Source organism: Mytilus edulis, chromosome 3 (assembly GCF_963676685.1).
Source record: "Mytilus edulis chromosome 3, xbMytEdul2.2, whole genome shotgun sequence".
NCBI classification, from domain to species: Eukaryota; Metazoa; Mollusca; class Bivalvia; order Mytilida; family Mytilidae; genus Mytilus; species Mytilus edulis.
The window spans coordinates 70,958,050-71,030,138 of NC_092346.1; the positions used below are offsets into that span (position 1 = coordinate 70,958,050).

A 72,089-nucleotide genomic window follows, 5' to 3' on the forward strand; every position below is an offset into this window, starting at 1 on the left:
TTTGGCAAAAAAATTTGGAATTTTGGTATGCAATGCTCTTCAACTTCGTACTTGTTTGACTTTTAAACTTTTTTGGATTTGAGCATCACTGAAGAGTCTTTTGTAGACGAAACACGCGTCTGGTGTAAATACAAAATTTAATCCTGGTATCTATGATGAGTTTATTCAGTAAGAACAAAAAAGGTCCCTTTTTTTGTTGAAGGCGTAAATACACACTAGTTGTTCCCTTACAAATTTCCCTTCTATAACATTTTGAAAATATGTCATGACTTATTGACAAATTTTAGCAATGAGTATAATTCTGAATAACAGAATAACTGGTGGTCTTGGGTGTCATTTGAAAAAATGACCCTGATTACTGATCGACTTCGGATGACTTTCTCAAGTAAAATAAAAAGAGGATTAATTGTGATACTGTCCTGTCCTTGAAGCATATACATCTTAAAGATGCATGTATTTCCCTCTTTATATTCAGTCAATATTAAGAGGGGAATGTGTTCAAACAAATGTATATTCATAGTTTAGTTGAATCGACAGTACAATGACAAAAAAAACCAACATTTTAATGCTTTAATTCATATCTTTATATACATACTAGTATCATGAAGTTGCATGATACTTAGTATCTTTATATCATTTTTATATTTTTAGATAACCCTCTTGCTGTGGGTTATTTTGTCCTGAAATACAGTAGCTGAACGTCTGTTAAGTCACACTTCCTGATAATGACGGCCTGTCATATAACGCAACGCCCTGAGGGCATAAAATCAAAGACCAAATGAAGAAAAAACAACATTGTATAAACTTCGGTACACAGTAATGCACAGGAACTCGCATCATTCAAACATATAGGCGTATATATGTGTCTCTCTGGCAGCAAGATGATTCAAAATAGCCTAGTTGCACTAACAGTTGGTTACACTATTTATATTTATAAATATGTATACGATGTAGATCACAATCAATGTAACAAATACGGGTAAATGTTGCTCATTTGATATTATCGTAATTTAAGTGAACACAGACAAATAAAATATTACATTGGATAATAAAAGATTAATATTTAGTAAGATTAACACTTTCTATCGTATAACGCCTCGTTTATGACGTTGATGATAGAATGAAATTCAAAACAGTGTGGCTGTGGCCATTGATTGACACATTAAATTCATCCATTGACTGGGACAATTTAGGTGAACGTTTGTATGTAACGACCACTGCTCACTATGTACTTTTTACAGACACTTAAACTATGGGGTCACCAAAGGTTCTCAACACCTTAATAAAGTTATTCGAAAAATTAATCAGAAATAACACGATGTTTTGATTATATCAATTATATAAATCAAAACATAAAGGTTATTCCTGATTATTTTTTCGAATTATTTTATTATTAAAGAGGGACGAAAGATACCAAAGGGACAGTCAAACTCATAAATCTAAAACTAACTGACAACACCATGGCAAAAAATGAAAAAGAAAAACAGAAAAACAATAGTACACATGACACAACATAGAAAACTAAAGAATAAACAACACGAACCCCACCAAAAACTAGGGGTGATCTCAGGTGCTCCGGAAGGGTAAGCAGATCCTGCTCCACATGTGGCACCCGTCGTGTTGCTTATGTGATTACAAATCCGGTAAATAGTCTAATTCGGTAGGTCACATTTATGAAAGGGAAGGGGATTGTAGTTACGACGTAAGGAACATATCCGATATCATTTGTGATACGGTTATTCCATAACGGTCAACCAACTCGTGATGGCGTCCGTAAAATTTACGAAGGGATGATTTCAACTTCACCATTTGGAACTCTTGGTTTAAGAGCTTCCTTGTGAGCAGTAACCCTCTATCAAGAAAATCATGATAGGAAATGCAAGCACGGGAATATCGTATCAATTGGGAGATATATACCCCGTATGCAGGTGCTGCTGGAATGTTGCTACTTAGAAATGGAAAGTTCACAATTGGAAAGCTGAAATCATCTCTTTTGTCGTAAAGTTTTGTTTTCAACCGACCCTCATTGTCAATTTTTAGATGTAAGTCAAGATATGAAGCCGACTTAACTGTATCTGTAGTATCCTTTATCTCCAATTCGATGGGATAGATGCGTTCCACATAGTCACCAAATTATGAATTGTTTAGTGAAAGAACGTCATCTATATAGCGGAAAGTACAGTTAAAGGATATTGATAACTTCTTATCTTTCTTCCTAAGAAGTTCCTGCATGAAGTCAGCCTCATAATAATAAAGAAACAAGTCGGCAAGTAGAGGGGCACAGTTTGTTCCCATTGGGATGCCGACAGTCTGTTGAAAAACACGTCCTCCGAACGTTACAAATATGTTGTCAATCAAGAAATCAAGCATCTTGATAATATCGGTTTCAGAGAATTTTTTGTTTAAATCAGAGTGATTCTTTACAAAGTATGATTTATCCCTCCCTAAGACATTCTTTTTTATGAAGCAAAGTAATACCAACTCTTTCAATTTGTCTTTTAGATTGGAATGTGGAATACTTGTGTAAAGAGTAGAAAAGTCAAATGTTTTAATAATGTTACAAGATGAAAGAGAGTTAGATTGTATGTACTCTAAAAGATCTTTGGAATTTTTAAGTATCCACATCTGATTCACGCCACCTCTAGAATAGGCAGTTTCACAATAACTTTGAAGCCCGTCTTTGATTGCTGATAAAATAGATGTTAATAATTTAGAAAGAGGTTTCGTGGAGCACTTGGAAGACCCAGCAATATACCGTTGTTTGTAAGGACACTTATGTAGTTTAGGTATCCAGTACAGTGATGGAAGATCCAGTTCTTCGTCTTTGGTTGAAATTCCAAAGGAACATAGAACAGACCTATGATTATCCAGGATTTCCTCTTTGGTAAGTGTCGTGAGGGTATATGTTGAGTTTCCAAGTGAATTGTCTATACCTAATTTGTTTATCAATCAATTAATGTAGTGACTTTTACAGACAAAAACGATGTTATTTGGGGCTTTGTCTGCGGGGACAACATCATATTTATCCTATAAATGTCCTATAGGATAAAATACATGTATGTCCTGTAGGAAATGTTTTTATTTTTTCCTAAGGGATTTTTTTAGTCCTAAGGGAGAAAATAAACATCCTATAGGATATTTTTTTATTCTCCTAAGGGTTTATAAATCCCTTAGATTTAAATATCCTGTAGGATATAAAAAAATAACCTATGGGATTATGACTTTATCCTTTAGGATTGCTCAAAATATCCCAAGGGAGAAAAACATTTCCTACAGGATTTTGTCACTGTTTTCACTCCAGTTGCCGAACTAGGCGAGCCACACCAAAAACATAATGTATTGTGTTACCTATCCCCAGAGGTACATTACTGCCAAATTTGATGATTCTATGATTAAAAGAAGTGTGGTTCCAATTTGCACATATGAGAAGTGCAAATTAATCCAAGAACATGTTAAACGATTATGGTCATCCTCTGCTTTAGCAATACTTTTGATAGCTTCTCACATTAACGAATACTACAAAAGCTGCAAAGTAGTGGAATTACAGAACAAATATACACTAGAATACTAAATCATTTTTATTTTATCGTACCTAAAAGGTCTTCGTTGAAGGGAAACATCTGAGAAGGGAATCATCAGAGAAAACTCATGTATTCATTTGAGTTGCACAGCATATAGGATTTTAAAGAAGAAACCTCAGAACAACAAATACTCATTCAAAGAAAAATGGATATGTCAGAAAGGTTAGAATTTACTTAGGTTAATATAAAACAGTATTGAGTCCATGTTTTAGATATTATATAAGCAGTGCGAACCACAGCTAGTTTTGTTAGTTTTATGTGGGATACATAATTACGCAGTTTCTGCTGTGCACCTTTAATTTTGGTGAAAGTTGAAATTTTAGAATTATACAAGCTAGATTCGGTTTTAAATTGTATTGAATTCATTCAAGATTGCTCTGGTATATCAGAATGGAGTGGCGAATCATTTCACATCATACTGATTATGATACTTTTACTTAGTACGTGTCCTTTTCTAAATTTGATATTGTTTTTTCTTCACTTTTTATGCGTAAATATTAATCCTCTTAATCAGGCTTTTTGTCAGCGGGCTCTTTCAAGGGTTGACTGACTTAATTGTAAGCAAATGCTGAATTCCTACATGTTTAACAGTCTGCTGGTGCAAAATTCACCATGCAAGTATTTTGCAATGTTACTTGCAAAACTACAAAGACCGTGTATCTCCATCTATAGTGTAAATGTTTTATACTTCAGGTTGATGAGTCAGAACAGCCAATTCACCAAATGTATAAACTGCCATCGTAGTGACTATGAATGTCAGCCACCTCTCAATCGACATTTGAGGTCCCTTTGCCCACAGTAAGGCTGATATCAATTTGACTGACTATTACAATCGTCGACCACATTACCGTGTGGGTTAGGGAGTAGAATACTCACTCGGGAAATATTTTCGACGAGAACATCAAAAACGTTGACACCAGCTGAAACTAATGAAAAGGTGTCAATCAAATCACTCAGTGCGTACTACCGCAGCTAGATTTGCTAATTTCATTTGGGTAACATAATTTCGCAGTTTCTTTTGTAAATATTAAATTTGCGTGTACGTCGAAATTTTAGAATATTTGTACTTCGTACAAGAATGTTTAAGAAATATCACAAAAATGATAAGATTTATTTAAAATCATACCGATGAAGAATATCTAAAGTTTTTATTGATATGATTTGCTGTTCCATTTTAATATTGGTGTTGATTTGTCTCCACTTTTTAGGCATACATATTTATCATTTTAACCGGGCTCTTGTAAGTGTCGTGAGAACAAACGTTGTCAGTTGTCAAATGTTTATTGTAAGAGTATCTTCTTCAGTGTAAATATAGCCAACAGTATACTGGCTATTTCACAAACATATGGATGGTCACGGAGTCGTATTTCCAAGGAATAAAAAGCCAGACCTTCACTTTTGTTGACATATTGTCACCTAAAGCAGATCTGAACCGACTGGACATCCCTATCATTGACCACAGCATGTTATGGTCCAGAAAGAAGTGAGTCACTCTGTAAAGATTTTGGATACGAAAGTTTAAAACGTTTGCATCAAATGAGATCAACGAAAAGAGGTATTTAAAATTAAGCAGTACTATATGTGTTGATTCATTTTGTATATGCATACTACGCACTCCAGTTGTAAATACTTAATGTGTATCTAGTTTAAAAGATTATAGAATACTTAATCTCTTAACTTTCCATCTTTCGTTTTATTTAATTACTTCTTAACAAACGATGTTCGGTGTTTAATTTGTAAAATTTCAGGATTTTTTTTTATAAAGCATAGCAAGTGACGCCATGTTTAGCCATGCTGTTAATAGTGATGAAGGATATCTGTTTTCCGAGGTGATTATATTGATTTGTTGTTGTTTGTTTGTTTCATATTGTTTGTTTGTTTCATATTGTTTAATTTGTTAACTGTGAAAATCGTTCTCCTTGACGGACCTTTTTTTCTCACTTGGGTTTACTTTTATATACACGTTGAAATAATGTCGTGTGTTTCTCTGACTGTCAATGACGTCTTTACACTAAATCCAACCATTGGATGTTGAATGTGTATTGATTGATATGTTAGTCTTATATGATTTTTTGTTTTTATTATTTGTTATTGGTTTTGAACTGTCTGTCAGTAACTGCGAGTACTCACAGATTTGTACTTCGTATATTTTTGTTGTGGGGATGTATAAGTACCCTGCCACGTTGAGCTTTTTTCGTCAAATTTTGATAGCTTGTTCTCATGCTGTACTGTTTTACACCTCTGTCTCAGGTTAGGGATGGGTTGACATGTCTTCAAACAAGTTGAACCTATCCACAATCTATATTTGTCTGTTACAAGTCAGAGTCCGAAGACTAATTCAGTTGTTGTCGTTTATTTCTGATATTTGTTTTTGTTCATTATTGTGTACTTAAATCGGGTCGTGATTTTTTTTTTTTTTCGTTTGAATTGTTTTACATTATTCATTTCGGGGTCTTTTGTAGCTTACTCTGCTGTATTGGTTTTACTCGTTAGTCACCTATATTTGTTAATTTCTGTGTCATTTGGTCTCTTGTGGATCTCCTTACTTTTCTGTTTGTACATATTTGCTTGTCAATAGATGGTTAAAACAATAATTTCACTTAAATATTATGCATTTATGTTTTGGCATTGCACATGTAAATGATTATCCCACGATTTTTTTATGACGTCTTTACACTAAATCCGTTTACTGTGTTTTGATTGTTACTTTTGTCTGGGAAAATAAGATTTTTTAGTAGTTTGCTAGTGGCTTTGGACAAGCTTTAAGTAACTGTGGGGACTCTTTTTCGAAGATTGTATCGTTAATCTTCTTGCTAATTTTTTGTATGGTTCGATTTTTATGAGTAGCAATTTACAACTGATTTTTACAGTTTGTTCTTATGTTGTGCAGTTACACCATTTTCCAAGGTTAGTGTAGTGTTGAGCGCTCACAAACAGTTTAACCCGTTCACATTCTAAATGTACCTGTCATAAGTCAGTACCCTGTAATTCAGTGGTTGTCGTTTGCCATTTTTGTTTTTCTATTTCTGTCTTCAGACTTATGGTTTTTCATTTTGAACTGTTTCATATTTGTCATTCCGGGGCCTTTTAAGGGTGACTATACGGTATTTGTTTTGCTCATAGTTGAAAGCCGTACGGTAACCTACAGTTGATTTATATTCGGTACCTTTCCTGCCTTAGTTTTTCTTAAATTTGTTATGCACGTATTGTTCGTCCATATGAAATTGAAAAAAACCACCCAGGAAATGTTTTAAGATCTTCTCTCAAACTGATTAAATTCTTCGGTAATTTGTGTCGTTGGGTTGCAGCTATCTCATTGGTTTATACCAAATATTTTTTTTCTATTCGTATGCATTAGTACTAAATCCTCCATGTATCTGGACCAGTTAAAGAAACACATGTTTTTGTTTGTTTTGATTTTTTTTCAGATGGGAAATGTATAAGCAATTACTGAACATATTGGACATGACCAAAGATTATAAAGAAAGTCAGACGCATACACTTCAAAAGACAACCAACAATTATGAACAACACTTGATCTAGAAAGCCTGTCTTGGTACAAATATTTCCTTTTAAGGACATTTATTGCATTTAACACCTTTTTTTTATTTTTAAAACGTAATACTTATATTGGTTTCATTTGTCAGTCACAACAACATTGTCTATACAAGTTTCTGAATATAAAATAACAGTGTGGAATATTTTGTCTTGAAACTGTTTTATTTTCCTTGTTATTTCATATTTAATAAACAAATACATTTACAATATGCATGACTTTGTGTGAATGCAGATTTAAGAACATTTCTGACAATGACGAGTTCAAAAATACAAATTATAGTTGACAGAAGATGATAGATTTTACAAAACACACAATAGAACTTAAACGTGTTCTAAGAATTCACAGAATTCGAAGTGTCTAAACTGATGCTTTCAGTTTCATTGTCGTATTGTTAATAAATCTTATCTTTCCGGTATTTCTATTTGTTGCTCCAGTACTTTTATATTTTTTGTTAAAAAAAAAAACACTATGAAAGTTGCAAAATAAAAAAAAATTGACGTCTCTATAAACTTTACTTACATGAACGCAACATATTTCAGGCATTTCAATATAGCTATTTGAGTTGGTCGTCTTATTTATCTTCTAAAGATGCAATGTAAAATGCAACTATATTTTGTCAATCTTTTTCTTTAGGACAGATACAGAAGAGAAAAGAAAACTGCTGTTTAGGTGGTCTTTGCTTAATTATACTTGAGTATGCTAGTTAATAAGTGGGCTGTATTTGTATGACATCCAAAGCATTAAATTGAGAAAATGCAAAGTTTATCATGAGTAAATTTTAAAAGAAACATAAATGAAACGGATAAAAGCTCGATATCTTTTAATATTCGTATCGATAATGAAAGAACGTATGCAAAGTATAATAAAATATGAACAGAACGAAACAAAAGTATAAATCAAAAGCCTCACATAGCTGCTTAATATTTCAGGCACATACAGCATTGACAATAGTGTCCGGTCATATGCTACTCAAATATATTTTACACAAAATACATCCAGGTACTTTATTGTTACTTTGATTATTATCATAATTATTTCATTTTTAGCATATTTTGTCAAACTCAAAACTTGTTTTAAAATCATTATTCAATGTTTAAACGATTTCACTTGCATATTCCGATTAAATTTATCTTGGCCAATATTTGTCTCATTTTTTTTTTAACATTTTTTATTGTTTTGAGATGATCCTTCATATGTTTCATATTTGTAGTTTTGCTTTTCTCTTTTTTACTGAAATTCGAAGTATACAACAGAAAATAAATACTGATAGTCGACGACTATAATGATAACACAAAAGCAGAAATTGGTCAACACCACAGCAATCATACGTATGGAGAAGACGGAACTAAGTTGAAAAAACTTGTGTCTAAGCCATTTGTTTTGAACAATAAAATATGTTTAAACTAATTGACGTCTTGTTTGAATTTTTTTTTTTTTTTTTTTTCTTATTTAGTTCGCCGAATCCAAAATATGAAGGCTATAATTTTGGATAGTTTATCCTAAAACTGTTTTATTTGCTTTGATACTCCATATTCAATAAACAATCCAAAATGAGTAACTGTCACATCAATAAAGGTAAAACATAAACAGCATAAAAAAAACTATTTTAACCATTCTTAAAAAGCTTACGAGTGCGATGAATTTGAATTGTAAAATTAAGGACAAACTTAAGAGTACTTTTAGTACAAATCACTTTATACTTTAGATGTAATCTAAGCAGTGCTTCTTTTAGATTAAGGTTTGTAAATAATAGATTGATCAAGCGTAATCTACTTATGTCTCCAAAATTAAAGCAATAATAACAATACTAGTAATAATTAGTTACTTTAACACAAGATTAATACTTGCACCTTATTGTATATCATACACGTCAGAATAGCAAAATTACAACACCAATGTGTTTTGGTCTTAGTTATTGTTTTTCGCAGTTTTTAACTCACTGACGTTTAATCTAAAATTCATATAAACTTAAATTTGGCTGTGAATTTTAAATTTGCGTAACATCCATCTTTTTTATACTTATAATTTGACATACATTTTATACTTATAATTTAACATACATATAGCCGCTTACTATCTTCTTGTTAATTTCATTTAATATTGTTTGTGGGTGGTTTGGGTGTTTCGTTTCGTAAATCATTAAAAAGATTAATTTTGACAATAATGATAGAACAATCTAGTATCCGTTGTATTAGTCTCCTTTTAGTAAAACAAATTGAAAATAAAACAGTCTCCATCTATTAGTTTTGACTGTTTAACATATCTTATAAAACTTCTGAAATACAATACTTAACATAACAAAGGACACAGAATTAAATACACAAAAAAATAGAACACATTTTTCAATTTTGATTAGTTATCACACCGATGAAATTGGATGATGCAGTCTATGCGGATGATCTAGAGGTGGTCCGCACAGAAAATGAGGCGGTACCATTGGTTCATTTTTTACTGGCGCCAATGACATGTTGTGTCGGAAGTCATCTAGCATTTTCATTTCCATATTATGGTCATTTCTGTAATCGTTCATCATAATGTCCTGATGGTTGGTCCACATTGGTTGAGGGAGATGCTGATGGGGGTTAAAGTTCATTGGAATTTTGTGTGCCCTGCAGTCCTCTAATCCATCACTGCTGAAAGAAAACGAAAAGTGATTAAACAAAAACACTACCACAAACAGATATATCAACTAAAAATTTAAATTATGACAGACGACTTGTCAAAATTCAATAAAAGTAATTAGTAGTGTATATGGTACCCGAAAGATTATCTTTCTAATTGTAGTAGTGTATATGGTACCCGAAAGATTATCTTTCTAATTATGTAATTTTATAACAGATTTAAAATGTACCTTCTCACTTGAATGAACGCATTGAATACTTTCAAAATATCAAATATACTGCAGACCGAAGGTCAACAAAAAATGCCTTAAGAGTTTCTTAAGCAATGTACTACGATTTACTATTTCTGTATGCTACTTATGTCATTTACAATGGAAATACAAAGGTCGAGTATTGAATAATTTCCCTCTCGGAGTCTGTAATTGCAAAATATTTATCTTCTACGTCTAGTTGGGTTAAACTATATAACTATTTTTGCCACATACCTTTTTTTTATTATTTGGAATAATAAAAGGTACAATTACAACAAATTTACAGTACATTGTAAAAATAATTTTATATGAAGTCAGGACTGGATAATATTGGTGTTACACCAACGTCATAAATTACAAGAATGCAGAACATTACTGGTTTGTGCAACACTCAGGTGCATCTATCAACAGAGAGAGAGACAGAGAAAAGGAAAAACTGCATTACTCATTTTTATAACTATAAATAAGGGAGTCAATATTCGTCCAAAATTGCTACTCGCAAAATAAATAATATATTATATATGATATATATAACTGTTATCAGTTTATATGGAAGACTATATACATGTGTAGAAAGATGTCCAGGGGGATATTAAAATTGCTTGCTTTTGAATGACATTACGATTAGAATGAAATTCAAGAAGTAAAATAATATTTCAAAATGTATTCGGCCTTAATTTGGTACTAGATCTTAGAGGAAGTTTTAACCAATTTATGATATCTCATATAACCTTCTTCAAACTTTTTTGGTAATTGAATACGTGTATTCCGTTCATTGAAATTAGAGACATCACTGCACATACACTTACATTGAACCAACTAATAAATATAGACTCATGAGGAGCCAACTGGTTTACAAAAAAAATTACATGTTGAAGTTTCGCATTAAAGAGTACATAAATTATAACTGTCCACATATATTACTGAAAATATCGCACCATGTGTCAGACTTCGAAAAATCTTAACACAATAGTCCAGAACTTTACAAATATTTGAAATGAGTTCCTTAACACGTACAAGATCACCATCATAACAGTTTCATCTCTATATGAATATTAATTGCACGAAGCTATCAAATCAAACCAACGTAAAGCATCCAACACATTGTTTGAGTTGCAGTGTTAGCTTCAGTCTTTAATCAGAGGTTCTCTTTCCCTTATTGTTTTGTAGATAATATAAATGTACTACAATCTCAGGTTTCCTTGAAACGGCAACTGTTTTGTTCGCTGCTTTGTCAATCGATTCGGCACCAACATGAAACTAGCTTGCTTAGAATATAATTCGTCTTACATCCTGTTTGTCGTGGTTTTTAGAAATTTAGGTATAATTTGTAGATTTCTAAATGTTGGATACTATAATAAACAAGATTCCTTTTCGTAAGGAGGACTCCATTCATAATCAAACCAATCGCAGTCTTGTTTTAGTCGTTAGAAGTTTATACGAATCTAGTTTTGATTTGTGCAAATTTAAATGTTTGATTTGTTATTTAAACATGTACTTTTATTACTCCTCTATTAGTGTTTCTACTCCATAATTGGTGTACATAAATTGATTTGTAGGCGTTGCAGAACACTTGTTGTTTCGAAGCTATTTAGTTTTTGTTGCGTACGAACTAGTGTCGGGAAACGTGCGATGGAAACAGGAAACGCAAAAATTGAAGCAGGTGAACTAGTTTAGACCCATTAATGGCCTTGAATTATGTTCTGCATTTTGGTTGGGTTGTTGCCTCTTTGACAGATCCCCTTTATCAATTGTCTATTCTAGTTTACACATTTATAAATTTAGAAAATTCTATAACTTACTCGTCAAGGACGTGGAAACATTATGTGTTTATCGTGTATCAACAAAGCAAAAGATACTTATTGTGGAACCAAATGTGATAAACAAAATGCGGTTTGGTAAATGTCAATGAGACAGCAACCCATGGTCTATTGTTATTGTTTTATTACAATTTAATATACATTATTTAAAATAAAGACAAAAGAAATCTACTTTGGAAACAATTTATCTTTGTTGTTTTATTTTCAAAGTTTCATGAATTACGGACAATTTGATACACTGATTGTATTTGTCTTTTTTTAAAGAAAGGATGTGAAACATATAGTCTGATATTAAATTGATAAAGTCGGTATCGAACATATCTGATTACATTTAATCATGAACAATTTAGAAACAAGTTTGGATTACCATATGAAATTCACAGTGTAATTTGTTATGCGATCTACTCGACTCGTGTCATCCTTTGCGGCTGTTAATCCTAATGTCCACGGAGAAGACATTTATTGTACATCCAGAATGCAATACATTGTGTTTATTTGCTGACAGATGTTCAACGCCAATACAATATTTGAGAAACGTATAAAATAAATATAGATTAAATCAAAACATATATATAATATTTTACTTATTTTTCACAGTGCAGATGATAACAATTTCAACATATTATATCGTTAAAAAAAAGACATGATAGTAGAATATCGGATACAAACTCAAAAATGAAAAAAATTGTAGAATAGACGAATAATTTGTTTTCTTTCCGAGGTTGCATGTATTTCAAACTTATTTAAATTCAAAAGTAATAAAATCATCATCAAATAACACGAATGATGAGTCTTCCTTCCATAAGCAACTCTTCAAAAAACTTTTTTTTTGTTATATCATCTTTAAAGTGTCTAATTTGAATGTTGTTGATGAACGTTTTGTCCCGTTTGCGTGGTATACTTTATTCCATTCGAAAAAAAAAGCCTTCTTTACGTTAATTGTAATATTAGTAAGGGTAAATTAAGACATTTTTAATACTGAAGAAAATCTACAGAAGGTCAGTGAATAAACTGGGAACTTACATTCATTGTCCCTCTTTTAAGGAGGGCGGTTATTGACCCCTAACACCACAAAATATTCATGGCCGCTACTGTTTGTAAAAGTATTAAATATGTCGAACAAAGTCAAGTTGTTTTATAGTTATGACCTTTATAGAACGTGATTGAACTATGATTGTATTATATAAGTGTTTAGAGATCATAAGTTAATTTAGTACCAGATGATCTACTTGTGACCTTACTGTGGACACAATGTTTAAAAAAATAAAAACATGTTTTCTTCTCAGTATGTCCTTCTTTCATCTGCACACCTTTTCTTTGGTATATAATTGAATAAGAAAGTTACAGGGAATATATGAATCCAGTTGCATTATAAAATAAGACTGGGTACTATTTTGAGTATAGTATTTTAAAGGATTGATTAATTCTATTACAGGAATATTAGGTACAATCAGGGTGGGACAAAATCACTGGTAGTCTATGTTAACAGAACCCAGTTGTCGGCGACTATACAAATTTTCAAAAAAGGTGAACGCATGCCTGCATGGTGGACATACAAATTGGTACATAATTGTTTGATAACACCAGACATTTCAGAATTTCAGAGACCAAATGACACAGAAGTAAGCAACTATGTGTCATCGTTAGGCCTTCTACAATGAGCAAAACCCATACTGGATAGTCAGCTATAAAAGGCCCCGAAAAGACAAATGTAAAATACTAGTACGGCTTATTATATTATTAATTTTAGTATCTACTACCGCAATTGTGACTTAAATAATGTACTTTGTAGTAAACCGGAGATTATACCTTAATTCTACTCAACAATATACTTATATCACGAGAAAATAGTGTTAATGGAATGTATATACTTCTTGTGACTGTTGTGAAAAATTACATAAGTTACAATTATAGAAGTGCAAGGACCATTAGGATAATATTCAAATTGACGTTAGTCAGTAGTTCATATACTTATAGTCTGAAGATGTAAAAATACGGAAGTGCATGTCAGCCAATAGCTGCCGACTTTTTTTGGAAATGTTCCTCGTACACCAATTTTTGCCTCAACCAAAAGAAAAATTAAATTCCCATGTCGAAATGTTTTGGATTCGAATCACAGGATGTTGCGGTCTGTGTCAATTTGTATCGGAAATGGCTTTAAGAGGTTTCACAAGTCAGATCTCGAGACAATTGCTTCTTCCTTCTTCTTAAGACAGCGACTATTACTCGTACTTACATTAATTTGATAATACACGCCTACAATATTGAAAAAGACAAGGAGAAAATTGTACAAAAACAGGAAAACCTTCGCCAGAATTCAGGATGTCTTTTACATTAATTAGCCCTATTATTATAATCAAACGACTAGTACTAAATCATTATACAAATTGACAAAAACTCTTTTAACTTTGTCAAGCTGTCCTTAATGGCTTTAAGATAAAAACAAATTTTGTCTAATTCGAAGTAGCTATACTTGCAGTTATGATCACCATTTAAAATGTCGTAATGATCCATTTATGAGACAATAATTTTATAATGATTACAGAAACAAAACGAATAGCGCAAAATATGGTATCATTTAACTTTCATGTACCTCGCTGTTCAATGTATAATATGCTAAATGATACTCCTCATTTTGTTATTGAAAACTGTCAGTAACGTTCCTTTAGATATTCAGATTATCCTAAAAAAAATTGTCAAAAAGTCAAATCCTGTTTTATTGATTTGAGCTGAATTTCAGAATATATTTTGTCACCAAATCGGGGATCTGAATGTTGTTTTTTTTTTAGGAAAATACCATAACCCTCTTTCCGCTTGAAGTTGAATAGTCGTCCCCTTACCCTTATTAAAGTTTTGTCTAGCGTATTATTTTTCGGTTAATCGCAATGTTATGATATTTTATACTTAGTCTGATTATTTGTATATTTTCGGAAAATAGTTTCTATGTCAGAGGTCGATACACATTTCTTTTGACTCTGCTTTTTAAACTTTTTGATTCGATATGATAATATTATTTAGACTTATGACTTTGAATTTTACGAAATTTATCATAAAGATTGGTTCATATGAACTGCTTTCAGTATACTATGTTTCGTATATTCCGTGATGAAAATATAAGAATTAATCCCCTATCTCCTCTCCCCCACATAACTGTCCAACTGTTTAGTCATACTATTACAGTACACGTTATTACCTCCTTTTAAAGTAAAACGCATAATGAAAGGGTCAGTAAATACGAAATACGTATTGTAGATGGGAGATGATTGTATAAGTATAAACAGAGGCGGATTTAGAAGGGGCAGCCCCCCCCCCCCTCTTTTCTGGGAAAAATTGGTTGATTATATAGGGAATCACTGAAGCATGATCGGAGCGAGCCCACCATGCAGTCAGTCCCCCCCCCCCCCCCCCCGCACTTATTAAAATTTCTGGATCCGCATTTAACTACATAATAACCAAAAAACAAACTTCACGTGTTCTTCTTATTCAATATAGAAAATTTGAAAGAATACTTCCTTTGCAAGTATTCAAATTAATAACACATGCGTTAAGACATTTTCAACGTTAGAAGTCTGTTCGCTCAGAACAGCAAAAACAAACGTGCTGTGTTTGAGCTCAGTCGACATCTGTTGCCATATGCTATTAGAGGTTTTAGAGAAACAAATACGTAACAATACAAATAAAGATGAAAAGCATTTTATCTTGGTCCTAAACCATTGAAAACGATCTTCATTAACGTTTAAGTCCAACTCCGGGAGGAAGTTTATTTACCCGTTTAACAAATATATTTGAAAAAAAAATGTCGATTCCTATTGTCAAAGCATAATTGTATTTTTCTATCTATGATAAATAAAATTGAATAGCAATCTCTACATCTTAATAGATGGAAATTAATAAACGTTAATAGACAGAAATGATTACCATAAACTCATTTTTTCTAACCCACATTCCGTTTTGACATGTATTGTGTACTTTACTCCATTATGACAGCAAACCTGTGTGAGATAGACATTTATCAGCAAAACAATACCGTCTGTCATAACTGATGCATAGATAGCAAAACCTAGAATGGAATCGTGAACATCTGACTTAACCATCACCAATCATAATCCCGGCCAGGACCATTACTGTTTACTTACCACTGTGAACTTATATTCTACCCATTCAAATCTATTATATTCTAATGTGTGGAAGATAAACAAATTATTTTTATGGCGGTTTTCATGACTGCAAGATTGATGAAACCTTTTATCTTATAAAACATCTATTTTATGCTTCCTCTTTAATCGTTAATATATCATGACTCGCTTGGCTAGCTTTAAATGAGGCGAAACATACAAAATTCAACGTGCACAAGTTGGGGTTCGATCCTTCAGTTGTTGGATCGAAGTTACATCACTGCGTTAACGACCAAAGGGAATTCTGTGAATTGATGTTTCTGCTGTTTTTACCTGTACAAGCAGTTAGGTTTTTTTTCTATTTTCGTTTCGTAATTTAGGTAAAAAAAACTTGGACAATGAATATTAATCATTTTTCTAATTGAATAGAAAGTCGGTTTTTGGCATTTGTCAGATTGACTTGATTCCTGATTTTTATCGGATGAAATGTATACCGAGGGTAGATAGAATTTATTGCTAATATCTCTGAAAGAGTAACATCCGACATTTAAAATAATAAATGGCTCGTATCATTTTTCATCGCAATGTCAATAAAATGACTTGCAAATTCACATCCTTTATTCAGATCATGCATATTTTAACTATATATTTAATTTGTGTATGTATCAAATTATTTAATTTCTAAAGAAGAATAAATTGCAATTTCTTAAATCCGCATTCGATTTCTCCCCCCAAAATTCCAACAACAAAAGAATGAATTTTTCGTATAATTTCATGGTTAATGCATTATCAAAAGAATTGAGACTGAATAATTTTTAGAATATATGTAGCATTGAGAAATAATAATAAAATCACACATATATGAAAAATTAATTAGCTTATAGCATATCCTTTTGGAGAAAAAATTGAAATTAATGTGCGGTTTTAAAGCCTGATATAAAACTGCAATATCTATACGAATTGTGAAATAACATTTAAACAGTATTACAAGATAAAGAGTTTTGAAAACATAACATCGAGAGAAAAAAAAGCACGTACTCCAGTGGACCTGTAATGCTGACTCTATGGATGAACAATGTGTACTTAAGGTGGAGGGTGCATTGCCGGAAACAAATTTAAAAATCCTTTGAATTGCTCAACCGTTGATCCGATATTTTGTACTATTCACCGTTAAGAAGTAGGTATAAGGTCCCATTTTGACACCTTGCATTAGAAGTAAAAGCCATTTTGAAACAATCAAATAACTGTTAGTTAGATATTAGTCTGTCTGACATCAATAATTATTTGAATTGTTGTTCTGCATACTACTTAAGACCTCGACCTTCAATATGAGATGGAAGTACAAGAACGACTCCAAATTTTCTGACTGTGATACCCACATGCATGAGGAACAGCTTTGTCCAAAAATAATATATTACACCACAATATGTCTTATAACAATGTATAAAGAGAATGCTTTATTAAAATGTATCATGTAAGCTATATAAAATTAAAAAAATAAGACAATGTCTAAGCACTTCACTAAACGGTACAAATATGTACTTATTTTTCAGTGGTACAAAATATGACAACATCAAAGTGTGATGACTTCGAAGATAAAAACTAATATCACAAATGTGATCTTTTAGTGCTGAAATTATACCGCAAAAAACAACTTTAAATGCATGTCTGCGGTCTAAAGTTTAAGCAACGAGATTGTATTATGACATTTTCCGAATGCACAATCTATACAAATGATCGTGAGGATAAGACATTTATCATTCCATTATTCTTCCTTAAATTGATCCCCGATAATTGGCCGTGTTTTCCAGTATGTGTTGGAGGGAGAAAAAAAGTTTCTTAAACAACTTTTTACCATTACAAGTAGGGCTCTCGTGCAAACATCCGACATTGCATATACGTAGTTATTTTAACTTTGACATTGATTTTTTTTAAATAAATGATAAAAACTACATAAATTTTACATAATCCGGTGTCGATTAATGACGCTTAACAATGAAGCATAAGTTGGACTGTGTTTCGCTTTTTCAAAATCTTCATCAATTTATTTTTCTTGACTTCCGACGATTTGTTGTTAAGTTACACATGACTGAGCTGCAGAGATATCACAAAATACTATGAGTCAGTCACAATCTGTCACATTGCTTTCTTTTTTTTTTAACCAAAACTGTATAGGTTAATAACGGATAATGTTCTTTTTGATGAGAAGGGATGGCTTGGGCTCGTACATAAATTGTTCGCCCTATTTAAGCATAGATGAATCGTTAGAGTAGACAACAATAGCACGAAAGTAAAGTACAGACACTAAAGACTGTCATTCAGTCGTAAAGTACAGACTCTAAAGACTGTCATTCAGTCGCAGGATTACACGCCTGCAGTTTCAAATTCGGTTTGTTTCTTTTCATGGAGGCTGATTTAAAAAGAGCTTCTGACTCCAGAAATTCATGGTGTTATTTGATTTTGTCATTATGTAGCTCCCGTTCTTCAAAATTTAGTGGTACGATGTATTATAGCCTCAAGATTCTGGAAGTCCATTTTTATTGCTGATGAAATAGAGGTTTCGTGAAAAATGTGGCAGAATAAATAAATTCATTGTTACACTAAAATTGCACGCTTTTGTTAATTTTTGTATTCTTCCGTTTATTCTACATTTGATGTTTAAACTATAACTATAAAACTGAATAATAATGCATGTTCACTTAATTTAAAGATGATATACTGATTTAAATCATTTGTAAAAATTATCGGTAAAGGTAATGAAGTCCATTTTTATCATTATATAACCGTTTCACTAGAAGTTTTAAATATTTATAAAATATTTAAAATTTGACGGGTATTTTGGGTCTATGTCCTGTAAAAGTGACAATTGAATCGATATTTTGAATGATCCACTGTGCATTTCATCTTATATCCTATAAGGAAGAAAATTTATATGGGTTTTCTCACTTTCCTAGAGATGACGTCCGTCAAATCCGCCGTTTCCAGAAAATTGATAAGTTTTTCCAAACTTATTGCCCACTTGATAACTTCTTCACATGCATTTAATTTATTATTATAGTCGTTAGCTTAAGTAACTAATACAATCCATTTTAAATACATTCAAGTTTCAATTTGAAAACAAGTCATTACCTTTGTGATATATTTTAGGACAAATAGGTCATGCACAATCAAAAGATTATAATATCATAGACTTAATAGGATTATAACATTGTCATTTCATGAATACATTGTGAATATCAGTGGCGGATCCAGGGTGGGGGAGGGGTTCCGGGGATTGAACTCACACTTTTTTAAAATGGCTGTATCCGATCCTGAATGTAGCGATAATCTATTATAGATTATATGTATATACTAGTACTCTATATATACAGCAGATTATTCATATATCATAGCAAAATTCAAATGAAAGTTTTCAATATGATAGCTTACCATACCTAAAATTTTAGTTATTATCGGAAGTACGAATATACGAATTTGTACATCACTGATTTTTTTTATATTTGGGTTGGAGCCATTCCTAGATTAGTTAGTTCAAAAATTGGCGCTTCGGACGCACGCAATTTATAAAGTGCTTTATTTTTAAACTCAAATCTTTTAAATGATAAAAAATACATCTTAAGTACGTAAAACGTCGATTAAACATGAAACTACAAGCATGCATGAAAAAATCAGTTTTAAGATAATCAGAAAATTGCACAGACAATATAACTTTTCTGATTATTATTTGTGTCAAATTTCATTAGAACTGAATCGTTTTACATTTGTGTTTTATGGTCAAGTTCAAATTTCTGCCACACAAAACCAAACGATAAAATAGTCTAAATCCCAGTTGCTTATAAAAATATTCATTTATTTATTTATTTATTTTTAAAGAGACTTTTAATAAACGACTTTGATTCATTAGCCGTTTTGCTCTCTTTAAGCAGACACGTTATAAAATCCGTTAATTTAAATAAAATCTGACAACATTAGAATCAAATTGAAAATAGATATGTTCTATCCTTCACAAAAACAAGTATCCACTGGCGTAAGAAAATATCTTAGGTCTCTTTGGAGTTACAGAACAATAATGTATCATTACTTATAATGTACAACCTGTAGTTCATCTCACTAAAGAATTATGCAGCGTACATAATTAGAATTTCATATAAAACTTCAGATATATATGAATCGTTATATAATACAAACTTTTTTCTATGCCTTTTTGCAATCTAATATTTATTGACGTGTGTGTTGTATTATAAATACTGATACATAAAATACTGTAGAACAATGAGTATGAAGATAGAGTGTTGACAACATTACTCAGCATCTTTTTGCCTATTTCCAAATGAGAAATGTAAGCTCATTAAATAAATTGAAAAAGAGATATCTTACTGTACATTATTTATATATTACAATAAATTAGATTTCTTTTGACAAAAGGAAAGACAAAAACAACGTGATCTTTTCGTATATACATATGATAAACAAAAGACTGTCAAATAAATAAAATAGGGAATAGAAAAAGGGAATATGTCAAACAGACAACAACCCGAAAAAAGAGCCATACATTCATAAAATTATATATATTTACGTTTTGTCGCATTTTTTTCGTCAATCCGTTTTCATTTTCTCTAAACCGATCAAAATAAAGACACTATAAGTCGGGCAATTATATTATTAAAACTGTTTCATTCATTGTCTATTAATAATCTTGTAAATTTAAATACAGATACAGGGTGGCCTTCCGCATTTCCCCCCAGTATTGTTATGAACAAAAGACACAGAACAGTCGAACTTTAACCTAACGATTACATTCCAAACAAACTTTAAATCGAGTTTTTTCAGTCCAATTGTAGACAATATTTTGACGTGTGATATTAAAAATTCCAAAAGGAGTTGTCATCTTTAATGAGATCCACAAATTTTAATTTTTGTATTCTTTAAATACACCATAAATATTTTCAGAGCAGGACACTTGTAAATCCAAAATTTGTTTATTATAATATTCCGACATTATTTTGTTCGACGGTGAAAGGTACAATAAATTTAGAGGGCGGGAAGCCAAATAGATTAACAATTCCGAATATAAAAGATTTAAAAGGAAAGTAAAATGACAGTATATTATTTTAAATGACTAGTTAAGTGTCAATGCCTTTCTATAAACAGAAATATGAAAGAAATGTATAGGATTGTTCATAATAAAATTAATGTTTTGTGTACAATAATAAAAAAAATTCAACCATTTGACAGAATTATTTAATGCCATTTTTTTTTAAAACTTGTGGTATCCGGGACTTATACATAATTTATTGGTCCGAGGTTGAACGAAAGAACTTTTTTAACTTGATGAAAAAATAAGAAACTATAAAAAAAAGAAGTATTCGAATCAAAAGTATCTACAGTATTGGAAAATCTAGTTTGTCTGTTCGGATTCTATATGTACGTATTACGAAAGATATACGGAAAATCTAATTTGTCAGGGTTTTGTCTGTTCAAATATATGTAGAATTCGGTTTCTATATGTACGTATTACGAGAGATATACGGAAATCTAATTTGTCAGGGTTTTGTCAGTTCAAATATATGAAGAATTCGGCTTCTAGATTTACGTATTACGAGAGATATACGGAAATCTAATTTGTCAGGGTTTTGTCAGTTCAAATATATGAAGAATTCGGCTTCTAGATTTACGTATTACGAGAGATATATACGGAAATCTAATTTGTCAGGGTTTTGTCAGTTCAAATATAATATGAAGAATTCGGCTTCTTGTACACGTATTACGAGAGATATACCGACACCCTTAATTCAAGTGCTTGGGAATCTTGTGTTCAATGCAGATAATAGCAGGGCTATATATATGATAACAGTGCACAAAAAAGTTATCATTGGCCGACCTTGCGAGGGCTTAATAGCCAGTGAAGGTCGTGAAAAACTTCCATAAGAAAGGTGATCATTTGTCTAAATTGTATATTTACAATGAAACACAAAAGTACATTTTTACTGCACATTTTCTACACAGTTTAAAATGTCGTTAAGTTTCCGTAATAAAACCTAAAGTATATGATAGTGGAGATGTGTAAAGTCCAAGGAAAACATAAGTGATAATATATAACAAGGTGAAAAGTTAAGTGAATTTAGACTTATAGAAAGGGTGTCTTTGATTTGTTAGTGTTGGGTTGCTGTCTCAACGACACCCACGTCTTATTTTTATCATTTATCAACAGTAAATGAATCAAAATGAAAAGCAGTTGCTTATCTGGTTATGTTATATGTTATCTTATATCAAAATGTGTCTCATTACGCAATAGGTTTGCCTCTTAGTTGTGATGGCTAGTCTCTTAGTTGTGATGGGTAGTCTCACATTGAAGATCTCAGTATAAACCTCGGACCACACGTTTTCTTATGCATGGTTATAAACGTTTCAAAAATTCATTCAGATAGGAATTAATTCATCCGACAGGTACTAATCACACAAGACAACGACAAAAACAAACAACATGAGATATAAGAAGATGTGATATGAGTGCCAACGAGACAACTCTCCATCCAAGTCAAAATTTGTAAAAAGTTACCAATTATGGGTCAAAGTACGGCCTTTAACATAGAACCTTGGCTCTCACCGAAAAGTAAGCTATAAAGGGCCCAAAAAATTACTAGCGTAAAACCATTCAAACGGGAAAACCAAAGGACTAATCTATATAAAAACGAGAAACAAGAAACACGTATGAACTACATATATAGGACAACTACTGTACATCAGATTTCTGAGTTATGAGTTTGGATGTCCTCTGATATCTTTCGCCTATCTTTTTTCGACATATGAAGTAAAAATGGGGGAAAAAGCTGTAGAGAGCAAGTTCTCAAAATAATTCTTAAAAAAACCACACGATAACATGGAATACTATACAATTACTTTTATGGGCAAATCTCCATTAACGATTATCTGTAGTTCAAACTTTTTAGAGTATTTTGGTCCGTCAATATTTATGGTATCGGCAGAGTAAATAATAAATGGAGAACATATAACCCGCTTTATAACACCGTTATTTGCATATATCCATCCTATTATGTATTGAAATACAATATTTCGTATGACAAAATAATTTGGCTTTGCAGAAAAATGCAAAAATGTGTAGTACTTGAAATGTACGTAACGCCAACAAAGAAAAGTAATGGTAATTCGCATCAGCACATTCTGTACTAATATGTTTAAGTTGTTTTTCTCAACGGTATATTCAAATATTGTTGGAAAGACGATTTGCCTTCACGGAACATTTTATTTCAACTATTTGTTGTAATGAACGAAAAGAAAAGTTTGCGACTGGCATACTATCGCATTTATACAGTATTTATGTTAATATTGCGAGCCACAACAAAAACTGCTCTCGGGGTGGACAGTATCGTTGAAAATTTAGATAAAATTAATCATTTCTGATAATAACCAAGTTATTCGCTTGTTGATGTTAAAACAATGCATAGGATATATTGTCCAGATATAAAAAGTTATCTTAGGTTTCTCGGATTTATCTGGAATGCTATATTGTGAAATTACACCTATGCGGTGATCAAGTTTTGTGGTCTCTTATCTTGGCATGAAGGCGCCACCGTTAAATTTATAGCATCTTTAACTTAAATTATATTTTTATTCATTTGCAGAAAAAATGTAATTCTTTTCAATATTTTATGGTAAATTCCCTTTCCTTCAGGAGTTTTCTCTATAAAGTATTTATTTACTGTCGGATGAAAAATACCATCAAATGTTGAGCACAAATATTGTAAAATACCCAAATTAAGGAAACAAAACGATGAACAATAATAAAAAAATATTTTAATTAAGAATTCGATATGTCTTTTGTAGTTTTAACAAATAAACACGAAATCGATTTAATTCTTCATATACATATTTCGATAATTCATTTCTCTGAGCAGCGATGCTCGAAGCCAACTATTGGAAATGATCAAACAGAGGATACTTGTGTTATAACGTGCGATGACCGTAACACATTTTGTTTTGTGTTTGATATTAAAGTGTGCATCAGTCAATGCGTTAAAACAATACAAAACTGCAAAAAAATGAATGGATGTGAATGGTATATTCTATGCATTATACCTTTTATCAATTGTCATCAATAAATGGTTTTGAGAATATGCATATCGTATATATATATATATATATGCATTGGATGTTTAAACATATCTGGATTCTGTTACAAAATTTCGTTCCTATTGACTGAAGTAATTTTTACCATGATCTTGTTTGCTGTCCCCCTTTTACTGGAGGTAATAGTTCATAATCTTAATTTACTAGTATCTTTGGGTTTTTTTTCGATTTAAATTTCTTTTTTCAGACCCTCGTTGATTCCAGCATGTTTATGTTCTCTCTACACTAAAATACCTGAATACATGCTATTTAGCGATCGAGATGAATAAAAAATAGTTCAAAATGATTTATTGCTGAACACAGAAGCCTAGAAAAAGAGATACTTTAAAACTATATAAAAATGGAAAATTAAAAAAATGCAGAAATTTGTGTAACCAGTTTAATCATTATGATTTTTTGTATAACACAAAATTAAAAAATTAAATATTAATGTAAATTTTCGAAAATATAAAGCAATCGGTCGTCACACAAAGTTTTAAAATTGATTCGACGCGAAATCTGTCCATATTTGATGTCGAGTAAAATTGAATTGAAGTGCACTTTTCATGGAATCATGCAATTAAATGTTGAATGATGTCAATATTTGAAATGTTAAATTTTAACAAGTTTCTTGTCGGTAAATTAAAAAGACATTTCCCGTGGGAGGGAATGTTGTCGAATAAAATGATGATATTTTAAAAACAACGTGTGTCCTTTAGAATTATAAATAAAGAATATCAAGAAAATGTAAATATTGTGTTAATTGTTATAGCTGGTGTAAATGGTTCGGTGCTTTATTACTATTGATAGGAAAACTAAAATGTATTATCTATGTTGCTAATGTTTCATGTTGAGTGTATTTTTTTTTTACAATAATTCCATTTTTTCATTACTGATTCCAAATCTTTTTTAGAACTTAGAAGCGTTCGTTTTATATATTACTCGCTGAGTTGAAACAACGAAACATTATTACAGCACATTTAGTCTCCATAAAATAACAAATTCCAACGATGCGGTCATGTTTATAATGATAATATTGTTAAAAGCCAAACAATTAACATATTACATTGCAATGTCCTATTAAAGATAAACTAATTCGTGTAAGTGTTGGTAAAAATAGATATGTTGTTGATAGCACGATATATATCTTGTATTTGTAACTGTTATGAGTATACTAAAGCTTGAACTAGAAGCGACAAAAATTAATTGATGGAGATATATCTTCAAACAATATAACAAATTCAGTAGTTTTTCGCACCCAGTATGCCTCAACAACCTCTTAGCCAGATGTTTTGTTAGGATAACATGTTAACTGCAATTATTAATTTCTCTGAATCAATTCGAATGTCCAGACTTCTATAGAATCTACCTGATTAAATAAAATGGGCGTGTCCGCACAGGTAACAGGTCTTTATGTTAATTGGTTGTATTGATTTTTGGTATAAAGCAAAAATGTTATATTGTTTGCTTCGAACTACGTAGAGTCAGAAAATGAAGGCATTCTAAAAAAAAATGATAATGATAAAACGCAGTCAATTAGTACTATAAGCCCATAAACGAACTTCAATAATATCAATAATTAATTAGTTACAGATTTTTAATAAAATTTAGCATAATGCCCGAGACAAAAAAAAAAAGAATAGTAAAAGTGATTTTTAAGTTACTTTCTAATATTGATTTCTGAAGTGTACCATTTACATAATAAATTATTGAAAAGTTCTTTTTTTATCATATTTATATCGCTTCAATTTTGTCCTTAAATTCTATGCAAGTCAATCAGATAAAGTGTTCAGTTCTAAACTGAGCAATTAAGAATGGAAAGCTAAAGTGACAATGTACAGCCAAAGACCATTCGGTAATGTAAACATATACATATACCGTACGACCCTTTACAACTGGTCAGTTAGGCCCAGGGTTATCATAATATAAGATATTTACAATAAAACCAACAGACTTAGTTCAGTCAATAACATAAAAAAATAAACGAAACACAAAGACAACAACACACGTTGAACCACAAACACCCAAACTTTTTAGAGGTTTTAGACTGAACACATTCACCATTCACGAATCAGAAATTATCAAAAGTTAGTTTAACAGAAAAAAAATACAAATATTTTTTCTAAAATCATCCGGAAAGCACTTGAGGGTCAACTAATAAAGGAAGATGATAAATCTAAAACACATATAGTGTAGATAAAATTCAAAACAGCTATTTACAAAAGAGCTAAAATGAAAATTTTTAGCATATTTGAATTTTTTTTGATTTTTTTTTAACCACACAAAATTGACCATTTGGTTATTGAAAGAGCTTGAGATTGTAAATAGTGGCGTTCTTGACTAAGCGCTGGAGAAGGTATAATGCTAGTAACAGTCTTATCGTCTATCCCAATAGCTACTGCATCTAAACAAATGTTCTGTTTTTGTTTTTTTGATAGGTGTCAATTGACGTATACATAAGATTTCCTTTTTACATTGAATTACAAGAATTATTCAGATTAAAGCTAATAGAACTTACTCCCATTTTATTTCACAAACCGACACGTAAGAGCTGGGTTATATAAATGTGATTGAGTGAAAATTATGAGTAAGGAATATGATTGAAAAAAAAACGAATATTTAAAAACTCTTGGTGTCTGGTCGTGTTTCTAACATTTGGAGAGAAAAAAATTCGAAAGAATTTCAACAATTAGAATGCGCTGTATTCCTACATGAAATGGAAAAAAAATATTGCTTTAGTCTTCAGAACTTATAAGTTATATATACATATATATGTGTGCCTTAGACTGTCGAGTCTTTTTCCAGAATCAAAAAGAACCATCAAAAATTGGTCTATGGAAATTTGAAGAAAAGAAAAAACGATTACATTAAATATAACGTGAAGCTCTGAAATGGTTTAAGTAAAGTCTCCATTGGGGTATCAATCGTCTTAGGGGTGGCCTCAGATTATTACTAAAAAGTAAAAGAATTAACAGTTACTAGATCAAAAACTACGATTTCAGACCGGCGACGACGACAACGCTAGGACTTACATATTATTATCTTGAATTGTACAACAGAGGGTAAAACATTGCTGTCGCATTAAAAAAGTATTTGTACAGTTATCCAGTTAATACAAATGCAGCTGTTGACCATAAGATATTGTACCATTTTGTGAAAGATCTATAGTCTTTGAATAATTCAGTTTTCGTTCAGATAGCCTTAGACGTTTTCGAACTACAATAACATTGAAAATCTTATATTCCATATTCGCATTCATTTGTCACAGATTAATATATGTCGATAAACAACGTAAAAAGTGTTCTAATTTGGTTTAAGTTTGTGCAAAAACTACTATATCGGACGGATAAAGATTTATATTTGGAAAATGTTTGAAAGATATACAGAATTTCTGTATATGTATCCATAATAAATATATCATATATTGCTCGGTTTGTGGAATAATTGCCAATCGTCGAAATTTTTTTGTAAAAGCAATTGGTTTCAAACAGAACAAAGTTGAATATAACGGCATCCGACTTGAAGGATCTATATAAAAAATAAATACTGCACAACTGGTTTACTGTTAAGTCTTACAAACATATCTTGATTAAATTTTCAATTAATACATTTACGCTCTATATAGCCCTTTTGACATCTCGAGTTTTGACCCTGGTTGCCCTGTACTCCCATGTCCTTCGAGGAGTGCTATTATAACCGTTTTGTACGTTTGATGGTGATCATTTCCTGCATTTGTGAATTACCTCTTATTATTTCTCTCATAATAAACATCGTTACTACCACAGAGCTAATCACATGGTTTGTAGTTTGTGGAAGTATTGTTCCGCTGTATAATTAGGGAAAACTGACAAGTACAATTAAGTTTGTGTCCTCAAATGATCTGAGTGTCATTATCCCCATTTTAAGGTCAAGACACCACAACGAACAGGTTCTGCTTAAGGCATCAACCCTTTCTAAGAAGTTTTGGCATTCTTCTTTTTTTCCATACCTGCATTTATTATTTAGCCCTTTCGGCTTATGGCAGTTCATCGCTAAAGTTTTAATCATTTATACGGGTCAACTGCTCAGAAAAGGCTGAAAACGGGAGGTTTTACAGGTGCACTGGAGCGAATTCAATTATACGCAACAAGTTTGTGAATTAGAATTGATAATTAACTTACTGTGAACAATTTCAGATAAAGTTTGAAAAATCGTTTTTTTGTCGATTAAATGAGAACATTTCTAAGTTATTTTGTCGTCTTTAATATGATGCCTCATTATCATAACACATTCAGATGTGTTCAAACTGCGCACCTTTAATCATAACCTGCGATGAATATGACAGCAAGCAGCTTCTACCTAAACACTGCTTCTAGATTGAATATTTTCACAAGATGGAGACGATAATTTTTATGACAGTTCAAAATTTAACAATAGCTCATTCATATATTTTAGCGTCAAAATTCTGCATATGCATATGATGAACATTGTTTGTTTAACGATGTATAGTAGAAATACTTAAACCATGTACAGATTTTTCTTTTAAATTTGAGAGATGAAACTTTACAAATTAATAAAAAAAAAATAGACCTTGAATATGAACAATTATTAAGTAGCTAAAACTAGTCATTAATTTTGTTCCCTGATGGAAAATTATCTTTTTGCAAGCATTCCTCATCTTAGTTGTTTTTTTACTATACCACGATTCCATCTTTCAATTGTATAATTCCTAAAGAACTAAGAAGGAAGTTTTTGTTTATAGAATATATATATCAAAATAGTTACAGAAAAATAATAAAACTGAAATGTTCCCAAAAATAGTTTTGAATCACATTATGTCATAAACACAATTCAGACACGTAAGATACAACCGTGAAAATATTCCTGTATGGGTTGTTTTTTTGAATAATTTAACTTTTGATATCTTTTATATTATTCATGATAAATGTGTTTTATGACACGAACGCAGAATGGATTTACTATCAGCGTTGATCAGTTTTAATATTAGCTATAAAAATTGCATAACTAATACTTTTCATAATTTTTTCAGATGCGGTTAAAATGACAGAAAATTGACTTACAGTGAAAGTAGTGATACCCGGAACTTGGATAGTAGATGATGTACAATCTCTTTGAAAGTCTGGGAAGCTTTAAATTGGTAAACCCGAAAAAGGAGGATATCTACCACTCTACATCCCCATTATTTTTTGAACATTTGTTTCAGTTATTTACACAGTGTTAATATGGTGAACATTTTATAACCACCGGAATTTAATTTAATTTTAGATATTTTTAAATATAGAATTATTATGCCGATGCAACTCCAAAACAGGACCGCATAATCAAATTAAAAACCAATGGTTGCCGTAGAAGTGCAAAAAAGTGAAAGTCCCAGCCACGACCGGGTCATATCTACGCAAACATTATAAATTTAATCTTTTCGACATACATAAAATTGAGAATGGAAATTGGGAATGTGTCAAAGAGACAACAACCTGACCAAAGAGCAGAAACGACCGAAGGCCACCAATGGGCCTTCAACACAGCAAGAAAATCACGCACACGGATGCGTGCTTCAGTTGAATGGAACTAGTATAGGCTTATACTGAACTTTTCATAATTTATACATAAATATATGTATATATATAATTAAAGCAGTCAAATAAAACTTAATTTGCAAGATGCTTAACATAAGCTGTAGTAATTAATTGTACTGCTTTTGTTTCTTCATTTTTTTCCACATGAAATTTTCAAAACATATTTCAAAATGCATGTAGTTACATCTATATGTATATGCTATGAAAAAAGTAAAATCACAAAAATACTGAACTCAGAGGAAAATCAATTCGGAAAGTCCATAATGAATATTACTTAGTAAGGGACCGATGTGACCGCAATTTGAATTAATTGAAAAATGTAACTAATTATTTTTTTCCAAATAAAAAAACTATTTGTCGATCAAATATTTTTTACGTAACTGTTTTATTCTAAAACATATTCATGATCTTGAACTCAATCTTTTGTTCATTTAGGACAATGCTATTTTTAGTTTAACAAATTGCAACCTCTTTTGACCTGTTCAACGTTTTTATACTGTCTGAATTGAAGTGGTTAAAAGTGGATGTACTTGTTGATTTTCAATTTTGTAGCTTTTCATGAGCAAATATTTCATACAATTTATTTACCCTCTGAGATTGACAATCGTATGTATACAATATCTTTAAAAAATGACACATGAAAACAAGTTATTACCTCCAAATGTGCAGCTAGTAATTTACTCATCAATTTAAATATTTCTTAATTAAGCTAAATGGGTTGAATAGGGGTTTGAAAATTATTCCTAAAGCAAATAGAAATGTGTTTACAAAACTTCTTACATTACGAACATTTTTAAAATATAAACGTTGAAAAGAGGATCTTCGGATTGTATAGAGCAAAACACAAAGAATTATCTGTGAAGAGGAAGCATGTCGTTTACAATATAATGTTGATTTAAGTTAAGCAAATACAAATTTTAAAAAAATCAGAACAATTTCTATGGTTGATATGCTAAATCCGAGGATATTCATTGCAATCGTGTGCATATCTCTTAATTAATCGCTTTTTCTAAATAATATTTCATAAGTTTTCTTTATTTAAAATAAAATTGAATTTGTAAAATGTATTGTTAAAATGCATATCAAATTTCTCAGCAATTTATTTCATTTTTTAAACAAGTATCTTTTTATCATCAGATGTTAAATTGACGCCAGTATTTTAGATTATGAAAATCAGATGTGGGGTGAAATGGAAAACGGGTAACATTAATGTGATTTTTATAGACATTTAAGTTTATCAAGTGATATCTTTTTGTCACATTTAAGATGAGGTATATTGTGTTGCTACATTATTTGAATACTAACCCGTGCATCGTCTGCTGGCTAGGTGTTCTGTCACGCTGCCGTCTGTTCTTGAACCAGTTACTCACTTGTGTTAATGTTAAACCGGTTTTTTTGGCTAAATTTCGTTTTTCGTCTGGTGTTGGGTATCTGTTATTTTTGTAACAATCCTTCAATGCTTGTCTCGATTTTTCCTTGAAACAATACACTGTCTCTTCTCCATCCCAGATAGTTTTCGGTAGAGGATGTTTTCGTCTGAGTCTGTATTTGTCAACGGCACCAAGAGGTCTTCCACGGATTTTCTGTGCCTCCATATAGTGCGATTTGTACCACAAATCTTGCAGAAAACTGTGATTGCTTTCATCAAATTTGTGACTTTCTACAATCACATACAGTTCTCTGTAACTTCCTCTGTGAAATGCAACAAGAGCCCTAGCTTTAAGCACTGCCTCACTACCTCTCAATAACTCACTAGGTGGTAAGGACCACAGAAAACGGGCTAGTCTCTCAACGTCTCCTTTTTGTTGTAAAGCCTCACAAACACATGCCACTTGTTCTGGAGAGAACGTCAGTCTCTTGTCTGTTCCTTGTTCTGGTGATAAAGACAAACGTTTTTCTGGATCAAAATCACTTCCAGGCGTTGAATTTTCTCTGCTATCCTCTGAATCTTTATCCTCTGTTTTGGTGGTGTCTGTTAAAGTTTGTACTGTACCATTCGTAGGCCCTACGGTTACTGGTGTATTAACACAGTCCATAGGATCGGGTTCGTATGTTGGATCTAAGTTTGCTGCAACAGTATCCATCATGCTAGATTTATTAAATTTAAGTGTGTTTTGATATTGAAGTTATATTTACACCATCTATATTTTTTAATTGAGAATAATCGAGAGACGATTGGTCGATTACAATCAAGAGGACGTTCTAATGAATACGCGAGGGGCGTGTCACTTTACTTGATATCAGATGATGGGTTCGCACTATGCACAATAGTCTATTCAACGATTGTGAATTTGTTGACATCTTTTATTCAAATGTAATGAGGTGGGTTTATATGATAACTTTTATGTGAAAATAAAATAGTCTTGACACATTATTTTTCTGGTATATTTAACGCGTCATTTCGCACTCTCGTATTGTATTTCCCAGTAATATTGTTAAAAATTTTGTGGCCACATTCACTGTTGTGTTTCGATTAAATACAAAGATAAAAATACTAAATTATGTCTTATGATTATGTATTAATGCAAATCATGTCAATTGGCGGAAAATAATTATTAAATTCCTTTTCCTAAATTTTAAATATTGAAACATTAAATCGTTAAACTTTAATAAGTGTGACATGAAGTATTTAATAAAACCAGATTTATCAAAGAAAAGAGCCTGAATGTCCATACTAGGAGGTTAATTAAAAAGCCAGAACTTCCGAAAAACCCGAACCAGCCTCAATTGACCAAATACATTTTAAATCCGTAAATATACCGAGGACATGTTATAAGACACAGTAGTTTTATTTCAAATATATACAGTGTTATTTTTGTATTTTTAGAACTAATAACACTTGAATATAGGTGATTGTAAATATTGTCTCGTAACATCTATTGTAATTTGTCAAATAATTCATTTATTTATGTAGTATTATGTTTCAAACTTAAACAATGAAACACAATTTATTCTTCGAAAATATATTAAACCACAAATTGAATAAAAAGATACATTGCCAATAAAAAAAAACATACAATTTTCACCAACATTCACTGTATCGTTACTCTGTATGGGCCATCCAAAAATGTAACTATATTATACCTTTTTTTGAAACATTTGATAAAATAGTACTGTTGCATTGACGTAATATACTCAACATCACCGTTTATTCATGACTATTACCGAATACTCTTAACCTCAGTTTAGATATATATTATTTATATGTATCTTATAAAAAGATGAAGTTTTACCAGGAACAGTTATTCTACTGAGAGTATAAAGCTCGTCTTTTAAAAACACAAAATAATTCATGCCTTTAAAAGTAAATTCCATTTTAATTAATTCCTGTAACTGTAAAATTATTTATATTCCTTATCCGGGATTGGCTATATTTCTCCCCTTTTCGGTTATTTAAACCCAAAGTTCCAACTTTGCATTGGAATTATTTTATGGCAGGGGGGGGGGGGGTCTATACATTGAAACTTCTTCTGCCTGAACTAACAGTGAGGGGGAGGACAGGGATAAGGGAGACAGGGAGAAAGGGGGTAGGAGAAAGGAGAAAGGGGGTGGGAGAAAGGAGAAAGGGGGTAGGAGAAAGGAGAGGAAGGCTGGGAGAAAGGAGAAAAAGTTTGAGAAAGGAGAAAAAATAAAATATTTCTCCTTTTAAAATTATTTCTAATATTTCAAGAAAAAATATCTCAAAAGGAGATTTTTTATTCTAATGGGAGAAAGGAGAACGGGGGTAGGAGAAAGGAGACGAGGGGTGGGAGAAGGGAGAAGGGTACCCCCCCTGTCCTCCCCCTCAACAGTCCGAGGTTAAATGGCAGGTAACTGTTAGAAATCCTGATTGAACGTTTAACGAAAGTCGATCTTCTCCAAAGGCATGTTAATCTAAGCAAATTTAATATGATTTTTTTCTCTTTCGAATTGGATGAGATATTGACTGTAATAAAATACTAATGATATGCATATAGATATTGCTCAAGACGTTAAGCTGAAGTATAGATAACAATTATTCCCGTGCTAAGCAGGTCTGAGTTTACATGGCTTTTTTCAACTGAAATATAGGCAACAGTAGTTAACCGCTGTTCAAATCTCAAAACAAAATAACAAACAAAAATTGATAGAATCGAATGAACTCCAATAGGAGCGATACCGGGTGCATCGACATGCTAAGCGAATCCTGCTTTATATTTTCATACCGTCGTGCGAATACACACGAAGTCTAAATCTCACATTCGGTACACATTCGGTAACAGGACACAATCGGTAAAAATACAGATAAGACGATCATATTAGTAGATTTAGACTTAAAATTTGTTACTGCTGAGTTGAAATCCTCATGTTGTCTTTATTATTGAGAGCCATGCAAATAATGTTGAGTATACTTTATATCTTTCTTGGGAATCTCATATTTTACCATTTACTAGTATAGTGCTAATTGTTCTCTCCACGTATCACCCACAGAGTTGCATCATGTGTCTCTTTCTGTGGGAGAGAATATATATTTTTTTTTATATCAACCCGTTTTGCAATTTTTTTCAAGGCATCAAGATATCAAATAAACTTTACAAGATACATTTATCTTATATAGTTTATAAGATATCTACTATAGTTTATAATATATCTTATATAGTTTATAAGATACCTTATATAGTTTATACGATATCATACATAGTTCTTAAAACAAAAGTATATAAGATATCTTATACAGTGTATGAGATATCTTATATAGTTTATGAGATAGTTATATACATTTTTTTTAAATATCTTATAAATTATATGAGATATCTTATAAGCTATATAAGATAAAATCTTGTTTAATATATAATACGAGATATCTTGAAGTTCGAATAAATAGTAAAACAGCTTGCCATATTTTCACTTTTAACCTATTATTTTGCATTACGTCGAGAAGAAAGCATTTCATGCATATTCAGGACGAGAAAAAAATTAGCAATCTAAAAATTGTGTAGGTCGACCAGGATTACTGCCGTTAGAGCCTTTAGGTAATGATTGAAAATACGATAGTGGTGGATATGGTCAGAAATGTTGCCTTTAAACAGACAAGGCATCGTAATGGGATTTGTTTAGCGTGTAGAAGTCGTGGCGTTATTTAACGTTACCTTTCCTAATATACGTGGCTGTGTATTTGTGTATCCTTCATAGACATAATCGGACATTAGAGATCCATTCAACCCTATATAAAGACTGAGTATTACGAACAATAAGCAGATCCTGATTCATATGTGTGTTTTTTGTTATTTTTTTAGATCCATATTAATTTTAAGGTAACTTTAAAAAGTTGTCCACAAATCTTATAAATCCCTTCAGGATGTTCAAATTTAGATATAAAACAAAAAGGATACACTTTAATCAAATTAACTCATGTTTAAGCATCTATCGTCAGCAAAACAAAACCCACTCAGTTAAGGAAAAAAAAAATTGAGAACGGAAATGGGGAACATGCCAAAGAGACAACAACCCGACCATAGAAAAAAACAACAGCAGAAGGTCACCAATAGGTCTTCAATGAAGCGAGAAATTCCCGCACCCAGAGGGAGCTGGCTTGTCATGTTTTGGAATTTTGGTCAGATTGTCAGAATCCTCTGGTTTTATCCATTGGAATGCATAAACAAATTTTGCCCGGTGACCCCCATTTTTCCTTTTTACAATTCTTTTACATGTATAGTTTTAAGCCGTCTGTTAAAGTCTTTTATAGCTTTAATTACTTTTTAATAGTTTTTGAAGACTTTAACTTGTCAATAATAAAGCTATGAAAAGTCAAGAGAGAATACTTTCCCGCCAAAATTTCAATGGCTTATATATCGAAAACGAGCACGGCGACCTATATATTTTTTTTGCTCTATGGATTCCTTTATTATTCCCCTACCAATATAACCTAATCTTTTGAAAAGTTAATTACTTTGAAACTGAGAAGCGAACTCCCTTAAATTGAAATGTCACCATAAGTGATAGTTACACCAATGTCCCATGTAAAATAACAGAAAGGTTAGGCGCTCGCAAAAATGCCTGCCTTACGAATGTGTTACGATGTTAGTTAATTACTTTGAAACTTTGAAACTGAGAAGCGAACTCTCTTAAATTGAAATGTCACCATAAGTGATAGTTACACCAATGTCCCATGTAAAATAACAGAAAGGTAAGGCGCTCGCAAAAATGCCTGCCTTACGAATGTGTTACGATGTTTCCCAAGTCAGGAGCCTGTACTCTATTTGTTGGTGTCTATTCTGTCTGATATTGTGGTGTTACATTTGTCATAGACATCTATACGGGTTTTGATCACTGTTGAAGGCCGGTCAATGACCTATTATTGCTTACATCTGATGAATATGTCTCATAGAGTCATACCACATTTCCCTATTTATATGTTTCTAGTTTCGATAGTATTGTTAATTCCAAGTTCAGCTGATTGTGTGTAAAATGCCAGCAGTCGCTTGTGGTTTGTTGAGTGACAGGACATAATTAATATATCCGAAGGTGGAATCAAATAACCCGTCAAGATGGTTTTACTAGTATATTAACTCTGATACAATACAGAGACAAGTTCGTCAGTAGAGGAGCACACTAAGTACCTATAAAGCAGACAGCGGCAAAACGTTAAGACAAACAAAGGTCCTGACAACACTACAAAAGAATCCAAGATTAAGCATTGCGGACCCTATAAAAAAACGGGGCGAACTCATGCCCAACTCCGGATGGGAAAGTAAATCCAGTGGAACCCACCATGTTGCTCATTGGAAGAAAAAAGAGAAGTCGCATTCGATCATTGTCAGAATTTGAGATTGTTTGGCATGAATATTATTTTAGCCAAAAAACCCATTTTCTAACATCCTCACAAAAAAAATATTAAAAAAAACCAAACAAAACAAACAAAACGTTAGTCAATAAACCACTGTATCAATATGATTGTTGGATCTTCAAAAACTTTTGAAAAATGTGTGATATCAATTAAGACTACTTTATGTATTGTCGTCGGGTGATGTTTATCGTTCTAGAAATTATTTTTCGTTTATTGTTTCACATTTTGTCATGCTGGGTATTTTTAAAGCATTCTTTTGGGTTAAGATCATCTCATTGACGTATACGGTACATTTTATTTACTTAAGTCTTTGATTGTATAAATGTAAAATAATGTGATATAGTTTCTATAATTACTGATAATTTTGGTTACCTTGTACATTTCTCTGGAATAGATTGCATTTAAAAATATTATTTAATACATCACTGCCATAAAAAATCAACTATTTCATCCTGAATGCATAAATTTAAAGGAGCTTGAACAGCCAACTGGTATCTCCTGACTCCTAAAATTTAAAAACTCAGCATGAAAACTTCCCCATTCAACCCACTTGATAATGCGACTAAGAGACGACATAGTTTGAGTACACTTCGATATAATCAAGCACACTAAAAAATTTGACAAAATAGAGATTTAAAAAAAAACCTTCTATTTATCTAAATGTATGTTAAATTTATTTGATATAAGTCGATCTCTTAAGTTCTTAACTGTACGTAATGCATGTATTCTGTCACTGTGAAGTCATAAACATGTTATAAATTGAAAGAGTTGCATGGTATTGCTTTGTTTCATAAACAAGAATGACCAACGTAGATACAAGTATCTTGTCTTAGGGAGGGATACATCCTACTTTGTAAAGAATCACTTTGATTCATACAAAAATTCTCTGAAACTGACATTATCAAGATATTTGATTTCTTGATTGAAAACATATTTGTATGTTTGGAGGACGTTTTTTTCAACAAACTGTCGGCATTCCAATGGGACCCAATTGTGCCCCTCTTCTTGACTACTTGTTTCTTTATTTTTATGAGGATGGGATGACAGAAACTTCTTAGGAAGAAAGATAAGAAGTTAGCAGTAGTAGTATCCTTGAACTTTACTTTCAGGTATAAAGATGATATTCTCTCACTAAATAATTCAAAATTTGGTGACTATGATGAACGAATCTATCCTATCAAACTAGAGACAAAGGATACAACAAAACAATTAACTCTGCCTCATATCTTGACTTACATCTAGAAATTGACAATGAGGGATGGTTGAAAAGAAAACTTTACGACAAAAGAGATGATTTCAGCTTCCAAATTGTGAACTTTCCATTTCTATGTATCAACATTCCAGCAGCGCCTTTATACGGAGTACATATCTCCCAATTGATACGATATTCCCGAGTTTGTATTTCCTATCATGATTTCCTTGACAGAGGATTGCTTACAAGGAAGCTATTAAACCAAGAGTTTCAAATGGTGAAGTTGAAATTATCCCTTCATAAATTTTACGGAGGCCATCACGAGTTGGTTGACCGTTATTGAATAACCGTTTCACAGATGATATCGGATATGTTCCTTATGTCGTAACTACAATACCCTTCTCTTTTCATGAATATGACCTACCGAATTGTACTATTTACCGTAATTGTAATAACATGAGCAACACGACGGTGCCACATGTGGAGCAGGGTCTACTTATCCTTCATAAGTACCTGAGATCACCCCCAGTTTTTGGTGGGGTTCGTGTGGCTTAGTCTTTAGTTTTCTATAATGTGTCTTGTGTACTCATATTCGTCTGTATGTCTTATTCTTTTTTAGTCATGGCATTGTCAGTTTATTTTCTATCTATGAGTTTGACTCTCCCTTTTATATCGTTCGCAACTCTTTTATACCTGACTTGATTTTACAATTTATCTTATAACAAACTTACGTTTTTTTACTTGCACTCATTTCTTAATTCGTTGAAAACACATTGAGGAAGTGTCTATCTTTGAAAAGCTCTTGGTTATATTTTGATTTTGATTTTGATAAATGAGATCTTTTAAAAGAAAAAAGAAAAAAATAGAATAAAACACATTCCTGATATCAGACAAGAGAAATGACTGTTTCCACTTTTCCTTTTGTTAAATAATTGTCTTAGTAACTTAAAAAAAAGGCACATGAGTTTTGTTTCTTATAAAATTGAGAAAGGAAATGGTGAATATGTCAAAGCGACAACCACCCGACCATAGAGCAAACAACAGCCGAAGGCAACCAATGGGTCTTCAATGTAGCGAGAATTCCCGCACCCGTAGGTGTCCTTCAGCTGGCCCCTAAAATATGCATAATAGTACAGTGATAATGGACGTCATACTAAACTCCGAATTATACACAAGAAACTAAAATTTAAAATCATACAAGACTAACAAAGGCCAGAGGCTCCTGACTTGGGACAGGCGCAAAATTGCGGCGGGGTTAAACATGTTTATGAGATCTCAACCCTCCCCCTATACCTCTAGCCAATGTAGAAAAGTAAAAGAATAACAATACGCACATTAAAATTCAGTTCAAGAGAAGTCCGAGTCTGATGTCAAAAGATGTAACAAAAGAAAATAAATAAAATGACAATAATACATAAATAACAACAGACTACTAGCAGTTAACTGACATGCCAGCTCCAGACCTCAATTAAACTGATTGAAAGATTATGTCTTCATCATATGAATATCAGGTACAATCCCTCCCGTTAGGGGTTTAGTATCATACTATCATAAAATATATGAGAAGAACATAACCCGTGTCATGCCAACAACTGTTTTTTTAGAAATAAATGTGTTTAGTTCCGATGCAAAGACCCTATCAGTGAATCAATGTTAAAGCCAAAATATGCAATCTTTAATGACCTGACAACAGTATCGTAACTATATCCCCTTTTAATAAGTCTATTTAAAGGTTTTGTTAGTTTCTGAGGAGAATACTGACATTTTTGTGCTTTATAAAGAATATTTCCATAAAATTTTGGATGTGAAATACCTGAACGTATAAGATGTCTGCATGTTGAGTTATATTTACGAATTATTTCCTTATACCGGTGATAAAATTTAGTAAATGTTTGCCTATTATACTACATAGAATATCATTGATAAATGCCTGATGATTTTACAAATTGGGGAAAGATATCAATTACCTTTCGGACCTTTAAAGCAATGAATTGGTTTGTTCTGATAGCTACAATGAGAAAAGGGACTATACTATAAATAAGTATGCGACCAATCGCTGAAAGTTCACCTTTCATTAGAACCGCATTTGATATAATTTGTTGATCATGAACTTCAACCCTTTTCGGAGCAACTGCGTTCGATTATAGATTTTGTCAAAAGTCGTGATGCTATTTTTTTTTATAATCTCGCAAGCGAAGAAAGTTGAAGAATTTGAGACACAGGAATTACAATCCGGCGATTGCGTACACTATTCTCATGAAGCCTTATATGTTTCATGGTATAGAAGTCTGATTGCTTCATAACGTTAAACAGATGAGTTTGTAAAGACATATAAGTCACATATCAATTGTCCTGAATTATTTATTTTAATTGTTTTAGCGACTGTTTAAACTATTCGCATGAAGCCTTATATGTTTCATGGTATAGAAGTCCGATTGCTTCATATCGTTAAACAGATGAGTTTTTAAAGACATATAAGTCACATATCAATTGTTCTAATTATTTATTTTACTTGTTTTAGCGACTGTTTAAAAAAATAGTAAAGTTTTGTTTCTGTCCTGCAAATTGTTCATATATCTGTTCGTTAAATAGGATCCGTATAAGATCGACATACCCTGAATGTCTTTCAGTTTAAAATCAGTTGGAAAGGTCTCGACCCTTCTGATCCGTATTTAGCCGTATTTGACCACAAAACAAAGTGAACTTTTCGTACTGGTCAGACGCGTCCAGTTAATGATGACGTCATAAATAAAACATACACCATTAACACCAAAGACTACTCTTGTTAGGAGCACAACTTTTTTTTAATAAGTTTAAAAAATGACAAGAATAACTTCAAAGCAACGCTGATCGTATGTCACGGTGTTACTTGTTTACACGATCAAAATCAGTGTTATGAGGGGTCATTCGAGTAACAAAATGAATAAAAGTATTGATTTTAAGGCATATTCCATTTCTACTTTTAATTACGCACATTTTGATATATACATTTATAGAGTTATCAATTCCGAAACTTCTAACAAATGCAATAAAGGCGAACTGGAAAGCAAAACCCGTATTATCACCAACACCGTACGCGACGTCAAAACACATTTCTGATATCAGACAAGAGAAATGATTGCTTCCACTTTTTCCTTTTGTTAAATAATTGTCTTAAAGAGAGTCCAAAATAAAAAAGGAAAATCCAAGAATGTCCTTTTTAGAGGTCAAAATTTGCTGTTATTGTGAAAATACCTAATTCTGCAATTTCATATGCTAATATTCTGCTTTTGATGGGTATTTTTTTTGTAAACAAATAGTGTTAGAAGAAATTTCTTCTCTGGCAAAGGGAACACATGGAGAAAAAACATATTTTAAATGACAATTTTATTGGATATATATATTAAATTACTATTCATATTTTACAAAACATTAACATTACAATGAAATGAAGGAACAGTAACCTATAAATTAATTAAATGGAAGCCATAATTTGTTCACTAAATTTTGTTCATATAAATTTCCCGTCTGCTTGGAAGAAATTTCTTCCAACAAATTAGAAAATTTATTTCATTTCCAATAAAGTATCATACAATTTTAGTTGAAAACTCAACTTTTTCACTTCGTTTTGTATCCCCTCTCAAGTTGGAAGAAATTTCTTCCAAGTAATATGAAATCATCCAAAACTTGTTCCAACAAATATAGAAACATGTAACATATTAACAAATTATTGTCCATTTGTTCAACACAGATAGTTCACTTATTTAATTTTCATTCTTGGAAGAAATTTCTTCCAGTTGCCTTTACAACAGTAAGAAATTTCTTTAAAGATTAAAAAAAAAATCTTTCCACTTCAAAAGTTTCAATTGAATTAAGCCAAAGAGAAAATTGCCAATACATTATTAGTTATTCAACATAATTTTCATAATATATTGAAAAAAGAAACATATTTATATTTGGTACTTATATTATAACACAAATAAATCACTCCATTTCAAGACTCAATCTTGGAAGAAATTTCTTCCAAGAACTTTTACAGCAGAAAGAAAAAAATCATTCCATTCTATATAAAGTCGCCACCACTACTTGGAAGAAATTTCTTCCAAGTTCATTTACACCCGTAAGAAAAACAATCATTTCTTTTTTGGCTCAGTGTACTAAATTGTTGTCAGTGATAATGGTTGGAAGAAATTTCTTCCAAGTGCATTTATAGCCATGTGAAAAAATGTCACTTCGTTTCCTATAAAGGCTCCATAATTTCTTTGAATATTTTTTTATTTCGTTATTTTTGTTCCCACAGTAAATTTTATTCCTCTACATTTTGAAAAAAGATCTAAACCTTGTAAGAAATTTAGAAAAAATGAAGTATATTTTAACAAGTATTATACGAAACAGGTTTGTTAGAACTCATGTTAGACTTGAACGCTGAACTAAATTCATTAAATTTTGAATAGCTAGCACATACATATTACATAAAACAATAATGCTAAACACCAAATACATGTAACTATTTAATATTAATAAGGGGGAGACAATAAGGAGGGGGAAATATGAAGAATTAGTTATTTGTTTTTTTAATGTGCGGTAAACTGAAAGGCCCTATGTACAGTCGAAGGGGTGAACATGCGTCCCTGATTCTTAGTTTGTCTCTTCCAGCAGTTCTCTGGTAATAGTATTATTGGTTCACATTATTATGTTTCTGTTTCTTTGTTGCCTTTGTTTCATCTGAAAAAAGTAAAGTGCCGCATAATTATGATCTCTGTCTAAAACATAAAGATGTATCAATAGCATGAACTTTACTAAAATAATACACCAATATTCATAAAAACAAAATAAATTTATTTTAAGTATATAATCTGGCTAAGGGATATGATCAAGTCCCCTCCTCTCCACTCTTGGCAGTTTAAGATAGAATTTTGTATCAGTGGGTAATTATTATATTGGTCCGAGTTGTAACTTGCACTATTCAATTAAAATTAAGGGCCTTTAATGAGCATGTGCGAATGTAGAAAAAATAATAAACGATTGCCATGTGGTGATTATGCATCAAGTCTGAACCCCAAAAACATTATAAGACAACAATGAGTGACAATTTGAAAGTTCTTAATCAACTAATTGAAGTTCCTGTATGTTACTTTCATACGCAAATGTTTGATTATCAACGTATCCTGCTGGTTCCTGCTTCCAAGAATGTATGTTATACTAGTGGACAAAACCATTTTCAAAACCCCATTACTTCAGAAAATGCAAGTGCTGCCGGTGGTCAAGAATGATACAAAAGAACAATTATTCCTATAATGCAATTTTCATAGGGTACGTTGCAGTTCCTGTTACTAGATATGTCAGTGTTGCATAACAATCAAAACCATATACATGGTCATGCAGCAAAAATGGATATTGCTTTTTTGTTGTTTGGATATACAAGTACCCGGCCACGTCCACTATGTGTTTTTGTTATATGTATTGCTATTTATCCACCTGATGAGTTAAAAGCCTTGTTCAACCGAATTTATAGTTCGTTCTTACAAATGTATGTTGTACTATTATGCCACTTTCCCAGGTTAGGAGAGGTTTTGGATCCCGCTAACATGTTTAAGTGAGAGGCTGAGCGCTGTAAAACAAGGTTCAATACACCATTTTCTACACTTGAAATGCCTGTACCAAGTCAGAAATAAGACAGTTGTTGTCCATTCGTTTAACGTGTTTTGTCATTATTTTGCCATGTGATAAGGGACTTTTCGATTGAATTTTCCTTGAAGTTCTATATTTATTTATTTGACTTTTTAACCCCGCCACATTCTGTATGTATATGCCTTTCCCAAGTCAGAAGCCTGTAATTGAGAGATTGTCGTTTGTTGATGCGATACTTATTATTTTTTTTTTTTTCGTTGATTTTTTTTTATCATGAATTAGGCCGTTGGTTTTCTTGTTAGAATTGATTTACATTTGTCATTTCGTGGCCTTGTATAGCTGATCGACTATTGGGTATGGGGTTTGCTCATTGTTGAAGGCCGAACGGTGATATTAAAATGCTGCTTAAAACATCGACTTAATGAAAAAAGTAAATTTCAATGACATTGAGGTGAAGATTTTTAAACATATTTTCTATAATTTGTAAAATGTTATTTTGATTTTCTGTATTTTTTTTTACACCAAATTAAATAAGCTTTTAATAAGAAGTAATTGCAATCCTGTATCGTCCAATTAGAACCTATACAAGATACTAGTCAGAGTACATCTTAAAAGAAATTACTGTGCAGTTGAAATGGTCATGACATTGTAACCATTGTCAAGCGAAGATGATAAAGTGTAAGAAACTACAGACAAAAAGTTCAAAACTGTGCACGAAAATGTTAATAAATATAAGATGTGGTATAAGTGACAATGAGACAACGCTCCATCCACGTCACAAGTTATAAAAGTAAATCATTATAGGTCAAGGTACGGTCTTCAACACAGAGCTTAATAGGCTCACAACGAACAGCAAGCTATAAAAGGCCCCAAAATTACATTGTAAAACCATTCAAAACGGAAAACCAACTGTATTATCTATATAAACTAGATGCTTCGCAGGGCGCAGCTTTATACGACCGCAAAGGTCGAACCCTTAACAGCTGGGCAAGTATGGACACAATATTCAAGCTTGGTACTGTCTGAATTTGGAAATAATATAGGTTTTGACACAAAAAAAATGTGGTAAAAAATCTTGAAAATCTATAGCTATTGCTCGTTACTGTCAGTGTGCAAATTGAAGATTTCATCTGGAACCTTAAAGTACAATTTCAGCGAGATCCATACACTCCAACACAAGTTATTGTCTGAAATTAGAAAAATGCTTCTTTTTGGCCCTTCTTTTGCCACTAATTCCTTCATGTTTGGGGTAATTAACCCCAAACTCAATCCTATTATTCCCTTTGTTAATATGAAACATTGTGGTACAATTTTAGAGAGATCAATACACTTACACACAAGTTATTGTTTGAAAGCAAGAAAAGGGCTTGTTTTTGGCCCCTTTTCGGCACATTATTCTTAAATTGTTGGCCCCATAACCCCTAAACAGAATCCTTACCTTCTACTTGTGTTATTTAACATTGTGGTACAATTTCAAACCAATAGAAATATTCATACACAAGTTATTATCCTGAAACTAGAAAAATGCTTGTTTAGGACCTTTTTGGCCTCTTATTCCTAAACAGTTGGGACAGTCATGTCCAAAATTAATCACAGGCTTTCTTTTTGTGATATTGAACCTTCTGAAAAAAAATCATAAAGATCCTTTTACGTAAACTAAAGTTATTGTCCAAACCATTGTGTCTTCGGACGACGACGACGACGACGCAGACGACAACATCATATATAGTATTATACGATCCCAAATTTTTGTTTGCGGTCTTATTAGAACGAGAAACGAGAAACACTTATGTACCACATACATAAACGAGAACCACTGAACATCATAAATAATTCTAGATTCAGGGTTGAAACGTTTTGATGGTACCAAACCTTCTCCCTTTTCAGAAACAGTAGTATAACATCACAACATAGAAACACACACTATAAAATAATCTAAATAAAAACAAGTGTAACTTTGTTAATAACAGCAACTGTTGATTTCGTAGGGAATCAATTTACATGAATTTTGTTTGTAGAAAGGTATTACATGTATTAGGTAAACCAGCATTTAAGGTGTAAATGAAGTGTGAATTTTCGTTACGGACCAGTTTCTTTGAAGTATTATTGCAAAATATTTCCATGTTGAGTCAATACTGCTAAAACAGACAGTATAGATGACATCTATTTAGGAATCAAACTCAACCAGATGGCTTCAGTTCAGTCGCTCGGAACACTTAGTAAAAGGTGATTGTAAGATAGAACAAGATGCTCCAATGAGACTGTTTCGCTTACATCATGTACATTGATATTTTTATTTACAATTAATGCATGAAATAATGCAACCGTTGTAACTTGTGCTTTAATTTCAGAGATACAAGTCAAGAACTGCATTTCCCCCTATTTTCTGTTCTTAGCCATGTCTGCCATGTTGGTTGGTTAGCAGGGTCATCGACAACATTTTTTAAACCATATACCATAAAGCTGATTTTGGCCAAGTTTTATTAAATTTGTCTCAGTTGTTTCAGGAGAAGACTTTTGTAAAAATTACGAAATTTTTTTAATTTGACTTTAAAGAGCAATAACTCCTTATGGAATCAATTAGTCATTTTGGTCATTTGACTAATTTGTAGATCTTACTTTGGTAAACATTATTGCTGTTTACAGTTCTATCTCTATAAATAATAATATTCAAGATAATAACTAAAGTTTCCTTAAAATTATTTAGTCAGGGGCAACAACCCAACAATTTACAGCTTGTCTGATCGTCTGAAAATATCAGGACAGATAGATCTAGACCTGAAAACCAATTGTTTCTTTCAAATTTGCTCTAAATGATTTGGATTCAAAGATATAAGCCAAAATCTAAATTTTATCCCCATTTGTTCTATTCTTAGCGATGGCGGTCATCTTGGTTGGTTGTTCGGGTCATTGGACATATTATCTTTAAACTAGATATCCCAATGTTGATTACGGCCAAGTTTGCTTAAATTTTGGCTCAGAAGTTTCATCAGAGAAGATTTTTGTAAAAGTTAACGGAGTTAGGGACGAAAGACGCCGGACGACGGACGCCTAGTGATGAGAAAAGATGACTTGGCCCATTGGGCCAGGTGAGCTAAAAATCAGATCATAATATAAAATAAAAAAAAGAATAATTATATTCCTACCAGAATCTTTTCTTGAGCTGCTCGGTTTTTTCCATTTCTTTTTGATTAAGAAACTATTTTCCTATGCTGACGTGTTGGTATCTTTTCACAACCTTTGTTAACTTTTAAAGTACTGTTTTGTTCGGTTTCATTTTTTGAGGAGGTTTTTTTTTCCCTTCCAGATGAGCATGATGGGACATTTAAGGGGGCTGGTTTCCGTTTCCCTTGTAAGTTTGCATTTGTATTTGTCTTTTTCTTTTCTTCTGTCATTTCCACCTAATACAAAAAAGAAAAAAAACCATTTTTGTTTTACTATTAGAGAGACAAAATATTCTATTTCATTTATTTTTTACAGAAGCTTTTTAGGGTCGTGCTTATTTACTTTTTACAATTTGATATTACAAGTTATTATCTTTTTGATATAATAGATTATCTTTTTGATATAATAGATTATCAATTTGATATAACTGTCTGACGGGCACGAGGACCTTGCAAGATACGCACATACCAAATATAGTTATCCAATTACTTATAATAAGAGAGAATTTGACATTACAAAAAATCCTAACTTTTTTTTCAAATATTCACTGAACCATGAAAATGAGGTTAATGATATTGGACATGTGACTGACGGAAACTTCGTATCATGACGCATCTGTATACAAAGTATGAAGCACCTCGGTCTCACACCTTCTAAAATATAATGCTTTTAAGAAGTTAGCTTAAGCCGCCGCCGTAGCCGCCGCCGGATCACTATCCCTTTGTCGAGCTTTCTGCAACAAAAGTTGCAGGCTCGACAAAAAATCACACTGCATATTCGACTATACAGTGGAAAGTTTTTTTTTAGATTTTATGACAACAAGGATAGCGTTTGAACAATAAATGCTAATTAGAGGGCAGCAATGTTACTTGATATATGGAGGTGTTCCAGACCATATGAGTATTTGGACCGTACGCGTACGGTCCGGACCGTATACGTATACTCGTACGGTCCGACCATACGCGTACGGTCGGACCGTATGAGTATACGCGTACGGTCCAGTACGAGCTGACCATACATGTTATTTGATCATATGGGTTAAATTGAAACAAGCATTTATCACAATCTTTATTTTTAGTTTTACAAATTGTTATTGATAATTTATTACAATTAGATAGATAAAATGAACAAACGAACAATTGAAATTAAGTATTTGTTTAATTTTATATCTGAATCCTAGTTTTGTACTCTCGCCCAAGGTGACACAATTCAAGTAACGTAATATTTTTTACATTTTGATGTATGCAGTTCATGCATGTTCCTTTGCATTTGCATTTTTTGGTAAAGATGCTAAATATTCTAAAACAATTGACCTCCCACATTATGTTTACTTCCGATATCTTCAATTTCAGTGATCATAATTCAATTAATGTATTATTACTGATAGACATGCTTAATACAAGAGACTAACAGATTTAATTAGCGTGAATTTAAAAAAAAGTTAAAATATAAAGTTTTTGTTTCAATTACAATTGAACTTTTTTAGATTAATTTGATAGTTAAGTTATGTTGATCTGCTATATGCATTTGTAACTAATAAACTTGACCAACTTTTTAATATTAGTCAGACCGTACGCGTACGGTCCGACCGTATGAGTAATTTGAAAAAGTACGCATACGGTCCAGACCGTACGCGTACGGTCCAAATACTTATACGGTCTGGAACAGAGATATAAATAGTGAAGTATGGACGATTGGATTGTGTAATATATAGTTAACTTCGTTTACATGGTGATGAATTAGTCCGCATGCTGTGTATACATGTATGTTTCTGTTATAATAACTATTCATACGAACATGTACAATATTGCATAACTGATTTTATGAGTGCCCCGTGTGTAATGGTTAGGGCACAAATAAGAAGTACACTTTAGAAGCGAAGCTCCTGCTAGAGGAGGAAGATAAAGACTAGGTAACATGTATAACTAGAGGCTCTAAAGAGCCTGTGTCGCTCACCTTGGTCTATGTGCATATTAAACAAAGTACACAAATGGATTCATGACAAAATTGTATTTTGGTGATGGTGATGTGTTTGAAGTTCTTACTTTACTGAACATTCTTGCTTCTTACAATTATATCTACAATGAACTTTGCCCATTAGTAACAGAGAAAAATATTTGGTAAAAATTTACATAAATTTACCAAATTAATGAAAATTGTTAAAAATTGACTATAAAGGGCAATAACTCCTTAAGGGGTCAATTGACCATTTAGGTCATGTGGACTTATTTGTAGATCTTACTTTGATGAACATTATCGCTGTTTACAGTTTATCGCTATCTATAATAGTATTCAAGATAATAACCAAAAACAGCAAAATTTCTTTAAAAATTACCAATTGGAGGGCAGCAACCCAACAACCGGCTGTCCAATTCATTTGAATATTTCAGGGCAGATATATATTGACTTGATTAACAATTTAACTCCTTGTCAGATTTCCTCTAAATGATTTGGGTTTCAGAGTTATAAGCAAAAAACTACATTTTACCTCTGTTCTATTTTTAGCCGTGGTGGCCATCTTGGTTGGATGGCCAGGTCATCGGACACATTTTTCAAACAAGGTACCTCAAAGATGATTGTGGCCAAGTTTGAATTAATTTGGCCCAGTAGTTTCAGAGGAGAAGATTTTTGTAAAAGATAACTAAGATTTACGAAAAATGGTTAAAAATTGACTATAAAGGGCAATAACTCCTTAAGGGGTCAACTGACCATTTCGGTCATGTTGACTTATTTGTAAATCTTACTTTGATGAACATTATTGCTGTTTACATTTTATCTCTATCTATAAAAATATTCAAGTTAATAACCAAAAACGGCAAAAATTTCATCAAAATTACCAATTCAGGGGCAGCAACCCAACAACAGGTTGACCGATTCATCTGAAAATTTCAGGGCAGATAGATCTTGACCTGATAAACATTTTTACTCCATGTCAGATTTCCTCTAAAAGTTTTGTTTTTTGAGTTATAAGCCAAAAACTGCATTTTACCCCTATGTTCTATTTTTAGCCGTGGCGGCCATCTTGGTTGGTTGACCGGGTCACGCCACACATTTTTTAAACTAGATACCCCAAAGATGATTGTGGCCAACTTTGGATTAATTTGGCCCATTAGTTTCAGAGGAGAAGATTTTTGTAAAAGATTACTTAGATTTATGAAAAATGGTTAAAAATTGACTATAAAGGGCAATAACTCCTTAAGGGGTCAACTGACCATTTCGGTCATGTTGACTTATTTGTAAATCTAACTTTGCTGAACATTATTGCTGTCTACAGTTTATCTCTATCTATAATAATATTCAAGATAATAACCAAAAACGGCAAAAATTTCCTCAAAATTACCAATTCAGGGGCAGTAACCCAACAACAGGTTGACCGATTCATCTGAAAATTTCAGGGCAGATAGATCTTGACCTGATAAACATTTTTACCCCAACATCAGATTTCCTCTAAATGCTTTGGTTTTTGAGTTATAAGCCAAAAACTGCATTTTACCCCTATGTTCTATTTTTAGCCGTGGCGGCCATCTTGGTTGGTTGACCGGGTCACGCCACACATTTTTTAAACTAAATACCCCAAAGATGATTGTGGCAAAGTTTGGATTAATTTGGCCCAGTAGTTTCAGAGGAGAAGATTTTTGTAAAAGATTACTTATATTTATGAAAAATGGTTAAAAATTGACTATAAAGGGTAATAACTCCTAAAGGGGTCAACTGACCATTTCGGTCATGTTGACTTATTTGTAAATCTAACTTTGCTAAACATTATTGCTGTTTACAGTTTATCTCTATCTATAATAATATTCAAGATAATAACCAAAAACAGTAAAATTTCCTCAAAATGACCAATTCAGGGGCAGCAACCCAACAACGGGTTGACCGATTCATCTGAAAATTTCAGGGCAGATAGATCTTGACCTGATAAACATATTAACCATGTCAGATTTCCTCTAAATGCTTTGGTTTTTGAGTTATAAGCCAAAAACTGCATTTTACCCCTATGTTCTATTTTTAGCCGTGGCGGCCATCTTGGTTGGTTGACCGGGTCACACCACACATTTTTTAAACTAGATACCCCAATGATGATTGTGGCCAAGTTTGGTTCAATTTGGCCCCGTAGTTTCAGAGGAGAAGATTTTTGTAAAAGTTAACGACGACGGACGACGGACGACGGACGACGACGACGGACGCCGGACGCAAAGTGATGGGAATAGCTCACTTGGCCCTTCGGGCCAGGTGAGCTAAAAAGGGGAGCCCTCAGGGCCTAAAACACGGAAGTGGAAAACGCGGGATATTAATTGGTACTATATCTCTGGAACCGCTAAAGATAGATTAATAATTAAATGGATTTTGAAATCTTATACAATAGACTATCAGATCAAATTTTAAAATTATCAAAAATAATTTAGGTATTCGTTTTCACCGAAAAGTTGACCGGAATTAGTCTCTCTTAGCGTGACTCTAGCAATTCATTTTGGAACCTTAAATCTTAATTTCGCGAATTTAAAAGCATATAACCCGGTCAAAATCTGTTAAATGATTATTAAAGATAATTTTATGTAAAATAATATGATATAAAGAAATATACAATGTATACTATGTATTTATTTACATTACCGTAAAAAGGGTTAAAAACTGACCGGGGGGATGGACCGGAAGTCTTCCTTGTTTATAAAAGATGAAGTCAAATTTTCAACTGTGAACTGAAAATTTACCAAAAATATAAAAAGCCCGGTCAAAATCGTGAACATGATTCTTTAAAACAATTTAATTAAAAAATATAATCCGACATGAATAATCGATCTGATGCTTCTTAGACGAGAATTAAAACTAACGACCATATATCGCATTCCATTGTAATGTGATATTTAATGTTACCAGGATCATATATGTTAGATATACGGTTGCCAGATGTTAGTACGTACACATACAAAATAAACAATACTTTGAATATTATTTGTATCAAATTGTTTTTGAAATTTCTACTCACCGAGTCAGTATATGGTGCAACCACAAGTGCTATCATAGCCACGCCCAGGAAGCAGTTTTTTTTTCGATTATTCTCCTCAATATAAATAAAAACATCCGATGTTTAAGACAAATTTCAAATTTTAAATACTTCTGTTCAAACATATGATGTGTTAATAATTTAATATTGTTTACAAATGGACCGTTTCATACCATCCGTCTATTAAATGAAACAAATGCAGTTATAGGACGCGCCATGTTGTTCACCCAGTGTGATGTGTTTTGCGCACTGTGTGATACGTTTGATGATAAGACTAGTTTAGGGTCAATTAACATATTAGTTCTGTTAATATGTAACAAAAAGGGCATACATTTCCCATCGTTATTAAAATAATTAAGTACATATGTACTGCTTCCTCATCTCCTTGCCATACTTTACAGATCGGACAGTTATCAAATCCCTATCATCGAAGTAAAACTGTTCTTACGGCATAAACAAACTTGCGAATTTCATTTATACACATTACCAAGGAATTGTATATTTATACAATGCCTTGATGACAATAGAAGAGATATGAAATTTCTTTAATTGATGATAAAGAAACTTTAAGATATAAGTCAAACATGCTCGTATAAGTGTCATGCATGGTGAACGTATCATAAACAACAAATTCTGGATATTTTGTCTATCTTTTGTCTATATATATATACAAAAATAATTAATTTACTCACAAGTAATTAATGGTTTGGCCACAAGTAAATCATATTTATGAGTTTTTTACGATCATCTCAGTGGCGGATCCAGCCATTTAAAAAAAAGGGGGGGGGGGGGGGGGGGTTCCCAACACAGAGTAAAGGGGGAAGGGGGGTTCCAAGTATATGCTCCAATTCAAATGCATTGATCGGCCAAAAAAGGGGGGTTCCAACCCCCGGAACACCCCCCCCCCCCTGGATCAGCCATTGCATGATCTATTTCATAAAAAAAAAACAATATCACATTATAGAAATTATAGAATAGGTCACAACAATTGAATTTCTTGTTCTACGGAATTTTTCGACTCCAAAAATTGGGGCGAGCGAGCGAACGATTTGAAAATTTTAATATAATAAAAAATAATTTTGCAAATGTTTGAAGCGAAGTTTGAAAAGTAAAGGCGAACGATTATTTCTATTTAAAAAAATACTTTTGCTATCAGACATTCGGCATTGAACTAAACGCTTGTCAGCTGCTTGACCGCACGCAATTATGTTTCCGGTATCTGTTTTTTTTTTTTATAACCTCCTAGACAGTTGAAATCTTGCACGTGTTGTCTTGTAGTACCTTTATGACATTTGACATTAATAGTGAACATCAATAAAATGTAGTCTCGTTACAACATGTACAAAGTGTGCATGGATTTTTTAGATTCGTGTGGAACCACAGTTGTCCTCAAGTTACAACCCGACAAAAGGTGACACGTATTCATTTACTAATGGTCCTGTCCGAAAAAGAGTCTATAGAAAATCATTAATATGAGCATGCAGTATTCAGTATGACATATACAATACTGTTTTATTGAGATTAATGGCGGGTAGCGTTTAAGACTCTGTCGAATTCTGTTAAGAATTATTGTGTACAATGTCTTTTTTTTTCATAAAGATCCGACGACCTCGAAAGAATGCATGTTGGCTTTTCAATGATCTAGACTTTCTCTCATTATATGTTTATATCTATAATTTCAGTTATCAAAAAAAAAAAAAATAAAAAAAAATAGGGGAATAATTTTGTAAAGGAGATACATTGTTGCTTCCAATTCCAAGCACTTTTTTTGCAATGTCAATGTATGATCGATTTGTTTTAATTACTGCTACTAGTATTTAATTAAAGATTTCGTCGGAATGAATTCCGTTTAAAAATCAATTCTTAAATTAACATCGAATTTTGTTAATATCTACTGAAAGCAAATAAATAATTCGTACAACCTTTAAATATCAACAGCAGTTTGCATTAAACAAAAAATAAATAAACCTTACCCGATATCCAGTATTTCTATCTTATTTTTTTGCTTTTCTGATCTCCGTACTGATTAAATTAGAACATAGGTGTATAGAAAAACTTTGTACACCCATTGTTAGATTATGTACATCAAAGTCGCATATTGACATGTCGTAAATTATAAAATCTAAGCGTCAAGCTGAGTGATATCTTGAGGCTTGGCTACTGGATTTGGTGTTATGAATAATTGATTTATAAGACGTAAATCAGTTGTGTTATTTGATCATTCGCAAGAATTTAGAGAATTTACAATATGGTTATGTATAAAATTGAAGGAACCCACTTGGTAAAAAATGAAAACTCTGAAGATAGCATTATACGATGTTTGAAGGAATCTTCGAAACTTAGACGTGTAGAGGTATGTAAGCACACGTAGCTTTAGAATATACAGTGTATGCATGTAGTCAAACAAATAGTCTTAAATCAATGATTTAAATAGATGCCATTGGGTAAATTATTAAATGACGATAGGAGTGAAGCAAGCTCCGATGGGGTCAATGATGCCGTTTTCCATATTAAACAGTCTCATAATCGTAAAAATTTGTAAGGGTTCCGCGGAACCCAGTGTCTCGCCTACTTTTGCTGTTAATCACACACTCATCAAAAATGATGAAAAAAAATCAATAAAATTATTCCTCTTGATTGTCAGAAGCTTCTGTCAAAGTTTGGTAAAAATCCAGGCCAGTTTAAGAATCTTAAAAATGTTTTAAATACTTTAACTGCAGACTGTTAACTGGAAGAAAAACTAAGTCCATTTATAAGTAAAATACGGGAAAAATGGAATTTTATTTTTTACAAAATTTACATCTGGATACTATCTTCTGATCATAAACAAGCTTCTGGCTACGTTTCTTACAATTCCAGGATAGTTTAAGAAAGTTATTAAAATTTTAAAAACTTTAACCACAGAGTGAATGTAATGTTTCCTGGCAGAAAAACTAAGTCCATTTATAAGTAAAATACGGAAAAAATGGAATTTTATTTTTACAAAATTTACTTCTGGATACTATCTCCTGATCATAAACAAGCTTCTGGCCAAGTTTTGTACATTTCCAGGATAGTTTAAGAAAGTAATTAAAATTTTAAGAACTTATACCACAGAGTGAATGTAGTGTTTCCTGGCAGAAAAAACTAAGTCCATTTATCAGTAAAATACGGAAAAAATGGAATTTTATTTTTACAAAATTTACTTCTGGATACTATTATATCTCCTGATCACAAACAAGCTTCTGTCAAAGTTTCGTACAATTCAAGGATAGTTTAAGAAAGTTATTAAAATTTCAAAAAAACTTTAACCACAGAGTGAATATTTGTGGACGCCGCCGACGACGACGGAATGTAGGATCGCTATGTCTCGCTTTTTCGACTAAAGTCGAATGCTCGACAAAAATGATTATAACATGCTATTCTAGGCCATGTATGGTGTTCATTATCACTGAACCAGTATATATTTGTTTAGGGTCCAGCTGAAGGACGCCTCCGGGTGCGAGAATTTCTCGTTGCATTGAAGACCTGTTGGTGACCTTCTGCTGTTGTCTGCTCTGTGGTTGGGTTGTTGTCTCTTTGGCACATTCCCCATTTCCATTCTCAATTATATTGTGTTTTTGTCTTATTATGACACGAGAGCTTATTTATCAACCCAATGATTTTGAAAAGAGAATGGAAAGTTCAAAAGAAAATATTAAATTATTGGAGTAGGCAAAATTACTAGCTTAGAATCTTAGACCTGGAACTTACAATAGATCAAAGTATCAGTCCAAGCTTGGACATTCAGAATGTTTTACTTACATGTATATAAATAGTAAAGTCATATTTTCATCTTTCCGTGAATTTCTCTTTCTCAGGACAAAGGGGGGGGGGGGGGGGGGGGTTCCAATTACATGTCCCCATTCAAATACATTGATCGTCAAAAAAAGGGGGGGTCCGCGCCTGGGTTATCACGTGCATATAATGTTATCAACCTTTAAAAATCTCTGAATACGTTTAGAATATTTTTCATGTTTAGACGATAGAAATAACCATATAAAATATTCTCGTAAAATTCGATAAAAATTTACAACCTTTAACTCAGCGATCACACGAGATTCTGCTCAGTGTTTTTTGTGCATTGTGTTTATTGTCAAAAACTATATGTATAAATACTTATAGTAAATATTAAGTCCATATCGTATATTAGCAAAATCGAGAAGAGTACATATGGTTGATATTTTTAATTATTTGACAAACTTATATTAAATAATAATGATCGTATAAAAAGAAAAGCTAACTGGCCTAGGCAGCATTGATTAGGTGGATATGCAGGCGTACGCTCTTTGCAATGGTTTGTTTTTTTATAAAATTTTTCAATTAATAAATTTTCTTTTTTTTTAAGGCTACTATATTTACTTGTTCACATTGCATTTTTGTTATTACCTCCTTGTGCATATATAAAATTAGTTAATAATATTATGAGTTTTTTTTTCTTTCTAATATCCCAAATAAGACTGTATTTAAATTAAATTTGAACTTTTGAATATATCCATTAATTAGTTATTCCCAAACATCAAATACGTTTGGACATATTTATAAAATCAAAACAGATGTCGTTATTCATGTGGCGATTCACAAATGACCACGGGAGTTTCCGTGTTTATTTACTTTGGTATGTAGATAAGGCTTTAGCGTCAGTCAACAGAACAGGCGAAGGCGGCATCGCAGATACCCCACAAAGGAGTTAGCACGTACTAGAAAAACTTAGTCGAAACCTTTAATTTTCCTAAAGAAATCAGGGGGATGCGAATGAGCCAGTTTTTCGTTTGAGTTCCTGTCAATATAATACTTCCATTTTTTTGATTTAGTAATAGAATTATGAAAAATAATGATATAATCTCTCTACTCTAAATGCCAAATAAGTGTTTTAATCCAATTTCACGGTCAACTGAACATAGAAAATGATGTTGCGAGTGTGGCATCCGTGTACTATGGACGCATTCTTGTTAGGAATATCATTTATGAATATAACTAAAGGATAACTGTATTTGGTTTATGCGTACATTAAAGGTCCTCATGCCCGCCAGACGTTTTCACTACACCTCTACGTCATTTCATGGATCAGCTGTGAATATGGTTAATATTTCGCCGTCAAGTCTATTCCTCAAAAGCTATGAGCAATGAGTCTACAATATTTGGTGTATGCAATGATTGAAAGGTGTACATGTCTAACTGGCTGGTGTTATCTGATCTTGACCTCTTTTCATGGTTACAGTATGTAGTTAAAGTTTAGTTTTTTTTTTTGGCTTGTTTTTCTAATACAATATGCAAAAGGGCCATTTTTTTTATGTATGAAATATTTTACGATGTAAATGTCAGTCTGGTATGTTTTATTTGGCCTCTGTTTACGGTCAATTTTTCAGTTTGAAGATTTTGATGAATTTTACCTTTGTTGGTCTGTTTTTCTAGTTCTATAAGCAAACCTGCAAACGGTCAACTATACTATTTGGTGTATGTAATGATTGTAAGGTTTATAAGTTTGTCTGGCAAGTTAATCTATGACCACTTTCATGATTCAATGACCAATCTTAAGTTTTCCTGGTTAAGTTTTTTCTTTGATACTATATGCAATAGGTCAACTAGATCTAAAGCGTGTATTGACATGTCTGACTGGCAGGGTTCATCTGACTTCATTTTCAGATTCATTTTAGGTTGGTCATTAGATTTGCAATAGGTCGATCAACTTAAGCATATTTGGTGTATGATTGTAAGGCGTATATGTATTTCCAGTTTGGATTATTCGACATTAGCCTCAGTTTCTTGAATCATGTTAAGTTTATGTGATAATTGTAGTGAAACTTTATATGTAGGACTATATCGACATGATATCGAGATATTTCAGTGTAGGCACTCTTTTTTAATGGATGACTGTTTTAAGTTGTACATCTATTGTAACCTTCATCTGTCAACACTGAGTCTTGTGGATCTAAGTTTGGTTGTGATATGTGTGTTCGACTCAAAATCTTTATTGAATAGGATTGCTAGTTTTCCTGTCAAACTTTTGTGGTTCTCTCGGCACCCCATTTCCCCCTCAATGTAAAAATAGCTGCCCTAAAATTTGCAAAATGTAATAGTGATAAAAGTAGTGTTAAGCACCAACAATTGATCAATCAACAATTCTTGATATATTATATGTAACGAACAAAATACATAGACCTTTAGAATGTACCGCGAAATATACTCATGTATTCATTTCTATTTTTCCAAAATATTGAATCATTTTTTTCAGAAACCAAGATAAGCTGAAGTTGAAGTCGGAGATGACAGTCAGAATTTAGAGCCGGTTAGTATATATTATATGTGTTCTAAGTTTCTTTGGTCGCTTATAAGATGTAAAAGAAGAACTCAAAATTATCATTATAGGAAACTTTAATCTATGTGGTAACATGTATGGAGTCAGAACATATTGATTAATTAGACATTACCTTAAGCTTATTAGATTCAATTGTTTGCTTTGAAAGAAAATTCAAATACTACTCATTGAATATATTTACTTTGAGACTTTTGTTTAGAGAGATAAAGGTCTATACTCCTATAAAGGATGAAATTAATGTCTCTTACAAATGTATCGGATGTAAAAAAAATATGGTTGAGCAATATAATAAGTATATTATTTTTTTGATATCAAAGTAATAATAGTAAATTATATATACATAATACATATAGATTTACGTTCAGGTATTTCACATCCAATATTTTATGGAAATATTCTTTATAAAGCACAAAAATGTCAGTATTCTACTCAGAAGCTAACAAAACTTTTAAATAGACTTATTAAGAAGGGATATACATGTAGTTACAATACTGTTGTCAGGTCATCTTCTGACATCAGACTCGGACTTCTCTTGAACTGAATTTTAATGTGCGTATTGTTATGCGTTTACTTTTCTGCATAGGCTAGAGGTATAGGAGGAGGGTTGAGATCTCATAAACATGTTTAACCCTGCCGCATTATCGCGCCTGTCCCAAGTCAGGAGCCTCTGGCCTTTGTTAGATCTATTTTTTTAATAGTACTATAGATATAGGAAGATGTGGTGTGAGTGCCAATGAGACAACTCTCCATACAAATAACAATTTAAAAAGTAAACCATTATAGGTTAAAGTACGGCCTTCAACACGGAGCCTTGGCTCACACCGAACAACAAGCTATAAAGGGCCCCAAAATAACTAGTGTAAAACCATTCAAACGGGAAAACCAACGGTCTAATCTATATAAACAAAACGAGAAACGAGAAACACGTATATATTACATAAACAAACTACAACTACTGTACATCAGATTCCTGACTTAGGACAGGTGCAAACATTTGCAGCAGTATATATTTGTTTAGAGGCCAGCTGAAGGATGCCTCCGGATGCGGGAATTTCTCGCTGCATTGGCGTCCTGTTGGTGACCTTCTGCTGTTGTCTGCTCTATGATCGGGTTGTTGTTTCGTTGACAGATCCCCCAATTCCATTCTTAATTTTATGTATATTTCTTTTCCAGGTGACAGTGACAGTGGCAGTGGCAGTTTAGAATAAATAACTTGACCGTTTATTTGGGAACAATGCGACAATGACATTGGCTATAGCAAAACTTGGCAAGCGGACAAATCAGCTGTGCAAGAAGAAAATGTTAAATTCATCTCTTCAGCTGGACAAGAATGATGTTCTTGAAATATTTTAAATTATTTGATATCCGAATTTAAAGGACATGTTAAAATGGTAAAATATTATTATCCGGAGCAGCAGAAATTGTCAATTGTTAATTCCATTACAAATTATTGAGATAAAAGAAAAAAACATAAATTGAACACTCTGAATAACTTTTATATTGTGTTGTGTTGCTTTAATAATTACAAGACAGACTGTCATCATGAAAGAACTTGTAATTTTGTAAATGAAGTGTACAAACGAAATATGATCAACTGGATGATTCATAGCCTGCATCAAGGAAATAGGAGTGTGACGCAATAACCTGAAGGATTCATACCCTGCAATAGCATAATAGGAGGGTCTGGCAATACACTGGGGACATTCGTAGACTGGAGCATTGATAGAGGATAGGAGGATTAAAAAAAAGTGAACAAGTCGAGCTTATTAACTATAATTGCATTAAATTTTAGAAGTCATGAATTACATTTTCTAGTTTGTTGGAAGAAATTTCTTCAAGAAAGAACATTAAATGAAGTGAACTTTCTGTGTTTAACAAATGGGGAAAAAAAATTGTAAATATATTACAAGTTTCAATATTTGTTGGAAGAAATTTTGAATGATTTGATATTACTTGGAAGAAATTTCTTCCAACTTGAGAGAGGATGAAAATGAAGTGAACAAGTTAAGTTTATAAACTAAAATTGCCTACTTTATTAGATATGAATTTTCTAATTAGTTGGAAGAAATTTCTACCAAGAAAGAACATTAAATGAAGTGAACTTTCTGTGTTTAACAAATGGGGAAAAAAAATTGTAAATATATTACAAGTTTCAATATTTGTTGGAAGAAATTTTGAATGATTTGATATTACTTGGAAGAAATTTCTTCCAACTTGAGAGAGGATGAAAATAAAGTAAACAAGTTAAGTTTATAAACTAAAATTAACTAATTTATTAGAAATGAATTTTCTAATTAGTTGGAAGAAATTTCTTCCAAGAAGGAACGTTACATTAAATGAAGTGAAGTTCAACTATCTGTGTTAAACAAATTGAAATTAATATGTAAATGTATTACATGTTTCTATATTTGATGGGAGAATTTTGAATGGTTTGATATTACTTGGAAGAAATTTCTTCCTACTTGAGAGAGGATACAAAATGAAGTGAAAAAGTTGAGTTTATAAACTAAAATTGTATACTTTATATGAATGAAATACATTTTCTAATTTGTTGGAAGAAATTTCTTCCAACAAGACAGGAAAGTTTTATGAACAAAATGTAGAGAACGAATATTGCTTTCCATTTTATTAATTTATAGGTTTCTGTTCTTCATTTCATTGTGATTTGAATGTTTTGTAAAAATATGAATGTAAATTTAATATATATATCCAATAAAATAATCATATTAATGATGTTTTTTCTCCACGTGTTCCCTTTGCCAGAGAAGAAATTTCTTCTAACACTATTTGTTTACAAAACAATACCCATCAAAAGCAGAATATTAGCATCCGAAATTGCAAAATTAGGTATATTCACAATAACAGCGAATTTCGACCTCTAAAAAGGACATTCTTGGATTTTCCTTTTTTATTTTGGACTCTCTTCTTAGTAACTTTAAAAAAAAAGGCACATGAGTTTTGTTTCTTATGCCTATTATACTACATAGAATATCATTGATAAATGCCTGATGATTTTACAAATTGGGGAAAGATATCAATTACCTTTCGGACCTTTAAAGCAATGAATTGGTTTGTTCTGATAGCTACAATGAGAAAAGGGACTATACTATAAATAAGTATGCGACCAATCGCTGAAAGTTCACCTTTCATTAGAACCGTATTTGATATAATTTGTTGATCATGAACTTCAACCCTTTTCGGAGCAACTGCGTTCGATTATAGATTTTGTCAAAAGTCGTGGTGCTATTTTTTTTTATAATCTCGCAAGCGAAGAAAGTTGAAGAATTTGAGACACAGGAATTACAATCCGGCGATTGCGTAAACTATTCTCATGAAGCCTTATATGTTTCATGGTATAGAAGTCTGATTGCTTCATAACGTTAAACAGATGAGTTTGTAAAGACATATAAGTCACATATCAATTGTCCTGAATTATTTATTTTAATTGTTTTAGCGACTGTTTAAACTATTCGCATGAAGCCTTATATGTTTCATGGTATAGAAGTCTGATTGCTCCATATCGTTAAACAGATGAGTTTTTTAAGACATATAAGTCACATATCAATTGTTCTGAATTATTTATTTTACTTGTTTTAGCGACTGTTTAAAAAAATAGTAAAGTTTTGTTTCTGTCCTGCAAATTGTTCACATATCTGTTCGTTAAATAGGATCCGTATAAGATCGACATACCCTGTATGTCTTTCAGTTTAAAATCAGTTGGAAAGGTCTTGACCCTTCTGATCCGTATTTAGCACAAAATAAAACAATACAATCATGTTAAGCCACAGAGTTCAAATCTAAGAGTTGCTTATTACAAGTTTGAAGCCTTTCAACCTATCCAAGTAAAAACTACCATTTATATTAAGACTTATACCCTTAAGTTATCAATTTTGCTAAAAAGTGACAATTCTTCATGTATGCTCGAGGCTAAAATAAAGAGTTCGGGAAAACTGAAATAAATTAAACACATTGCAAATTGGCGAAGGGGTGTTTATCCAAAGTTTACATATAGTTAAAATAAATTCAGTAACCGTAAATTTAATATAATCGAGACATAATATAATTTAAAAATTAGGGTGTGTGGCGCATTTTCATTGATAAGTATATTTTCATGTAAAAAAATGTATGAAAATGAAAAATAATAAATAAGCATGACATTAAGACTCTTTAAAAAATCGAATAGGTTTCAGCTGCTTATCATTTGTGATCCTTGAAATGAAACCAATCTGATTTTGAATGTAGGAGTCCCATCATGTATTTAATTAACTCTCCTGCTAATAACATAAATGATTTGTCATATTGTATTGATTATTTGATCACAATCATTTGGTCAGAGTAACTGGAGATTTTGAAACATTTTTTAATTTTCCTAATCATGATATATTAAGATATCAAATTTTACAATAAATTTATTTTTCATTTGTCTATTATTTCAATATCTTGCCTCTATGATATCAATATTTGTAAAGGGATAATTTATAATAATTTGATGCACCTATATAACCATTTTAGTATATTGAATCTGGTAATGATATCCCCTTTAACCAAGCAAAGTTCCACTGAAATTTATCTCTTTTTTTTGTAACAGTAGAAATCATTAGTGTGGACACCATGAAATATTGTTAATTTATAAATCAATGCATGTATGCATAGATTATATATATAAATTCAACATTTAGTTTTTATACGCCCGTCAAAATTTTGACGGGACGTATTATGGTATACAAATGTCCGGTGTCCGTCCGTCTGTCTGTCCGTCCGTCCGTCCGTCCGTCCGTCCGTCCGTCTGTCTGTCCGGCGCCGGTAAACATGTCGCACCGTAACTTGAGAACGACTTATCCAAATTTCATGAAACTTAATATAGTTGTTTCTTATGATGGTCAAATGATCTGTATACTTTTTGGAGAAAATAAGATTAAAACTTTTTGAGTTACGGCACTTTGTAACTAAAACAGGGGTGTGTTTTTTTCACATGTCGCACCGTATCTCATAAACGATTCTTGATTATGGCTTAAAACTTTAAACACTTCTTAGTTATAGTAATCTTAATATCTGTATACTTTTTGGTGATGATTCAAAATTTCATTTTTGAGTTATTGAGTATTTTGTAAAAAAGGGGGAGGGTTTTTTTTACATGTCGCACCATATCTCAAAAACGATTTATGATTATTGCTTAAAACTTTACACATGTCTTTGTGATATTAATCTGAAGATCTGTATACTTTTTGGTGATGATTCAAAATTTCATTTTTGAGTTATTGAGTATTTTGTAAAAAAAAAGGGGGAGTTTTTTTTTACATGTGCCGTATCTCAAAAACAATTTATGATTATTGGTTAAAACTTTACACACTTTTTTGTTATATTAATCTAAAGATCTGTATACTTTTAGGTGATGATTCAAAACTTTATTTTGGAGTTATTGAGTATTTTGTTGAACAGGGTAGGGTTTTTTTACATGTCGCGTCGTATCTCAAAAATAATTTATGATTATTGCTTAAAACTTTACACACTTCTTTGTTATATTAATCTAAAGATCTGTATACTTTTTGGTTTTGATTCAAAATTTTATTTTAGTGATATTTAGTTTTTTGTAAAAAAAAACAGGGTTGGGGGTTTCACATGTCCCGCCGTGTCTCAAAAACTATTTATGATTATTGCATAAAACTTCCACACAAGACGTCGGGCGTATCATGCACTCATGGCGCAGCTGTTTATTTAATCTTACTTTGAAGATTTCATTAATATTTTAACTGAAATAATATATTATTTTTTTTAATTATCCAGAACCTTTATGTAAAGTGATTCGATTTTTGAATTGCAGACTCAAATTGTAGAATAAGTAAACTAGAGGCTCTTAAAATGTCGCTCACTTAGGGCAAATTGAATGTTCATCGTCTCAGTACAATGAACTCTCTGCAACATTGTAAATTGGATAATAATTCCTGAATTAAATTTTTAATTTGTTTAATTTAACATTTTCAAGTTAGCTTATACAATTTTAATATGTATTTGTCCTTCAATTGGCATCATTCATTTGATAATGTATCATGGTTCAACATCAGGAACATTTTGTTCTATCAGAGACATATAATAAAATTTCCAATTTGTCTCTGGTTCTAGGGTCAATATGACTTTTTTGTGTTTACGTAGTTTAAAAAAATTATTTCCAATTTATCAGTATTCAATTTAATTGGTATCACGGTTTTTCAGGTCCATGAAATAATTTTGGAAAGACATATATAATTTACACAAAACGAATACTTACATGTAAGTGCTTGGATCTAAACCATTATTTCCATGAAATCCTGCAGCCAGGAAACTGTGTCATCGAATTTTCTTCTCGCTTTTTGGATTTTCATTGAAGGTTTTATCTAAATTTCCTTGAAACAAAGGTAAATCATTTGATTGATTGATTCTATCCACAAAACCTCATTGTTATACAGCATGTACAGATAAAATCGAGTATTAAAATATATTTTTAACCTATTATATGAAATAAAACGGACCTAGAATCCATTGTACGAGTTCGGTAACTATTTATATCTATATTTATGTTCATATGACCATCGGCAGTATTCAGGGTCAACTCGATAGTTAATTAGACGGCGTTTAGACTATTTATACACGTGGAATGATGAGGCATATTAAGAGAGGAGGTATGAGGGGTCCTAATCCCGAAATCCCGGGCTTAAAAACATGAGATCCCGAGGTCCCGAACCTAAAGAAATTTAAATCCCCAAAATTCGGAAAAAGAATTCCCGGATCCCGAAAGGACTAATCCAGAAATCCCGAGCTTAAAAACACCCGATCTTAGAGTCTCGATAAAAGAGCCCATGTCTTGTACATTGTTTATTTGCGACTCGACTTAACAAAAATGTTTTAATATGTTCTATATCAAATATGAGAATTTCAGTCAAGTGTGAACGTGAATTTGACAGCTTGTGTCCCATTAAAGGATTTGAATGATTGCCAAGTAGAGAAATTATCCGGAATTTTATTATTGTGTGCCGTCACCGGAATTGTATTGATATTTTTTGCGAAATTTTTAAATCGAAGTTGTCTCCCTTACCAGCCATTGCGCGGCATATGAGCTGTCAAAGTTTTTAAAGAACAAACCATGGCATCATTCGTAACAGAAGTCCTTTCATCAGCTGGTAATTCAGAAAAAAACAAAAACATCCATTCCCATTTGATATCATCTTTAGCATTGTTGAATTTTGAATGTCAGAAAGTATCTTATAACAGACACGTACGCCTACGATATTTTTCAGCTGGCTATGGGAAGGTCGACTATCCATATATAATCCAATGGATAGAAACAAGTACCTGTGCTTGTAGAGTACCCTCATAAATGGGAAATCTAGACACATCGCCTTCGAGACAAATCGGTGAAAGACATAACGACACCCAATATTGGCCAAGAACTGAAAAAAGACTGAATATTTGATATATACATGTACACTAAATACAGACAAATCAGCTACTTTGTTTACATTCCACTGTTAGGCTTTATACCTAATTATTCGATACTTACAAAGGTATCATCCAGCACTTGCATAAGTCAGGGACATATTATATTGAGTTTACTATTTCAGGGTCTATTTGTCCAAAAACATGATTTTATAGGGCAATAACAATGCCCATGATGGTCGTAGTATGAACCTAGGTAGGTCGTAAGAAGAGGATGTTACGGAGAGCATGGGTGTGCTAACATCGTATTATGGTCTTAAACAGCGTTGTATAAACAGGGTTTAGTGAGAGGAAGCATGGTTGGGTCGCGATAAGAACTTGATGGTGGTAGTGAGGTCGTACTAAAGTCACTGAGATCTTAGCGCAGTCTCCTAGACTAGAATCGAGCTTTTGCTACGCTATCACTTTGCTGTGGCTACAATGGTTTAGTAACATTTGAGATCATTTCACAACCTTATTGTGCTCGCACTACGCTTCTATTACAACCTGATTTCGCCACAACCGCACCAGGATTATTTTGAACATGTTCAAAGTTGGCCACGCTCATCAAGATCATGAATACCTTACTACGACCATCCTACGACCTTACTGTGATCTACACGATTGTCAAAACTTGCACTTTTTTTACAGATGGTAGTGTGATCGTGGCCAAGTGTGACTGCAGTATAAGCTATTACTCATACAAAGTTAAAACAACTATCATGATTTAGAAACAGTGACACAACAATATCTGATACACAATTTAGCAGTGGATAAATACCAATTAGCAGTAATCATACTTAATTTATAATAAACATGATATATCATATGCATGATATAATAAATGATTCCCCACTTTTTATTCAGGAAAATATTTTTTTTATTCATTGTACATACTGAAAAATGCAACAGAATTGTAAATGCAATAATTTAAACTTGCATTTTAAAATATTTATATGAATTAAACGGGATGTTTTTCAAAATCGTAAAAATTCTATCACATTTAAGTCTAGAATGATAAAATTGCAATAATAAATGCATGCAATTATTTCTGAATTTATGGAATTTGAATAAAAAATTGGCTGTGAACATAAAGGGTGCTAACAGACCTAAAGCGTAAATATATGAGATGCGAAATTGTATTGGGCATGATTGAACCTGATACCGGTAGAAGCAAATGTTGTTTTTTTACTGTGTTTTTTTTCACAGTACTTAGCAGATCTACAGTTAAAGAACAAAGTGCAGATTTTTCAACCATTGAAATAGCATAAGACATATATATATATTGTAACTGAAAATCTGCTCTCAAAATCAAACTATCTGAGTTAATGTGCTTTTAACAAGAATCTGACCTGCATATCCACTAGTAATTGTAACTGAATATCACTTTTCCTCAGGAAATATGAATAAAGCTTTGTGTAAACATTTAAAAAAAAAACTTAGCAATGTCTATTTCCCAATGCAAACCACCAATAGTTAATAGGTATACTAGACATTGAAACATAAAAGAAATACTGACCAGCTCACTTCTCAAACCTTAGAAAACTATGAAGGACCCCTGAAGAAGCACCAAACCTTCATTTAAGCCACACTACGTACATCCTAGAGTTTGTCCTATTCTGTAATCATGGTAATGCAGAACCACAATGTTCTGGATAATAGGTGTGTATGGCTGTAAGGTACAAATCTGTGAAAAAAAATTTGACAGCTATAAATGCTCCTTTATCATGTTTATAGGGAACTAAAGATAAATTATTATGAATATTATTTGGAATGTTGTTGTATTAGCATTGGCAATTTATCATTTCCACAGAGATGATTTGGCCCATTAATTTTAGTCATGGTACTTTGAGTCTGACTTTGGACATGTTGGATGCAAGTTTTGCCTTTGCTAGTCTAGTATTATTTTTAATTTTAGTTTTTTGTGTATAATTTGGAGTTTAGTATGGGGTTCATTATCACTGAACAGGTATATTTATTTGTTAAGGGGCCAGCTGAAGGATGTCTCCGGGTGTGGGAATTTTTCGCTGCATTGAAGACCTATTGGTGACTTTCTGTTGTTGTCTGTTCTATGGTCCGGTTGTTGTCTCTTTGACACATTCCACATTTCCATTCTCAATTTTATTTGCATAGTTTACGTTTTCAAAGTATTCCTGTTTTAATTTCAATATTTGCATTGTACTATCAAAATTACAGACAGACTCAACATACATGTATCTCTGTGTTAGCCATGCATGTTGACAGTTTTGCTGGGTTTTTTTATGCCCCATTTATGGGCATTATGTTTTCTGGTCTGTGTGTCTGTTCGTTCGTTTGTTTGTCTGTCCTGCTTCAGGTTAAAGTTTTTGGTTGAGGTAGTGTTTGATGAAGTTGAAGTCCAATCAGCTTGAAACTTAGTAAACATGTTACCTATGATATGATCTTTTTAATTTTAATGCCAAGTTAGAGATTTTCCACCATTTTCACAGTCCACTGAACATAGAAAATGATAGTTCGGATGGGGCATCCTTGTACTGGGGACACATTCTTGTTTCTTTTTCTTGTAATATATAATAGATGGAGAGAAGTGTGAACAGAGAAATAACCTGCTGCATTTCACAAGATCTACATGTTTTTCTTGACTATATACATGTAGATGGTGTGAGCCTTTTTATTTTACGTCTGTTATTTTTTATTTCTAAAGGCAAGCTGGAAACTCAGGAGATCCAGGGAAAGATTGAAGTGTTGAATAAAAAGTTGACAGACATGAAGATGCAAGTCCATGATTCTATCCATCAACAGTATGTCAACTTTCTCCCACGTCTTAAAACAGCACAGACCCTGTCTGATAATGTGGGTAGTTTATCAAAGGAGATGACAGAAGTGGCTGATAAGATTGAGAATGAGGTAAAAGGATTTATTTAAAGACGTTTTAAAGGAATAAGATAGATAAAGATAATTGATTTGGACATGTGAACTCTTTAAATTTTAAGATTCAAAGACTTTGAGAATTTCATTGGCTTTGCAATATTAATTATGATCAATAATTCTTTTATTAAATGTAAATAAATTCATGTGCACATATTTGAGACTGACAATTTAAAACTCTGTTGTCATAGAAATTAAATCTGACAGGAGAAATTTAAAGAAAAGAAGATACATGTATGACTCTTTATTATGTAACTTTAGAAAAAAATTGTAATGACAAAGGCATAAAAGGTAGATTCACAGAAACTCTAGCCCCAAAATTATTCCATGTACCAGTAAATATTGATCAATTAATTGGTTGGTATTTAAGCGCCACTTTCAACCCTCAGTGTTGACAGGCTAGTGATAATGAAATTGACAAAGCTGTGGCAAAAAACAGAAACGACCAAAAGACAAACATAAAGTGTAACATTACACAAAAAACAATATAAAAAAGACTGAACAACAATTATCCCACCAAAAACCAGGGTATGGGGTAAGCAGATGCTGCTTTACATGATGCACCTGTTGTGACACAGTGATACTCATGTGAGTTCAAACTACTGGTAGGTTTTAAGTCTTATTGGGAGATGAAAAATTACAAAATTTTACACAAAAAAGAAAAATAAGAATATTTTCAAAAACCAGGAGAGTTTGAGAAGCAGTCTTTGTAAATAAATCCAAAATTCTGGCATTTCCTGTTTAATAACTTATGTGATTGAGGACAATAATTGCATTTCACTTGTTTTTATACGACCGCAAAAATTTTAATTTTTCGTCGTATATTCATGATATTGCTATCACGTTGGAGTCGTTGTCGTCCGAATACTTTTAGTTTTCGCACTCTAACTTTAGTAAAAGTGAATAGAAATCTATGAAATTTTAACACAAGGTTTATGACCACAAAAGGAAGGTTGGGATTGATTTTGGGAGTTTTGGTCCCAGCAGTTTAGGAATAAGGGGCCAAAAAGGGCCCAAATAAGCATTTTCTTGGTTTTCGCACTATAACTTTAGTTTAAGTAAATTGAAATCTATGAAATTTTGACACAAGGTTTATGACCACAAAAGGAAGGTTGGGATTGATTTTGGGAGTTTTGATTCCAACATTTTAGTAGGAATAAGGGGCCAAATAAGGGCCCAAATAAGCATTATTCTTGGTTTTCGTACAATAACTTTAGTATAAGTAAATAGAAATCAATGAAATTTAAACACAAGGTTTATGAACACAAAAGGAAGGTTGGGATTGATTTTGGGAGTTTTGGTCCCAACTGTTTAGGAATTACATTGTAGGGGCCAAAAAGGGGCCCAAATAAGCATTATTCTTGGTTTTCGCACCATAACTTTAGTATTAGTAAACAGAAATCTATGAAATTTAAACACAAGGTTTATGACCATAAAAGGAAGGTTGGGTTTGATTTTGGAAGGTTTGGTCCCAACAGTTTAGGAAAAAGGGGCCAAAAGGGTCCAAAATTGAACTTTGTTTGATTTCATCAAAAATTGAATAATTTTGGTTCTTTGATATGCCGAATCTAACTGTGTATGTAGATTCTTAATTTTTGGTCCCGTTTTCAAATTGGTCTACATTAAAGTCCAAAGGGTCCAAAATTAAACTAAGTTTGATTTTAACAAAAATTGAATCCTTGGGGTTCTTTTATTTAATTATTATATTAAGTATTGTGCAATAGCAAGAAATTTTCAATAGCACAGTATTCAGCAATAGCAAGAAATCTTCAATTGCACAGTATTGTGCAATAGCAATAAATTTGCAATTGCACAGTATTGCGCAATAGCAAGAAATCTTCAATTGCACAGTATTGTGCAAGAGCAAATATTTTCAATTGCACAGTATTGCACAATAGCAAGAAATATATAATTGCACAATATTGTGCAATAGCAAGAAATTTTCAATTGGAGTTATCTTTCTTTGTCCAGAATAGTAGTTGAATCAACTTAAATCATTGTTTTATACAATATATAATGTATATTCACTTTTACTACCAACTGATAAATTAAAACAATCTTTACCATTCAGTGATAACAAGCACTTTATTTTACATTTTAATATTTTATGATGTATTTAAATGAGTAGTTATTGTTGCAAACTCCATTAGGAATTAGAATTGATATCAGTTTTGGAAAAAGGGAAAGGGGGATGTGAAAAAAAATGGGGGGGGGGGGGGGGGAGGGTAAATGTTTCTCATTTCAGATTTCATAAATAAAAAAAATAAAAAGAAAATTTCTTCAAACATTTTTTTGAGAGGATTAATATTCAACAGCATAGTGAATTGCTCAAAGGCAAAAAAAATATTTTAAGTTCATTAGACCACATTCATTCTGTGTCAGAAACCTATGTCCCTTTGGTATCTTTCGTCCCTCTTTTGTGTCAACTATTTAATCACAATCCAAATTTAGAGCTGAATCCAGCTTAAATGTTGTGTCCATGCTTGCCCCAACTGTTCATGGTTCAACCTCTGCGGTCGTATATAGCTGCGCCCTGCGGAGCATCTGGTTAAAGTATAGATTGTATAACCAAGACTTTTGATTTATTTGCAGATTAAAAGTCAGCTGAATATGTCAACTGGAGTATTTCAGACATTGAATACACAGTATCAGGAAGCATCTGAAGTCCTTGTTGTTTTAGATAAAATTGTTCAGATCCAGAATACACTGGAGAGTGCCACCTTAGCCAACAAGTCCAAAGATTTTGCAAAGGCCGCTGAGGCTTTGCTAGAAATCCAGGTTTCTCTTAGCAAGCCAATCACTGAAGATGATAGTGAAATTAAAATTCTATCAGCTCTCCATGAAGAAAGTTGTGTTCAGAAGGAAAAATTCTTGTTTGATTTAGGTGATCAGTGGAAAGAATTGATAGTTTGGGATGTATCAAAAGTTAGTGAAAAAACAGGGGAGATAATTTGTAAATTAAAATTAGAAAAAGATGCTGATAGTTTAGAAAGCCTTCGTGGAATTGTTATGGCCATGCATAAATTTGGAATTCTTGAATCCAAAATGAAGCACTTTGGAAATCAGCTTTTGACCTATATTTTGAACCCTTTGATAACAGATTCAGATTGCCAGGTTGCTATAAGTCCTAATAGTAGTACTATACAAGTACGGTACATTTCAGGAAACAAGCAAAGTACTTACCAGAACCCCAAAGAAGTATTCTCAAATTTTGGAAATATTTTACACCTACTAAATGATTGCTTTTTGAAATTGTTCAATGTAGATACAGGAGGTAAACAACGATATCCAAATCTTATGGAACTGTTAGGGGGAGCCATATCAAGTAAGGTGCTAGAACTTATCAAGGAATGTTTAAAGGCAGCCATTCCCATCAATAACAGTGAATTGGAGAGCTTCAAAGATATTGTGTTGATGACTGACACAGTGCACTATAAATGGGTGGAAATTCATTTCATACCTCCTTCCAACAATGTTCTAGTTGATTTTATTCAGAATATTAATGTTTTATTTGCTAACAAGAAATGTCAGGCAATTTTAGAGAGAGCACGAAAACTGATGACCACAGAAATACATAATACAGTCAAAGTGTCCAGTGATAGACCCTTGGGAGAATTACCTCCCCTTGGTCCTGACAGTGGAGGGGGAAAGAAGAAAAGAAAACTGGACTTAGCTAATGAAGTACATCTGAGTTCTAACACTTTCCGCTTACCAGAATGCCATATTAGGTAAGTCATATCTTTTCAAGGAAGTGTTTCTGCTAGGTCATTTTCGCATGGTGTCTGCTCTTTATCTACTGCCCAGCTATATAAAGGGCCCCAAATTGACTAGTTGTAAATTAGTCATTTTGGAGTCCTTTATAGCTTGCTCTTCAATGAGAGCTGAGGCTCTGTGTTTAGGCCGTACTTTTACCTATAATTGTTAATATTTTATACATTCTGACTCGAACAATGTTGGATAGATAGTTTT

The 72,089-nt window shown here is 32.2% G+C and overlaps 2 protein-coding genes across 4 annotated transcripts in view; one reads left to right on the forward strand and one right to left on the reverse strand.

The window, feature by feature from the left end:
- Positions 1–7,280: 7,280 nt before the first annotated feature.
- Positions 7,281–31,823, reverse strand: LOC139517289 (homeobox protein six1b-like). 2 transcript variants are annotated; one of them, XM_071308198.1, is made up of 2 exons: positions 30,956–31,823; positions 7,281–9,770 (listed from the first exon to the last, which is right to left on the reverse strand). In XM_071308198.1, exons 1-2 carry the CDS (start codon positions 31,735–31,737, stop codon positions 9,500–9,502), a joined length of 1,053 nt encoding a protein of 350 aa, XP_071164299.1. In that variant the 5' UTR covers positions 31,738–31,823; the 3' UTR covers positions 7,281–9,499. The 2 variants fall into 2 exon arrangements, with proteins under 2 accessions (XP_071164299.1, XP_071164298.1); XM_071308197.1 differs by having other exon boundaries at positions 7,281–9,773; positions 30,956–31,775.
- Positions 31,824–64,788: 32,965 nt separating this feature from the next.
- LOC139517290 (centromere/kinetochore protein zw10 homolog) overlaps positions 64,789–72,089 on the forward strand; it is an 18,321-nt gene continuing 11,020 nt past the window's right edge. For both annotated transcript variants that reach the window (XM_071308199.1, XM_071308200.1), the window contains exons 1-3: positions 64,789–64,918; positions 67,897–68,099; positions 70,713–71,848. In XM_071308199.1, coding sequence (XP_071164300.1) covers positions 64,882–64,918; positions 67,897–68,099; positions 70,713–71,848 — 1,376 coding nt within the window. In that variant the 5' untranslated portion in view covers positions 64,789–64,881. The remainder of the gene's footprint in view (positions 64,919–67,896; positions 68,100–70,712; positions 71,849–72,089) is intronic.

What these genes read in the sequence shown, in the direction of transcription:
- LOC139517289 (XM_071308197.1), bottom strand. Translation starts at nt 31,737, where the DNA reads ATGATGGATACTGTTGCAGCAAACTTAGATCCAACATACGAACCCGAT. An exon ending in AGCCAGCAGACGATGCACGG is followed by an intron (nt 9,774 to 30,955) that starts GTTAGTATTCAA and finishes GTTTTCTTTCAG; the next exon opens with CAGTGATGGATTAGAGGACT.